Source organism: Hirundo rustica, chromosome 24 (genome assembly GCF_015227805.2).
Source record: "Hirundo rustica isolate bHirRus1 chromosome 24, bHirRus1.pri.v3, whole genome shotgun sequence".
NCBI lineage: Eukaryota > Metazoa > Chordata > Aves > Passeriformes > Hirundinidae > Hirundo > Hirundo rustica.
In genome coordinates, this window is record NC_053473.1 from 607,114 (window position 1) to 677,150 (window position 70,037).

At 50.2% G+C, this 70,037-nt stretch overlaps 1 protein-coding gene across 5 annotated transcripts; it reads left to right on the forward strand.

Annotated features, from left to right (window-relative positions):
• Positions 1 to 19,640: 19,640 nt before the first annotated feature.
• Positions 19,641 to 58,734, forward strand: IGFN1 (immunoglobulin like and fibronectin type III domain containing 1). Of its 5 annotated transcripts, none has more exons than XR_005703977.2 (26): positions 19,641 to 19,797; positions 25,920 to 26,057; positions 30,710 to 30,778; positions 31,211 to 31,333; positions 33,583 to 33,722; positions 34,263 to 34,362; positions 35,182 to 35,229; positions 35,769 to 35,814; positions 36,503 to 36,677; positions 37,231 to 37,344; positions 38,536 to 38,707; positions 39,320 to 39,592; positions 41,291 to 46,177; positions 47,358 to 47,482; positions 47,915 to 48,056; positions 48,520 to 48,816; positions 49,458 to 49,757; positions 50,628 to 50,801; positions 51,171 to 51,299; positions 51,736 to 52,035; positions 53,263 to 53,351; positions 54,436 to 54,631; positions 55,816 to 56,115; positions 56,574 to 56,900; positions 57,640 to 57,704; positions 57,877 to 58,734. XR_005703977.2 is itself a non-coding variant. In XM_040085625.2 (26 exons), the coding sequence occupies exons 3-26, from the start codon at positions 30,760 to 30,762 to the stop codon at positions 57,651 to 57,653; spliced, it is 8,382 nt and encodes a 2,793-aa protein (XP_039941559.1). In that variant the 5' UTR covers positions 19,641 to 19,797; positions 25,920 to 26,057; positions 30,710 to 30,759; the 3' UTR covers positions 57,654 to 58,734. The 5 variants fall into 5 exon arrangements, 4 of the variants coding, with proteins under 4 accessions (XP_039941559.1, XP_039941556.1, XP_039941558.1 ...); XM_040085625.2 differs by having other exon boundaries at positions 41,291 to 45,037; positions 45,146 to 46,177; positions 57,640 to 58,734; XM_040085622.2 differs by having other exon boundaries at positions 57,640 to 58,734.
• Positions 58,735 to 70,037: the final 11,303 nt, after the last annotated feature.

A 70,037-nucleotide genomic window follows, 5' to 3' on the forward strand; every position in this document is an offset into this window, starting at 1 on the left:
ATCAGTCTCCCTTTAACAAATCAAACAAAGGAGACAGTTGTGCCATAGTCAGTCCCAGATACGGATGCAACCAAGTGATGACACCCACCAATTTCTGGGCATCATTCAGTGTCTTCACTGAATGCACAAATTGCACCTCTTTGTGTTGGACCATTCGTTCCAAAATTTTGACCCCCAAATATGTCCAAGGAGGTTGTTGCAGAACCTTTTCTGGAGCCACCTGCAGCCCATGAGAATTCAAAGCATTGAGCAACTGAGGCTGTACCCTCAGCAACTCCTCTTGGGGGGATGCAGCCACCAATGCATCATCCATATAGTGATAAAATGAGCATCAGGAAACTGCTTGTGAACTCCAGACAGGGCTCAGGCCACATACCATTGGCATATGGCCGGTGAGTTGTGACAACCCTGGGGTAAAACCCTCCATTGATATCGCTGCGCAGGCTCAGAATTGTTGATAGCTGGCACTGAGAAGGTAAATTTTGGTCTGTCATTGTAAAGCAAAGGAATTGCAAGATCCCCGATGAGGACCGGTCAATCTGCAGGAAGCGTGGTAGGCGATGGCATGCCCGCCTGCCACGTCGCCATGCTTTCCATCATGGCATTGACGTTCTGGAAGTCTTGTAAAAACCTTCATTTCCCAGATTTCTTCTTGATGCAGAAGACAGGAGTGTTCCAGGGACTGATAGAAGGCTCCAGATGACCCTGGTCCAACTGCTCCTGAACCAAGTCACAAAGGGTGACTAGTTTGTCTTGAGGGAGGGGCCACTGATTCTCCCAGACAGGTTTGTCCACGAGCCACCGTATAGGAGGCGTAGGACACTCTGCGCCCTTCATCGCAGTAGCCCCCATCAAAAACCCGTCCAGATACACACCCCCCATGATGCCAGAACATCCCTTCCCCAGAGTTTGGTACGAATTTCAGCTGTGACATGAGGTCAAACAATGGCCATCTATCCCTCTGGGCTCGCGATCATCACAGGCCGCTGGCTCACATAGCATTGCGCCATTCCTGCCAACTCTGCGACAGACGTCTGCACCGGATCCTAGGGCCACTCCGGGGGCCAAGCAGCAAGGGAGAGAATTGTGATGTCTGCGCCGATGTCAAGGAGCCTGCAGAGGCGGATCTCTGACGGTGTTGCACCAGGGATGGACAGGGTACACACCTTCTCAGGACGGTCTTTGGTCAGGACAGCGGTCCTGTGAACCTGAGGTGGTCCAGTGGATCCGAAGCCGCCGTCCCCGCAACCGGTTCTCTGCTCTGCAAACAGAAGACTTTAAAAGGCACAAGCTGAGCAAGTCTGGTCCCTTCGGGGATAGTGATAAGGGGGATGGGTGTGGAAACCATGGCATAAATTTGTCCCATGAAATCTGCATCGATGAGTCCCAGTTGCACAATGATACCCTGGGCAGTGGCACTAGATCTCCCTATGAGGAAAGCACTCATCCCCTCACCCACAGGACCAAAGGCATCCAGGGGAACTTTGTGCACTCCGCAAGAGTCTAAGATCACCATTGCTGCTGTGCAGACATCAAGACCTGCTGAGCCACAGGTGCTGGCACTAAGCTGGCCAAGCAGACCTCCATCGGCTCCGGGGCTTGGAGAGAAGCTTGTGTCTGAGCATGTCTCCCCTTCGTGCTCCGCTTCCCGAGCTCGACAAAGGCTGACCATTAGCATGAACGGTTGCCTTACAGAGATCTGTGGTATGATTCAACCTTCCACACTGACCTCACAAAAACAAGGGAGATGTCACCCTCTGTACTTTCTTTCCCTGTTTCTTGCTGGCCTGAGCATTCCCCTGCTTTCGCTGCCCTCCCTGCAGCCCTGTCCAGGCTGGCTGCAGAGCAGTAGCCACGGAAGCCACCTTACAACCTGTGGTGCCTACCTCTGCACAGGCCTCTGTCATTTGTGATACAGAAGGATCACCAGGAAGGGCCTCAATGGTCTTCCTACAATCAGCATTACAGTTACTTCTCTCAAGGTGTTTGAGCAAAAGCAGCCTCGCATTCAGGTCCTCCACCTGCCTCTCCACAGAGGCAGTCAGCCTCTCTGCAAATTGCAGAAAGGGTTCAACAGCCCCCTGGACAACAGTCACAAAGGACTCCTTTGGAGCAGCCATTTCTATGGTTTGAACCAACGCTGCCATGCCCGTTTTTTGGCACTGGTCGAGCACAAGAAGGTCAAGGGCAACCTTCCTGTTAAGATCAACAAAATTACCCATACCCAGCAGCTCATCAGTTCCAATCATACACCTGGGATCCTGCTGATTCACCGCAGTATTCTGCGCTACAACTCTGCCTGCCAGCTGAGTCCATTTGCATTCGACAGGCTGAAAAAGAACATGAGCCGGACACTGGATATCATAGGATGGCACTACATCAGCATTAAAAACTTGAAGCACCTGCATGACTTCAATAGACCCCAGTGTTACCCTAGTTTTTCTGAGTTTTTTATAGCCTTTTGAATTTTCACAAAATGGAGTCAAATCTTTTTAGTTACTGTACAATATTAGAGCAGTTTTCTACCTTTTTCCCACATATGTAACATAAACAAATCCTTTGTTTTTCATTCTCTGTCCTTTGTTTGCATATTTCTAACCTGAAAACAATTGTAACTGACAGTTGGTTTAGCCACTTGGCTGAAAGGTGAAAAACCCCAGAAGCCAATCTTCTGCTAGACCCACAAATGTATAAAAAGTAAGAAATAAACAAAGAGGCTCTCTCTCTCGGCCTGGACTCAGCCTTGAGCCGGATTGGAGGAACCTCTGCGCTGGAAAATCTCTCTCCGTGTGACTGCTTTGTGTGTCTCGGTAACACCCCAGCCCATATTTTCCAACCTTATCCTGGAGATCCATCAAGGCTTTCCACGATAAAACTTGATGGATGTTATGAGTTACACCCTGAATAACAGGGAAAGCCTGGTAACCTCCTGAGAAGGTGGTTGCACCTGCTAAGTCCCATCCTGTGGACTCCACAGGAACAGGGGCAGATGCCTGACTGGAAGGCACCTCAACACCACCTGATATCATGGTCTCTGCAGCACCAGCAGGGCTAGAAGATCCATCTCCGCCCTCCGGGGGGTGATGTGCCGAGTCACAATAGCCCATCTCCTCGACTTTGGCTTTCACATCCCCCCAAAATTGTGTGTGATCTCTCAGATGTACAGTCGCAGGACACAGGGGTGAAGTCCACACACCAGCTGAAGAAGACCCACCAACCCGGGACCCTCTGCGCCGGGGAGGCACCGGCCTCATGGTGGCCGTGTCTCTGCCTGCACCAAAGATGAACACTGCAGGGCCTGCGCTTGCCACAGCTCCGGCGTTCATGGGAGGTGACGGCAGCGGGGCCAGACCGGCTGTGGGTCCAGGCAGGGCACACGAACCCGCTGTGGGATGGAGCGGGGCCGGCCCAGGGCTCCCCTCCCCCAGTGCGGGGAGGGAATGGGATGCAGGGAGGGGCGTGGCCTGTGAAGCCGTGGCACCACCCACTGAGGGATGGGCCAAAAATGCTTTCATAATCCTGCCTGGGTTTTTTCGATTCCAGACTGCCTGGGTGCTCTGATCGCTGATGTTTTTGCATGAGTTCTTCCCTCCCTTGTCAGCGCAGCCTTGAAAATCTTAACACAATGAGCTGCAGCAAGAGAGAAAAAAATACTCTGGGCGGATTTAACTTTTTCCTGGAGACATGAAGCTTCCAAGGCCTAACCCTTCCCTGAGAGAGAAAAGAAGAGGGACAGAGTGAACATAGAGAAGAAACAGCATGAAGTCAGTGGAGCGAGAGTGAAAGGACTGTTGGGACAGGGGGTTGAGGAGTTTGTTGTTCCATTCATATTGAGCCATAGAAATCAACTTTATATATAGGTTGTCCCTTTAAATCGTGGGAAAGATATGCATTTGGGGAGATGATTGTTTAGATTTGTGTGTGAATTTAAACAAAGGTGTTTCTGATAGACTAAGTGATATTAATCCTATAAGATGCTTGAACAGAGATAGAGATGAGAACCGCTCTGCACCAGTGAAGAAGTGAGATACCTCTGTTCCTTGAGATGAAGAACCCTTTGCCTTTGGAGTTACTCATCTTTAAATGGTGACACCCCAGCATGCAAGAGTCTAAGACCCATGACCCATAAGCAGCTTGGGAAACTGCTAATGGGAGGGGTCACAAAGCAGGTTTCCCCGAGTGGCTGTTTTTGTGACAGCTAAAAAACCCACAAGAGAACTGTTTTAGCCTATCAGTGGGATCCATGACTCTAAGAGAGACTCTTCTAAAGAATGGATGAAAGATTATTTTCAAATGACAAAACTGATTGAAAATTACAGGTTTTGTCTCTTTATGTTGTTTTGTAGAAAAGTTAACAGTTTGTAGGGGGAGGGAAGAGTGTTTTTTTGAGTTTCATTCTGTTTTGTTTTAGTTTTTTCCCCAACTTTTTTTTTTCATTCTTTTAGTGTGTTAATAAAACTGTTTATTTTTAAGCTTCATCCCGTTTTGCTTTTCTCCTAATCTCTCCCACAAAAAGAGAATAAACACTAGGACCACTACACTAAATTTAGCAACCAGAATTTGGCCAACATAAAACCGTTACATTAATTGGTGTTTCCTCACGGTTATGGAGTTAAAACCATTACACAGACTTTGGGAGGGGCCAGGGTTGCCTAATGCAACACCAAAGGTATAAAAGGTGGAGCAGCCATTTTGGAGATGAGCTTGTGGCTTCCTGGTCACCAACTCCCAGTACACTGTCCGTTTTCCCTATTCAGTCCTTTGTTGTACTTTGTAAAGGTTTTTAATAAACCTTTGAAATTTTTAAAAATTAGGGTCATTTCTCACACTCCCTCAAGAGCCAAAAATGCCTGAGCAGGTAGAGCTTTTGAAGAGTTTGGGCTTGGATTAAAGACTTCAAAAGTTCCTTCCCTTCTGTGTTTCTGTTTTGTGAAACAGTCATGATTTGAGGCATTGCACAGGGATTAGTGACCAGCAGAACCCCCCTTTGCAGATGTCTGGTCCAGGAGGGGTTTATTTGAAACCCAGGGCAGATAATACTAAAGTGTCTCTGCTGATGCACCTCCTGTTTGGCCCAGAGCAATCTGAATCCATGCAGCCATTGTCAGATAGGGACAAGGCAAATGTGCATACCTTGAGCACTCCCCACCTAGATAACCCACAGCCCAAATAGTGCTGCCACTGTCACCATCCATCACAGCTGCTGAAAACACCTCAGATACTTCTGCTGGCTGATGGTTCTCTTGCTCCCTGGGACCCAGGACGCCTCTAACACAGTTCAGAGTGCCAAGACTGGAGCACCAGAGCTTCTGGAAAAGAAAGGGATTTCATTTGATTACTTTTTCTTCTCCTTTGACAAATATTTCAGTGCAGATGCTGAAAACCTTTCAATTCACTAAAATCTGCCCATGTGTGCTATTTCTTCCAAAGTTAGTCCCTTTTCTGGAGGTGTCTCCACAGGGCTGACGAGCCACATTCTGTGTGTGTCCAGGCCTGTTCTGGGGTAGAAGAATCAATTTATTCACCCTTCTCAAAGGGCTGACAAAATCCTGTGGTGCTGGTCATTCCTGTGAGCATGAGGAGGGGCTGGAAGGGGCCGGCTGGCAGTACTTTAATGGCAGCATGTTTGTACTCTGAGCAGGTTGCCCTGCTCTTCTTTCCTTTGGGCAAGTCCTGCAGGGCAGTAGTGCCCACCTGCCCCCCATCAGTGCCATCCCCTTGGAGATCCTGCTCGGGTCACCCAAACAGCCAAGGCACACCTGTGAAGGCTGAGAGTAGTGCCAAGGAGCATTCCAGCAGGGAAGGTGGGTTTATGCTTCCCCTGAGACTGAATCACAGAATCATTTAAGTCAAAAAAGACCTTTGAGATCATTGAGTCCAAGCTATGCCTAACCCCCACCTTGTCACCCAGCCCATAGCACTGAGTGCCACATCCGGTTGTTCCCTGGGTTCCTCTAGGGCTGGGGACTCCAAAGCTCCCTTGGCAGCCCCTTACAATGTTTAATAACAGTTTCTGTGAAGAAATTCCTTCTAATGTCCAACCTTCCCTGGCACACCTTGAGCCTTTTTTCCTGTAGAGCTGCAGAGGGCTCCGAGCCCTGGCTGGACAGGGGTGGCCACAGCAGGACCCGTTCCCATCACAGCTGGTTGAGCTTGTGTGATCTGCAGGACTGAAGGGACAGTACACACCCACTGTCGTGTCCTGAATCCCTCTCTGGCAGGGCAATGTTTGAGTAACCCAAGCAGCTCCTCGGTGTAATCGTTCAGCAGTGCTGCAGCCAGGCTCAGCTTTCCTCCTCCAAACCAGAGGCTGTCACACCGGTGATGGACAGACAGGGAAGGGACATGAGGGAGCAGAGGGGAGGGTGTGTGTGCCCCTTTCCCGCAGCTTCTCCCACTCCAAAGGTGTTTATCCTAGTGACAAGTGCTATGGGCCTTTCATAACTGCTGCATTAGCAGAGGATCAAGTGGCACTTAATGGGAGCAGTCTGCCTCATAAAGTGTGATGGGAAAGGTCGCCAAGGTCAAAGGGGAAACATTTTCAGCAGGCTGACACAAGCCTTGGCTTCTGCCTGACAACAGGTGCCAGTTTGCTGGGCTGCCTCCCCTCCAGCCCTGCTGCTGCCCTGTCCCCTCCTGTGTGCTGGCTCGAGGCTCTGCAGCAGCACCACAGTGTCTGTGAGCTCTGTGTGTGGCACACAGGCAATAAATCTCCTGCAGAATGCAGGGAAAAGGGGATTTGGGGCCATCAGCTGGCTTCTGAACTAGGGAAAAAATGGAGTCAAGGCTGTGACAATGCTTCCTTGTGAAGCTGCTCCAAACCAAGTAGGTAGGTTGAGCATGACTTGGCCCCTCACCTTGAAAGGAATGAGAGGGATGTGTCTTTACAAACAAACTGTGGGCAAAGCTAGATACTGAGAGATGAAAGAAGCAGTGGGAGGAACCATAAATCTCATAGGAAAATAAAAAGGTGGGGGGAAGGGGTATACTTTAGAAGGGGGTCTGTATGAGGCGATTTAGAAAGTCTGTACCTCTCAAGTACCTCAGCCAATGGCAAGAGAGAGAGGGAAGTGTGACAAGGAAATTAGGAGCCTCTGTCCTCTAAAAATTTGTGAGACCCCAGGGGAAATGCCCCATGGTTTCTCCCTTTATTTGAATAAGGTTACAGGACTCCTCTGTCTCCTTTTTGGACATAAACTTCTAGTGTTTGTGGATTAATTTCCCTGACAACTTCAATGCCACAATAAACAGCTTCACTCCTTAAGGCAACATCTCCCTGTGCTGGACTTACATTGGGTTTGCTGAAATGAGGTTGCTGGGTCTCAGCCAATCTACAGTTTGAACACCCCCAGTTTGCCCAAGCCAGATGAAATTTTACTGCTGCCCCTGGCAAGCCTGACCCTGCAGTCAGACATGTATTGATGGCTTTGCATGTCTTTTTCTCTCCCCTCTTGCTGCTTTGGAGTCCCATCTGTCTTACACAGTTTTATTTGGGACAATGCAGGGTGTTCAGTCCAGGCCAAGTTGCTGATGACAAGCTAATTAAAGACCAAGCAAGGGAGGAGCAGCCTAATGAGAGAGAAGTGGGAGGAAGGGCAGTGTGCCAGGACTGTGCTGGGAGACTGGCTCAGTGGAACTAATCGTGTGCTGTAATTGATGGTTGAGGGGAGGCCCTCCTCACATAGACTGCAGGACAGAGGAACAGAGACCTGCTTCCATGGCCCGTTCTGGGAGCCTTCGGATGGGCTCACACCTTCCCAGCTCCAGGGTTTCCTCTACAGGGTCAATCCATAGCTTTAACATGGAGTTAACTGTCCTCCACCGTTGGAGACAGGAGACCTGGAGAGCACAGTATGGCCATGTCAGTGCAAACAAAAAGCCAGGAGCAAGAGTGGCATCTTCTCAGGACCAGCAGTACTCAGGCTGGAGGTCCAGACCATGATCCACAGGATCACAAACCATTTATGCCAAAAAGACCTCCAAGATGATCCAGCCCAATCATTAACCCAGCTCTGCACAAGCCACCACTAGCCCACATCCCTAAGCTCCACATCCACTTGTTTTCTGGATACCTCCAGGGATGGTGACTCTGCCACTGCCCTGGGCATCTGTGCCAGGGCTTGATCAACCTCTCAGTGAAGAAATCTCTCCTAATACTCAGTTTAAGCAGGCCCTGGCCAGCTCCTTTCCTGCAGTCCTGTGAAGGGAATGGGGAGGAAAGGGAGGTGGATTCTGGCACTAGCAGGACTAGAGCCTCTACTGGATCATTTAATTTGGAATGTGTGTGCTGGGAGCTCAGCGGTTACTCCAAGTACTCACAGGGAGTCAGCACAAACAGCCAAATGTTGTGATAGGGCTGTACAAGAGCTGTGTTAGCATGGCCCTGGTCTTAGCATAGCCTGGGTCTTAGCACCTCACCCTGGGTTCACTTCATCCAGAGTAATCAAAGCAAGGCAGTTCCTCATGTCTGGGGAATGATGGAGGGGGAGAAAACATCATTCATGAGTATGAAGAAATTTTTATTTGGCTTACTTTCTGCTGTTTCCATGCTGAATTTAGTTTCTGAATGGTGGCACTGAGACTTCTTTGATTCACAACCAAATTATTCAGTGCATCTCACCAAACATGAGGAAACTACTGAGAACTTCTGCATGCTCTCTGTAGCTCCAAAAGGGACTGTGAACTGTAGAATTGTTGTGTCTTGTGTGTTTTGTTTGTTCTGAAATCTGGAGAAAGATTTTTCTAGCCTTTGGCCCAGTTATGCTCGTTTCTCAAGTGAAACGATGCGAGAGCTCTGCGTTTCGCACCTCCTCAGGAAAGTATGTGGATTTCTGCTGCAGCAGATCGTTCCTAACCATAAGGCATAGCCCAAAGGCTGTTGTAGCAGTTGTGTTTGGCATAGGCTCTGCCAGGGATCTATCTGTTTGCAGGGAGAGCTCTGTCCTTGAAGCCAAGTGCCCAGGGCAGTCAGTGGGTGCAGCTGCCTGCGCTGCCCTCTCTGAGCCTGTGACCTCTCCTCACAGCTTCTAAAATTCCTCTCACCACGGGGGGGCATTTCCTTATTATCAACACCTGCTTGGACAGGCAGAGGCACTGACCCCTTCCAGAGCTGCTGGGACCAAAAGCTTTGGGGCATAATTCTGTGGAGGTGTTAAAGCTGGCTGTGAGTAATTTATGGTCTGCAGCAGGGACACAGCCCCTGGGTGCAGAGCGCTGGGGCAGGAGCTCTGCTGTTGGCTCTGCTGACAGCTGGGTGTACAGAGGGGAGGAGAGGACTCTCCTTGGTCACAGCTTCCCACATTCTCCAGCACAAGTCAGCCAAGTCATGAACTCCAGGAAACTGTGGTGATTCTGAGGCCCCAGAACCCCAGCAGGTCCCATGAAATGCTGTCAGAGGCACCCCCTACACAACTGGCGGAAGAACCATCACAACAGAGAACAGACACGCACAAAAGGTTCTGTTTGGATGAAACACCCATCTGTGATTTCTGTCTAAAGGATGTGGAGGTCTTCCAGTGGGTAAGAATTGGGACCTCCTGTTCCAATGGTTTCTCTGGCAGGGTGTTGGCAGCCTGTAAACCTGCTGTGACACTGCTTTGTTCACCCAAATGAGTGCACTGGAATACCCAGAGCTCTCCCGGTGGCCCTGCTGCTGGGCTGGGACATGGGGGCCATCGTGCCGTGCACACAGTTCACTGTCGGCTGGCAATTGAAAGAGAATGTCCAAGGGTCAGGACAACAAATTGCCAAAATAGCTGTATAGCAAGTCACCCCCAACTGGCATTTACTGCAGCCAAGAGTTTCTGAGCTCAGTGTCTCCTGGCCATTTGTCCTTCCAGATCTCCTGACCTTAGAAAAGGCCTCTGAATTTAAATGGCAGAAAGCTGTGACACTGAGTTCCCATTATAAAATAAATCTATGGTAATTCTGTCAGAGTTACTTTAACCTTGTTATTCCAACCAGGAGGCTGGGCTAACCACACCTGGTGGCTAAAAGTCTCCTGATATTCCTGTTTATGGACAGTTATTTTCTTTGTCCTTCTCTCACCTTGTCTCCCCTTTTGGTATTTACCTTTGTAAGATATTTTAATATTTTTTATCACCTATCTCTCTTTTGTTGGGCTGAACAAAGTAACCTTACTCACTCTATTTTGATGCAACTTGCCCTCCACTACCTGAGCAGCCCATGGTGCCACCTCTACACATGCTCCTGCTTGAGAAACTTGGTTTTCAGCATGGACAAACAGCTGTGTTTCCTGGATTGTGGTGGAAGCCTCAAAAATTGGGATCAAAAGCTGGCAGTGATATTTCCCTAACAGCAATGCTTACCAGCTCATGCTGGAATTGCACACGGAGTTTTCTGTCCATGCTCTCATGGTGTTTTCCATTCCTGTGTCCTCTGTTCTCCAGTCAGCCTTGTCATCACCATTTTTGCTGTCATTATGATTTAAAATGGAGGCTTCACGTATTCTCACTTTCTCAGTGCTCAGAGTCAACCAATTTCATCTTCTTTTCTTGGTCTAGATTTTTTCATTGCTTGTCATAAGGAATTTGTACTGTCCTACCTAGGATGATACTTGTCAATTCTTACTTAATCATTTAACTGAGCTTTGAAAACAGATCAGGTTGGAAAAGGTATAAAAGCTGGCAAAACACCCCTTCTCAGACTCATCAGGACAAGAAACCTGACAGAATCTGTAGGTGTGAAGAAGATGTGAAGGGAGTATCTTGCAAAACCAAGGTCATAATAAAAATAAAAATAACCTATTTTTTTTCCATCTGTGTTTGGTTTGGAGGTCCCTACACTTGGGTCTCTCATTTGTGAGTGTCTCCATTTAAGTCAGTCTCAGACTGAAGCCTCAGGAAGCTATGGAACATAGAAATGAAGGAAACCAGCAGATTTCAACAGAGAGATGAAAATCTGCCCCAGAGAAGGGATGATACAGCTGAACTGTGGTCTTATACACAAGACATAAAATTGACCTTTTTGCTGTGACAAAAAACTTGAGGGTCAGTCAGGCCCCTGAGTGTAGCAATAGACCCAAGTCCCTAGCAGGAATGTCATCTTCAGAACACCTGTACAAGGTCAAAGGAACCTGGTCCCTCATGGTCACCTCCCCACTGAACACAGATGAAACAGCATGGATCTTCTCTGAGCACACCCAAATGTGCTCCTTTCATAAGCCAGGACTCCTCAGTTATTAATATTAGCTGATATCAGACTGCAGCATGTCAGCAATTCCTCACAGGGCCTTAATGACAGACTTTCTGGTAAGCAAAATCGTTAGAAGAGAAATGTTGCCAGGAATCTTAAATCCCTGACTCTGGCATGCTGAGGTTTGGAAGCTCTCACCTCCAAACTGCCTTATGGGAGATAATTTGTCAGGATGGTTTTCTGCTCAGGAGTTCTCCTTTCTGCAGTGCTTGTGCTTCTTCATGTCATGCCTTTGCCGACAGGCACTGTCACTCCACCTTCACCTTGAGCTCTCTTGTATTAATTTTTGTTGCCTCCTTTTAGCTCTTTATGCATTTTCACATATTTAACAAAGCAAGTTTCTGTAGTTTTGCCCTGGTACTTGTACACAGAAACTTCACTATCATCTCATGTTCACTGCTTGATATTGGCACAACCATTCCACTTGGACAGGAGATGTTCTTGGGTGGTTGGCAGCTTGAAGATGAACCAGCTCTGTGTGCCCATCATAAAGCTCTGGACCCTGGGCTTAATCCAGAGACATGTAGCCAGCAGAGCGAGGGTGGTCACAGAGGGGACAGAGGGACAAACTATTCTTTGTGCTTCCAAATTACGACAGGCAATGACCACAAGTTCCATCTCAGGAGGTTCAGGTTGGGCACAGGAAAAGGCCGCTCCAGGAAGCTGGTGCAGGCCTGGGGCAAGTCATGAGAGAGGGGCAATCTCCATCCTTGTGAGAGTTTGGGGTGTTTGCTGAGACTCAGTGGAAAAGCCTTGGCTGCTCCAGTCTGTTGTTCCAGATAGCTCTGCCCTGAGTGGGAGGATGGACTGGGGACCTCCAGAGCCCCTGTTCACTGCCACCTCCATGGTCCTGTGACCATCAGTGACCCAGCTGCATCTCTCTGTCACCTGCCAGGCCAAGCATCTTTCAGGTTCCCCAGGCCTGAACAGGCTTTCCAGGGCAGTTGTGGAGTCACCATCCCTGGAAGTGTTCAGAAAACGTGTGGACACTTGGGGGCAGTTTCCTAGTAGTGAACGTGGTAGTGCTGGGGGAATGTTGAACTCAGTGATCTTTGAGGGCTTTTCAAACCTAAATGACTCCATGATTCTGTGACTCTGCTTGACCCTGAGCCTTGTAGGAGTGCTCTGCCCTTGCATCTCCGGAAACAATGCTTAGGGCAATGTAAAATGGCAAATGCTAAACCCTTTCCAAGAATTATAGCAGATAAATAAATCCTACAGGCCTCAGCTGCTCTGTGGAGATTCCCGGCTTTCCTGCCATCCTCTGACTGTCTCTGGGACCTGTGGATGGTTTGCCTCATACACCACAGAGCTGAGGGTTAAAGAACTGCTCCTGGGTGAAATATTTAAGGAATTGTTAAAACCACTTGTGTTGAAAGGCGTCCTGATGCCTTGAGACTTATAAAATTAAACCGGGAGCAAATCTTCTCCTTTCCCCCTCTGGTTGAGTTCAGCTATCAGCTGACATAGTTAAGCTGATAGTCATTAGATTTATATGTCCTTTGCTTTTGGCATTCTGTCCTGTCTGCTGGGGCAGTTTTGGTCTGGTGACCTTTGCGGCATGTGGCAAGGCCAGTGAGTCTTGGCTTCTGCCGCAGACGGCTGTGGCTTGTTGTTTAAAGAAGTTTATTTCTCAAGGCTGTGGTCAGCAGTGAGCGATGCACTTGTGCTATTTTTGCAGGCATACCTAGAGAGTCAGGAAGGAGGCCAGAACCATTCCAGAGAAAACAAACTGCAGATCTCAATGCCCTTATCAATGAGGTGTATGTTCATAAGCTACAAAGGAGACACAAATTGCCCAGCAGGACAAATAAAGAGGGAGAATAGGGAGAAGAAAAGCACCTGGAGTATCAGATAGCCGCTTAGAAGATGATGAATAGATGAGAAAATACTACACCAGGAAGAGAAACTGGATTTTTAGTGTAGATATATGGAACAGAGAGCTAAAATTGTGCTTTGAAAGACAAACACGCACAAAGCCCAGAAATTTTGTCTTCATATACTTGCAGAAGGTGAGCAGTAGCAGCTAATGGTTTATTGGATTGCTCTCTGCTTCTTAGAGCTCCTTAGAGTTTTCCTCTGGGTTGCTGAGAATCTTGTTCTCTGTGCTGGATTGGCCCTCCTGCATCAGCAGCTCGTGCTCTGCTCTGCTGCCAGTTTGGAGTGGAATGCAAGTCCTTCAATATTGCCATGAAAGGGGTGGGAAGGATGACCAGGAGAGCATCTCACCAGTGCATTCCTGCTTCCAGCATGGATTGGGCAACTGTCAGTGTGACCCAGCTGGCTGAGGAGCCAGAGGGAGTCCAGACTGGTCATGGAACTGAGGAGTACAGGTCAGCTGTTTTGGGTGATAAGCACGTGAGGCTTCTTCCCTTCTCCTCTCCACTGAGGGCTGCCCGGACAGCTCAGCCCCTTTGTGGTCACTGTGGGAAAGAAACTTTGCTCTGGTTAGACCTTCAAACTGGAACTCGCTGGGTGCAAAGTGAGGAGTGAGTGGTGAGTGTAAAATGAGAGATACCTGAAAAATAAGCTGAATGAAGCTGAAGAGCACATGAATGAGAGCATGACCCATTCACTGTCATGATCACACACAGCCCTGAACCACCTGGGACACTCGGTCTGTCAGTCCAAGAGATTGACAAGGACACGCTGGATTTGGAAATGCCCAAACTGTGAGCAATTTGCTTGCCCTTCAGTTTGCCCCAGAGCAGCACCTCGGGTCTGTTTCTATACAGGGTTAATCAGGGCCTTTGCATGGGTCTGGTTTCCTCCTGCTCAGCTTCTGGCACTGGCATTGTCTGCCCCAGACACCCTTCCCAGAACACAGATCTCCCTCATTCATCACAGTTCTGACACAGGATCCCTTTCTGACACCCACCCCTCCATTCCTCCCTTCTCCCAGTCTGACCGTGATGGATCAGCACCCCTGACATTATTCTGCTCCTTTCAATGATCCATCCATCCACCCATCTATTTCTCATCCATCCATCTCCCTGAAAAGTGACCTGGTCACTGTGTCCCTGCCCAGCCCAGGACCCGCCTGACTGGCTGGGAACAGCAGGACGTGCCTGGGAGTGGAAAACACGGAGTGTGTGTGACTATGGGTCACCAAGGCAATCCAGGAAAACCAACTCCTGGAAACTGCCAGAGACAGTTTGTAAACTGGGCTGCAGACACGAGATCGTCAGCCTGCTCTGCTTTTCCCAGGGAGTTTCACACTCGGCTGTGTTGAAGGGAATAACGTTGCAACAAGGTGACAAAGGTCAGTATAAGACATTAAAGGAAGGGAAGATGATTTAGCACAGAATGTTTTCACTCACTCAGGATCAAATATAGGTACCCCTTAGCACCAAGATGTATCCCAGTGGTTTTCCCAGCATGCAGGCATTGAGAGATGTGCATCCAGATGATCCCAGTGATGTCAGGGAAGGCTCCAGGTATTCAGTACCTCTTAGGTCTGGATGCTTCAAACTGAGGTGACTTAAAAAATGAACTTTGGCATCTTCAGGGGCCTTGAAGTGGCTTCATTTTCTCCCACTGTCTGGGCCAGGCCACACGGCCATCTGACAGATCTTCCTGGGCAACTCCAGTTCAGGGCTTGGCTCATCCCTGGGGCAGAAAAATAACTGGGAAAAGGAGACTCCTGTGGTTGGGTTCGCAGCTGGTTCAGCTTCACAGCACAGCCCTAGCAAGTAGTTACTTTGGCAGAGACTTCTGAGATCTTCCTTGCTGCAACTTTGGTCCTAAACAGAAGGATTGCTGCCTGTGACACTTTAGAAAGTCAGCATTAGTGTGAAAGCAGGGCAGTAGCTGCACCTGCAGGGATGAAGCTGGATGAGGACTTTTGTGCTGGAGAGCATTGATCAATTCACTGCATCTGCACAGGAATCAAATTAAATTCCTTGGGAAAAGCCTTGCCTTTGAAAAGCCTTTGAAAGTTAAGACAGTGGGGTCTCATAGATTCTTTCTAGACACTGAGAGAGCATGGAAGGGAGCAATATCTCAGTTTGGATATCTCAGAATAACAGAAACTCCCAATAAAAAAGGGCTTTCCTGTTCAGTTCCAAAGCAGGGAATGGCACATTCATGAGATGGTAGTTTTTCCTGTGACATGCTGGGGAGTGAGAGAAGAGGAAGGTAAATCCCTGTTTGCTTGACTGATTGTCTGGATGCCTTCCCTGCCTGCTCCCTGCCTCTTCCCAGGGCTCTGCTCCTGCTCTTCCCTGCAGCCATGGACAGGGAGGGCCAGTGTTCCTGAGGGCAGAGACTGGCAGAGGGGATAGAGAGACCATCCAGGCCTCGAAAACAACAGGAGAGCAGAACCACCACAGGGGCAGGAGAGTTTGCGGAAGGCTGAGTGGGAGGGGAGGGAGCTGAGTTTGAAGTGTGGCGCTGAGAGCCTCAGATGTGCAAGACTCGGGTGAGCTGATGTGTCACAGAAATGTTCTCCTGGAATCCAGGGATAGGGCTGTGAGGGCACTAATTAGGGCCTAATTGCCCTCAGCAACCTCACTTGGGATCCCTTCTTACACCTCTGCCTGCGGCCAAGGGGCTCTGCGCAAATTCAGGCCTGAGCCTTCACCCCCTTCCTGTGCTTTGCTGCAGTTGCACCAGCTTTCAGGTTTTCCTGAATTGTTGTTTGGCCTTCCCAGGCTGACCTTGGACCTGACTTCTTCCCTGGCCTTGGATGATCACAGGACTGTTGATGGAGTTTGTCACCATCCTCTCTCTGCTCACCCACTTCAGCTGCTGGGTTGAGTTTCCCTGGTCAGTAAAGTTCCTGTCCTGCCTCTGCTGGGGCTGCCCCTTCCACCAGAAAACAGATCCCCAGCACCCAGCTCTTACAGGCTCTTCCCCACTGAGGTTCCTGGCCCGGCCCTGTGCCTGGCAGTGAGGAGTAGGTGCTCACATTGGGTCCCTGTCACACGGCAGAAGGGTTCACGCCCGGCTGCCACGGGCTGTGTGGGGATGAAACACACAGCTGCCTTCATGACGTGGTCAAAGCCCTCACAAGACCATCAGGGAGCCTGCAAGTGCCAGCCAAGCCAGAGTGACAGGGTGGTGCCAGCCCTGGGGCCAGGGCCCAAGGCAGCGCTTGTGGGCTGGGCGCTGCTGGGTGTCAGCTGGGCTGGTTTGTGCTGGGCTGGGAGCTCAGGTTACCCCAGAGCTGTCAGGGCTCACAAGGGCAGGCTCCTCTCTGGCTCTGGGACTGGCTCAGGTGAGCTTAGGACTTCTCCTTTGGCATGGACTAATTCTACCTGAAGGAGCCTGGTAGAGGCAAATCAGAAACCCCGTTTGGTTCTCCCAGTTTGGGTATCCCTGCTGTTTAGGCATTGGTGGTTCATCTTAGAGTGGCTGAATTCTTGCAGCATTCCCATGTGCCTCTGCTGCTGTTCAGAAGGTGTGATTATTGATCTGGTGGGAAAGGAACAATTGTTGATAAAGGAGCTCTGGGGACAATGATCCTGACTGCAGCTGAACCCTGTGGAAGGCTCCCAATACGTTTGGATACTGCAGTAACTTCTCTGCCTCACAGGTGCTCCCAGCCCTTTGGTTCAAGGCTGTAGGACAGCTAGGAGGGGAGTTTGGCTTTCCTCCCTGAGAGAGGGTAATGGAGGGGATGGATCCCCTGCACTTTTCCTGATAGAGTTTCTGTATTGCAGTGTCTTTTCACTTCATGTCCAGGTGTGTGCTGAGCTCCTGGCCACGGACAGGTCACTCAGCTGCTGGGCTGGTTCTCCACAGGATCAGCCACTCCACAGCCAGGGCTTCCAGTGCTCTCTGCATGAGAGTGGCCTTTAAAGGTGACAGGGAATTGTACAAGCTCAGGTGTCCGAAGGGACTGTGATGTGTCACACTGGATGGCTGCTTGAGGGGTGGAAAATGTCATCAAAAATAGATCTTTGTCCCATGCTCTGCCACCAGCTGCATCCTGGGTTGGTGTGGAACTTGTGCTTGGATCTCAAACAATGCTGTGGTGTCTGAGTGCAGGACACTCCTGTCAACACCGTACGCTGGGGGTCAGAAGGCTGTCCGGGATGTGACAGTTTTGACAGTGTACAACTGCCTCTCGTGCCCATGGCCACTTCTTTGGGACTCCACATTAAACACTAAGCTTGAGAAGAGCACAGAGGTGATTTGTATTGTCTGTCACAGCAATCGCTTAGATTGCTTCATGTACTAGTGGGTCATTTCTGTGTTTTGTCCTCATCTGATGGAGAAGTGAGGGGGTTTTGTGCCCTCAGTGCAGCTTCTAAAAGACATTCTTTTAATGGCTGCAGTTGAACATAAAAGGGGAGAGGGCCAGGGCTGTCTGAGTGTTTGAGCATAATACCTCATGGGAGAGTAACAGAATCTGTCTATGTCATCAATAACACTGAATGGCTTATTTTGGCAAAGAATTTTCATTCCTGACAAAGGCCATTTTGAGACAACCAATAACCACCTGCTGATTTGGGATGAAATTAGAGTTGGAATGCTCAGGTCAGCTCAGATGCAGTGTTTGGTCTCTCTCATGTCTGATAGGAAATAATCCTTATGAGGCTGTCAGAGGCAAGGGAATACCCAGGATTACAAATCCTTGCACTGTTTTATTGTGAAGGCTCATGTCAGAGGATTGCTAAGTAAAGCACATTACACAAGGCTGCCCTTTGGGGTGCTAACATCTTGTAACTGGGACTTATTTTCAAGTCTATCAGAATGATTTCAGCATCTCCTGAGCTGTCAGTACTTCTCTGTTTTTTGAAGATGTTTTTTCCTCTACCACATTAAATGGGACCTTCTATGTGTTGCTGACTGTAAAGGTAGGTAAAGGTTTGTAAATGTGATCCTTTGGGATGTGTCACCTGCACTTTCTGTCTTAAATCTGTTACAGTACAAGCTCAGCAATTTGTGCTCCATCTCTCTCCTTCACAGGAAGGATATTTAGCTATGGAGGGGTAAGGTAGGAAACCCTGAGGAAATTTCAGCTGGCTTCTGTGGTATCTAGGGACTGAGAACCTGAACTCAAAAAGCTGGTTAATTGAAAGTAAAAATTACGGAATTATATTCCCATTTGGAAAGTACATTAAAGTACAGGCAAACCTGCTGTCCTGCTGGTTCATCTTCCTGCCTTTGCTGTTCCTTTGTGCAAGGAATGCTTTTGAAGGCATTGTACACGAGATGCAGTTTTATTCAGGGTACAACAGGCCCGCTGCCTGCTGTGGGGGGATTCCTTTCCCTGGATGGAAGCAAAACCTTTGGAAATGACATTTGCTTTAGGTTGTTGCCTCTTGTGTGGGCTGAGGCTGGTGTGGTTCCAGGCAGGTGTCATGCTGGGACAGGGGGTTTGCCCACCTTTGAGGCGTGAAGAGTTCCAGGTAGCCTCTCCCACAGGTACATTGACTTCCTTGAGGACAAGACAGAGAAAGCTGAACTTTATCCTAATCTGCTTTTCAGAAGCACTGATGTGCTCATGTCTACCTGGAAGTATTGGCCTCTGAAATGACTGTGGCTGGCTTTCCTCCAACATGTGACTGCCCCTGAGATGGGCAACGGGGTCGAGGAAACACCTGAGATGTCTGTAACCTGCAGCCCTTTGGGTGACTCTTGGGTGCCCACTGCCCTCTGCAAGCTGAGGATTCTGTTTCTATAACCTCTTAATTCCGTGCCTGGGGTCTTTTACTTTGAGCCTCTGTCTTTTTTTTCTCAAGACTTATCTCCGTCACTCCAGGTGACTCTGGATAAATTCTCACAGCAGAGGAGTCTGTAATACAAGTCTGCTGGGGTGTCCGATCTCCATTTCCACCCTGACCTTTTTGTTCCTAATCCCCTGTTAAAGCTGTTTTTTTTGCAAAGGTGTACAAAGGACTATAGGTAACAGCAGCTGCTCTTGGCTGTGTAACAGGAGTGCAGGCTCAGACTGCTCAGCGTATGCTACAAATTCACATTACTCTATGAGATAAATTTACATTAACACTGTGAACTGCTGCTCTGAAGGGCTCTGTCCGTCCATTACAAATCTGACTTTTCAAGGAGTTATCTTAAAAAAGGAGTGTATGTGAAGAAGTCTCATCTTTAACCATGCTTGACCAGTCACTTTTATCTCAGGTTTAATTTATCTGTTCTTTTTGGGACCCTATTTATTCCCGGAGTGGGATTCAAACTAGTTGAACTCCAGTTTCCTTTAAAACATCAAGAGCCTTTCAGTTCTGTCAAAGTTTGTAGCAAGTTCCTGAGATGAGGAAATACAATCCACAGACAAAGCACCATCCCACTGACTTGTGAAATGCTGAAGAATTATGTTCATCTCACATTTGCTCAGCACCATTACTGGAATGGACTGAAATGATAACGAATAGGAGGCAGGTGCCCGGCTGCCCATAAAATTCCCGATCCTCTGGATGTCTCGCGGGCTAACAGCCCTGTGACAGGCGGCTCCGCCCGCGGGCGGCACCGCGCCGGGACAGCGGCGGGAGGGAGGCGGCACGGAGGGAGAGGCTGAGGAGGATCCAGCCCGGCCCAGTCCGGAGGGACCCGCACTGACCCCAGCCCCGGCTGCCGCAGCACCCGGCCGGAGAGGACAGACCAGGGTGACAGCCGCAGGTGAGTGCTGGGACCTGCTCGGGACCTGGAGCCGTATTTGCTGAGAGCTCTGCTGTGTTTGAGCTCCGTGTGCTCACCTGCATGAGACAGGAGAGGGGGGAGGAGACCCCGCGGGGGGACAGAGCCTGCATAGGGACAGACCCCGCATGGGGACAGACCCCGCACGAGGACAGACCCCGCACGGGAACAGACCCTGCATGGAGACAGACCCTGCATGGGGACAGACCCTGCACGGGGACAGACCCTGCATAGGGACAGACCCTGCACGGGGACAGACCCTGCATGGGGACAGACCCTGCATGGAGACAGACCCCGCATGGAGACAGACCCTGCATGGGGACAGACCCTGCATGGAGACAGACCCCGCATGGGGACAGAGCCTGCATAGGGACAGACCCTGCATATGGGGACAGACCCTGCACGGGGACAGACCCTGCATGGGGACAGACCCTGCACGGGGACAGACCCTGCATGGGGACAGACCCTGCACAGGGACAGACCCTGCATATGGGGACAGACCCTGCACAGGAACAGACCCTGCATGGGGACAGACCCTGCATAGGGACAGACCCTGCATATGGGGACAGACCCTGCACGGGGATAGACCCTGCATATGGGGACAGACCCTGCACGGGGACAGACCCTGCACAGGGACAGACCCTGCATATGGGGACAGACCCGGCACGGGGACAGACCCTGCATGGGGACAGACCCTGCATGGAGACAGACCCTGCATGGGGACAGACCCTCCATGGGGACAGACCCTGCATGGGGACAGACCCTGCATAGGGACAGACCCTGCACGGGGACAGACCCTGCATGGGGACAGACCCTGCATGGAGACAGACCCTGCATGGGGACAGACCCTCCATGGGGACAGACCCTGCATAGGGACAGACCCTGCACGGGGACAGACCCTGCATGGGGACAGACCCTGCATGGAGACAGACCCTGCATGGGGACAGACCCTCCATGGGGACAGACCCTGCATGGGGACAGACCCTCCATGGGGACAGACCCTGCATGGGGACAGACCCTCCATGGGGACAGACCCTGCATGGGGACAGACCTGGCACGGGGACAGACCCTGCGTGGGGACAGAGCCGGAACAGGGACAAACTCTGGGAGTTGCATTCTTGCAGAAAGGGGAGCTCAGTGACCCTTCTGAGAAACCAAGGATTCGTGGAGCAAGTGGGGGTGAAAGGAGACTGATGCCCCCTCTTTCTCCATGTTTTCCTGTATTTCCATTTTTTTTCTATATTTCCGTACTCGGGAGGATGGTCTAAGCAACTTGATGTTCCCCCACTTGGTGGGGAGTGGAACAAACTGAGCTTCAAGGTCCCTTCCAATCCAAACCATTCTATGGTTTTATAATTCTATGATTTTGATTATTTCTCCATTGGATGCTGGCATAATTTTCTGGCTCAAGATGACACTTACTTAATTTTGATATTTTAGGGAGTGTGACAGTGAAGAAACTTCAGAAGGAATGGGGCAGCATTCCCAGAAATGGGAGTGCCCTGGCACCTCTGTAGGTGCCAGACACTTCACTGGTGCTGGCATAGGTCAGGCACTACCAGGACAGTGTTGAGATTAATTCCAGTGTCCTACACAGACAGTGGGAAGGTGGCACATGCTGTGGCTCCTCGAGGTTCCAGAGAGAATTCCTTACCATTTATTTCAGTGCCAAACTTCCCAGCACATCAGGGAATGAAACATTAAAACATCTGGTCAGGCCAGGATGGGGCTTGTTTCATCTGTTGCCACTTGCAGGTTGGGACACAATAAATCCTGTAACAATATAAAGAACTCAGAACTGGGAGGTTTGCTGTGCCCTTGGTTTGAGGCAAACAGGGGCACTGAGATAAAGCCTTCAATCCCTGGTTGCATTTTATTGTTTAATATGCTGCATGCAGTGAGCTTTATTAACCCTCTGCCGGCCTGAGGGGTGCTGTCTGTGAAGTGCTCCCAACACACAGAGTTAATTTTAGCTGGAAAGGGACATTTAGCAAAGCCTGACGGCCATGTATGGTCAAATGAAAGTGGTGCAGACACCCCTTGTTCCCTGCATTCACTAAAGTCCAGAGGGGCTTAAACCCTTGTTCTCTTCAGTGTCTCAAGAGAGGTGGAAAGTCCTGGTGGAGGGATATGTCTGGTAATAAGTCAATGTTTAATCACATTTTTTGTGAGTCTTTATTAAATGTCTGTTGCCCAGTATTTTGTTTTGTGGATGGAAAACAGTAAGTAAATCCCAGCCCTGGGATTTGAACGTGCAAGGAATATAGTCATGGGAGCAGCTGTTGCAGGGAAAAGTGGGAATGTTGGGTTCATAGGCAGCCAGGCTCCAACTAAATCCTAGACTGTGCTAGCAAACCCCTTCAGTCAGTCATGGGTGCCAATGCTCATCCAGTGAGAAGAGAACTGAGCAGAGAACAGAAGAAATTCTCTGTAGTGTGGGAATGAGGGAGCTGATCTGCACTGTGAAAGCAGACCACTGGTGCCTCTTGCAGTCATTCCCTTGGCTCTGGTCTCCTTGTGTTGTGTGAAAGTCCAGTGAGCTGCAGTGGGTCTGACCCTGGCTCTGTGTGCAATGACAGCAGCCCTCAGCTTGCAGGTGACAGAGGGACACAGAGGGAAAGAGGGAGGGAAAATAACAACAGGTTTGAGCCTGAAACAAGTCCCTTCAATTTCTTCTGGACTCTACAGTGTGGATGAACTGGTGTTGAGGGACTGGAATGGGAATGGGCATCTTCCACTGCAAAGAGCATCAAGTACTCAGTAATTGGAACATCACATTTACTTAAATTCGAAAGTTGTGGATATGGAATACTCACATGCATGGGTGTGACTGTTCCTCATCCTAGTGCAGAGCATTCTCCTGGGAAAACCAAAATGCTCTTCTGTCACCTGACTGGCCCCTGGCCTGATCTGAACAATGTCCCTGCCCTCACTCATGACGAGTGTAACCAGCACTCCTGGACACACTTGATTTGGTGTAGGGTATTGGGTGGTTGGAGGGATGCAGGTACCAGTAATCTTCACTGAATTTGGGCCTTTATTCCATGCTTGTTTTCTTGTGTAGTGCTTATGGGATTCTCATTGCTGTTATGTCAAGACGGACTTGGAACACGACCACTGAGCTTTGCACATCTTCACCCATTTCCACATCTGAGTATTTCCACCCTAAAGAAGCCTCCCTGCCACCGCCTCCACCCTTAGGGCAGTCAGGACTGTCCACCAGGCTGCAGGGAAACGGGGTGTCTTGGCCTGGTTTCTGACCATGGTCATTTCTTTATGGACCGAAAATCTAGGCAGGGTTTTGGACCTACTATGTCTTGGTTTCTTGAGTTCTTGCCCTTTCTGAGCCATGGGGGTGCCAAAGTCTGTAGGAAGAGCTGTGCCATTTGTCACTGGTTGGAGCAGGAAGACTTGTCACCGATATTGCAGGAAGAGAATTACAGGGAAAACAAAATGTTGGAAGAGTATTTTTTTCCTGTTAAAACAGAGTTTTAAATTCAATCTGAAGTAACTGTCCTTCAGCTATTACCTTTTGCCATTTCTTCATTGCCCTCCCTTTGGTGAATGGACTTTCATCCAGGGAAAAGCGTGTCCCCTCTGCAGGGAGAGCAGCGCCCGCTGAGCATCCCACATTCCGCAGGCTCCCAGCGGTGCGTGGCGGCTCAACCCTGGCACTCAGGGGTTAACAGGGCCTTGGGTGGGCGGGTAGAAAACAAGCTGTGAAATGGAAGAAGGTCAAGCTCTTGGAGGAGGTTGCTCTGTTGCAGATGGTTTTAAATTATCAGTCCCTCTGGAGGAGAGGCCCCAAGAAAACTGTAAAACGAGGGCTGGAAATGCAGCGAAGCATGGTCAGGTCTGTGGGATCAGTGGAGCAGGAGCTGTTGTGGCTCTCCTGGGACTTGTTAGACTCCACTGTCTGTCTAATTAGGAACTCCTCAGTTATTGAGACCCAACAGCTAAATGTTTGGAGACTAAAAACCATTGGCACCTTTCTGTGGGGAGAAAATGCCTGGGAAGGGAGAGCACGTGGGAAGAGGAACAGCAGAAATCCCTGTGGGTCTGGATAGCTCAGGGCCCTCTGGGGTAACTCTACTCCTGCTGCAGCTGAAGAGAAATGAATTCAGGTTTCAGTAGAGGCAGGTAAATGCTTCCTGTGGGAGAATTCCTAGGGCTTACCCAAAGTGATACTCTCTTTAGAGATTTATCTGGCAATGGGGTCTATTAAAGGTGAAGCATCCATGCAGCAAGGCCACAGACTACTGTCCTGAACCAGCAGGACTGCTCTCTGAGGGAGAATCTTCAGGGTGACCATTATCCAAAGCAGATAAAAATGCTGTGGGAGTCCCACAGTGCTAGAAAACAGTGGCTGCTAGTGAGAGGAATTTCCAGCAGCAGTCCAGATTTCCCAGATCCTTGTGTCTTCTTTTCTTGGCTTGTCAACTTTCAAATGGTTTAAATTTGACCTTGTAATTGCTTCTACTTTCTACTTTTATATCACTGCAAAGGTAACGGGATGTAGAACGGAAGGATCTTTGCCCAGGCATCAGTTTGAGCAATTCTATTTTCCTCTGCTGAGGTGCTTTCCTCATGAACTGGGAAGGTTCAAACACTGTCACCAGCAACAATGGTCAAAAAAAAAAAGAAGGAATGAAGAAAATTACTCCAGAATTTAATTTTCACATTTATCTTTTAAATTGTTGGTTGAAATAGTGATTTCCAGCCCTGCAAGGGAGAAGTCTGATACCTGGGTGAGAATCTTCTTTTTCAGACTAGTGGAAATGGTGCTCTTTGTGGTTCTGCTGTCTTGATGCAATCTAACAGGAGTCTAAGCTGTGGCACCAAGGGTTTTCTGTGTGATCCCTTTGCATTAGCCTCAGATTTAAAAATTAGCATCTTCTCTTAGGAAACCAGAAGAAAGCTTTCTTCTGGTTCTGCCAGCCCAGACAGCCTGTGAACCATGGCCATCACAGTAAAAACACTTCTCTTTCCACCTTCTGGAGCCAGCCCTTCCTCTCCAACTGAGCATGAGATTTAATCTGAATTTATTCACCCAATGCAAAGGAAAGCAATGACTGTGGGCTCTAGGCTGGAGTGAAAGCAGCCTTCAGGCCAGCCAGGTTTTGTTGCCTGCAGGTCGAGCTGCTGGAAAAAGGGAAGCTGCAGTCCCAGACTGGCCATCTCTGTGAGCATCAGGAACTAAGCAAAGGCCCCTCTGCTTTAGGGGAGCTTTCTGAGCAGAGGAAGGAAGATTTACAAGGTCTGCGAGGGCAGACCGCAAGCAAAAGATTTGGGGTCACAGTGCACTGAACTTGTACTTCTGGGCTAAAGCTGTCCATGGAAATCAGGGATTGCAGAGTGCTTTGGGTTGGAAGAGAACTTTAAGACCTCCTAATTCAAGCTCCCTGCCATGGGAGCTGCAGGGAACCTCCCACTGGTGGAATAAGTAGCCTTGCTTGCTGCTGATGGGAAAGGGATCAGCCTGTGTCTGTGTTGGAAGGAAAGGAGCAAACTGAGGTGTGTTTTTTGGCTGTAGCAGTGAAGCTCTTTTAGAACAACTGGATTTCTTTCAGGTCTCTTGGAATAGCACAGACTGAGGTACTCTTCTGCTGAGGGCCAAGCCCAGGCAGGGTTGACACACATACAGATGCAATAATCCACTGGTTTTACTTCTCTGCTAAGGAATTGTGAGATCTCCTAAGGACTTGTGGCCTCTGAGAACCTATCTGCTGGTGTGTCCTGCACACCCTGGTATACAACCTGTCCTTTCCTTGGATCTGCACAAGTGTTTGTCCTTCTTTGGGGCACAAGGTCTTGCATGGGAGATGCAGTGTGGCCTTGACTGATGGTCGCATCTGGCCAGGTTGGCCCCGGCTGTGCCTGGCCTTGCCAAGGGCTCCAGGGCACCTCCCCTGGGCTGGGGGAGTGTGGGGCTATAATGAGCCCCAGGGCTGCCTCAGTTCAGTGTGGGGACTCCCAGCACCTCCTGGGGACAGCCTCACCTTCTGTGAGAGTGGAGAGGTGAGGGGGACAACAGTTTGCGGTTTCTTTTGCCATTTAGTGACATTTACACCAGACTGATTATGGGCATGTCTTCCTTCCCACAGGTCACTGACATCTGGGACCAGGGCACCCGCTGGATGGCTATGAAGAGCTCTGTGCTCTGAGTGAACAAAGGCACTGTGAGCCTGGAGACGCAGAAGTGACTTCCAGAGGATCATCTCAGAAGCTCAGCCTGCAGAGTGGTGAGTTTGACCATGTGGGGCGGGCAGAGGTGGGAGTGGGAAGTGACCCCTTAGTTGTCACACTGAATGTGGCTTTGCATTGCAGTAGGTCTGTAAATGGTTGTAATTGTTCTGGGAGTATTGGGCTCCTGTAGTGTTTGGCTCCTGTAGGGTACACTGCTTTCCCTGGATTTCCCTGGGAAGATGCCAGGCTGTTGAAGATCTGCTGTCATTGTCCTTTGGAGCTGGCAGGGGACTTGTGGCACAAGGGACTCTGGGGTTCCTAAGGGTTTTCAGCCTGGGCAGTGAGTAGGGATATGTTATCTTTCCTTCCTGGCAGTGAGACACGCCTGTGTTTGCTCTGTGATGCTTGCTGTAATTCTATTGCCTGTATCTGAGTCTGTTTTTGTTATGAAAAGTCTATGGGAGTGTTGTGGCCACAGAAAGGCACGAACTGACTGGTTCTCATGCTGCCATCCCATCCCTGCTGCTCCAAAGGACATGGATTCACTGTCCTGCTCACTGGCTTAATGGCTTTTGCTCCCTTAGAAAATCGGGATGGTGTGTGTCTCCTCCTGGCCTTTGGTGTTAGTGCCCCTTTCATACATAAATGGGTACAGGGTATCTAGTTTGTGCGCCTGTGGATCCTGAGCAAGCACTTAGGTCATGTTCAGCAGAGGAGAAGATCAGGTCAGGTATAGATTTACCAAAGGGATAAGTCACACAAAATCTGATCCTTGGGCATTCCACCCCACTCTACACAAGAGAGTCTGTTCATCACTGGAGAGCTTGTGATGTTCCTTCCCCCTCTGAGACCTGCTCGGAAGTTTTCATGAAGTTTCCCTTCTGCAGTTTGTTGGCCTTCAGTTCTGTGGTTCTAACCAAAGCATTTGAAATTTTCCTTTAAAATCCATCTAAAATGGGAATACTCAAGCTCAAAAGATTACTTCAAGTTAACAACAAACCACAGAAAGCCAACCCAAAAGCTAAAAGGGAAAACTTAGGTGAAATATACTTCACTGAGTATCTGGATCTCTGGGGTAAAGCACAGGTAGAATTTGACTGAGCTCACAATTTGGTATTTTGTTTAGAATGTTTTCTGTGTCAGGACTGCCTTGATTTTCATGATTTACAAAGAGGAATTCAAAGAGAATTACAAAGAGAAAAGCTTTACCAGGGGAGGGTCAGGCTGGGTATCAGGGAAAGGTTCTTCCCGCAGAGGGAAGCACTGCCCAGGCTCCCCAGGGAATGGGCACAGCCCCGAGGCTGCCAGAGCTCCAGGAGAGTTTGGACAGGGATGCACAGGTGGGATTGCTGGGGTGTCTGTGCAGGGCCTGGGGTTGGACCGGATGGTCCTTGTGGGTCCCCTCCAGCTCAGCATATTCCATGATTCATGCTCTTATGGAAGAGAATGCTGCCTCTGTTGTTGATTACTTAATTATTACTGGTTTAAATCTGTACTAATGTTTTTGTCCCCACTGTGTCCATGCTTGTGCAATGCCTGTGGCACATCCTGAGCCTCTGCATCCCTCCCCTCCCCATGAACCACTCATTGCGTGTCACTTCCCTACAGGTTTGGCTAATTTTTCTCACCCGTCTGCCAGGAATTATGTCACCTCTTCTCTGTGTATTGCACTGTCTGAAGCCCATAAATAACTCCCTGTGACACCCCCAACACCTACAGATCCTTTGACTCCCAAATGTTTTGCTTATTCACTCAGCTGATTTATGGCCCCAGCACTGGTGTCCGGTCAGTCTCTTGCTCTGTCTCATCCAGACAGATTGATGAACACACAGGATGAAGGGCACCCTCCCACTCTGCCAGGCTTGCTGCCTTATTTTGGGACATTAAAAATGTTGTCAGTAGCCAAGGGCTTGCTCCAGCTCTGCGCTCAAAGCCATGGAAGCTTTTCCTCTGTCTCCAGTGGGGATGTCTCCGGAGCTGCAAAGCAGACAGACTTCTGCCTGGAATGAGGAATGGCCAACTGGATATCTGAACAAGACTAATGCATGACAGGGATGTGTTTTACAGAGGAGAGTGTTGAGCTGCTTTCAGTGTCACCTCGTTGTGCTGGGGGTGTTAATCAGCAGCATTCACCTGGTGGGGCGTGACTCCCTCTTGGAAGTATTTATTCCATTGAATAAATCATCCTCATGGGGACAACAATGTTTCAAGTACCTGTGAGTGAAGATATGAATTACACTATGGCAATTTTTGGAAGGATTTTGCTGTCTCGTTTTAAAAATTCTGTGATTTCTTTTTCTAGATTGAAGCTGGAGTCAGAACAAAACCATGGTCATTCATGCAACAAGGGAGTAAAATTTTTAAAAGTAAGCAGGGGTAGGATTTAATGACTCTGTGCCAACCAGGGTGTTATTTTCTGGTCCTTATTTAATACACAAGACACTGGAAAATGCAACGTGGTTGGATTCGTTACACTGAAGGAATGTTCCCTTCATATCCAGGACTGTTATTTTAACCCTGCAATCAATGTGTGGCATTAGCATGCTTCCTTCTCATTCTCCAGAAGTCAGGAATTCACAGGAGTTTAAGGACTTGCAGGAGCTTATTTTTAATCCAAGTGAATTTCTGTAATCTTTAAGACTCTGTAAACTCAGCAGTTTATACATAGTGCACATAGTGTATTTTGTACACTGAGATGGAACCTGTGACTGCCTGTGCAAATATTGTCAGTATTTGGGGGTTTTACCAAAGTAGATTTGAATTTAGCCCTCTCTCAGAAGTTTCTAGTTATGGTAACACATGTCTACTGTCACACCAGGCTGAGAATGAAACATTCTGACATGAAACATTCTGACATGAAACATTTGGAGATGTGAGGAAAGGCTTTGGAGCTGTGTTTGGACCATGTTGCTGTTTCAGGGTAGCTGCTCCTCACCACTGCCCAGCATGGAGGAAAGGAGTCAGGAATAGGAAAAAATAAATGCAAGTGTAACATAAACAGAGCTTAGAGGAAAGCTGCTGCAAGCTGGTGTCAGGTCATCCTGTTTGTTGAGTGTTGTAAGCATCAGGCATTCCAGCTTCAGGAGTGGTGACATGTTTAGGAAGATACAAGAGGCAATAGGGGATTATGTTTGTTGTTAATACGGTTCAGTACTGTGGAGGACAAATTAAATCCATAAGAGGGTGATCAAGAGCCTCTCAAAATCTCAACCATTCACTGTGCAATGCCCTGCCTGGGGCAGGACAGGGTGCCCTGGAATCAGTTTCTTTTCAGTTCAGTTTTGTGTCTTTTCCCTCCCACAAGCTCCCCATTCCCTTCATTGCCAAGTTTTAAAACATCTCCCAAGGGTTTAAAGAAGTAACCATGTGATGTGCCAGACTAGCAGCACACAGCTGAAATGCAAACCCCTCGTAGTGGGAGCAGCAGAGGTCACCCAGATCAGGCCAGGAGGGGACAGGAGAGGGCTTGGCTGGTGCTCACACAGACCTCCCCCATTTCCCAGTGCTATTGTCCCACTGCATTTCCATGGAGGCCAGGGAGGCTCACAGAGATGTCAGTTATTGCTGAGATTTGTAGAGTGTGCAAAGCCTCAAAACAAGATTTGTGGTAAGGACAAAGTGGAGCCTGTGATTTTTTGTAGAGAGGTGGCTGTGGCCCTTTGTGGCTGCTGAGTAACGGCAAAACACATTTTGGTTCAGAAGCTGACCCAGAGGTACTGTGAGTGACGCTGTCTTTGGCCTGCTATGGGATGTCCAGCACAAATTATTTTTGTTCACCATGTTGTCTGTTACCTTCAGCTGAAACCAATTCTCACCCAGACAATGCAGCTCGGAGTTGAATGTATGACAGGGAGATGTTGGGGCTATCCCCTGTGTTTTCATCAGGTGCCAGAGCTCAGCTGGATGAATGCCTGGTGTAGGTGCTCTCCCAAAGCCCCTGTGCCTTTCAAAACAGATGGAAGTTGCATGTTCCACTGTCCCTCTGTTGACTGAAGGAGTGCAGAGGGTAAACAGAGACGCAGCACTAATGCCACAGGCAATCCAATCTAATTGCTCTTTCAGAGCTGCAGTAACTCTATAGTTCCTGAGCATCTCCCACATGACAGAGAATCTGCTTTCCCAGCTTGCTGCAAGGCAGGGATGTGTTACATTACACATTGTCCAATTTAAAATACAGGGAAAGAGACTCCTCTGGCAGAAGTTCCCCTGAGTGATCCATAACAATAACTGCTTAATGCCAAGCTCACACTTCACCATTCCCTTCTAAAGACTTCTTGTCTGCTCTCAGGTCTGTTGCTAATTTAACCAAGCTAAATGAGATCAGGATGTACCTCTGCTCCATGCCCCAGTTTAGACATCCATCTCTGTGGTTTTCTTCTCAGCAACTGCTCTTGCCATCCATCAGAACCCACCACGTGAGTGCCATGTGGTGAATGTTTGCCTGAAACACGAGAGGAGGTCTTTAGAGGAAAGCCAGGTGACACAGAGGGATGCCACGGGATGTGTACATTTTCCATTCAGCCCTGCTAATCATCCTCATTCCCAGGTTGTGTTGAGCATGACAGGCTGATTGGCAGGTCTGTCTCTACTTGGCTGCAAGGATGTGGCAAGTGAGGAAGGGCAAACTGTGTCACTAAAGGGAGCAGTGTTATGGTCTGTCCTTTCCCTTGCAAACTGTAAATAATGAAATGATTTGTCTTTTTTAAAGGAGAACTTGTAATCTGTTTGTGCTGACCCCAGAAAGCAGAGCAAAGCATCATGAACAGCCATCAGCCAGGTGAGAGAACAAACACAGCTCTGGGGAGCCTCTGGGAATAACCCCAGCTTGCTTCTCTAGCTTGGAGATGGCAGGGACTGACCCACCATGCTCTGACTTGGCAGCGGGGCCTTTCTCATGCCAGATTTTGTGTTTGGAACAAGAACTGATGCAAAGCTCTGTCACTGGAGCTGTGAGCTGAGGTGGTCCTGGACTAGGACTTTGCAAATTTCCCACTTAGACACAACTTTGGCAAAGCCACCACAAAATCCCAGACCTTAATGCCCAAGCCTTGTTGGGACATGTTTAGAGCCTGTGGCACTGGAATGGGTGGGACATTTGTGGTCCAAGGGGAGCTGAGCAGGAGCAGTTAATGCTCTGCAGGAGGCAGTGCAGACAGAGAGATTCTGAAGGATAAATGTTGATCGAATGTATTTTTTCCTGCCTTTCTAGTAAAAATCTTCAAGAAATCTTCTATCCCAGGAGTTGTTATCACTCAGTTTGTGAATGATGTTCCACAAGGATGCAGTACACCCGATTTTGAGAAGAAACCACTCACTCTGACACTTCAGGAAGGTGAGACCCTTGATAAACAGGTAAAGCCACAGATCTGGAGGTTTAACTCCATGTCCCACCTACATGAAAAAATTGTCATGATTAAATCAAGTGAGTTTCTAAAGTGATTCGACATGACCACAAAAAATGTGTTGTGTGGCTGAAGTCTTTGTTACACTGATGGCAATTCCTTCAGTACTCACAAAAGTCTCCTCAGTTGTCACTATGTGTATGCAAGACCAACATCTGCTCTTATGTGTACAGTAAATCCAGAGAATTCTGCAGGTAGCTCTCATAGTAAGGATTTTGCAGCAAAAGATCAGGCACATTGAAACAGTTGTTGCTTTTTTGTTGTTGTTGTTGTTTTCCTGTTGAAAGAACTTGTGTTCAGCATTAAAATCTGCCGCTTTTTAAAGCAGGATATGCTGTCTGCAGGTGCTATTTGGGCTATAGCAGCCTTCCAGTGCCTAAAAGGGCTCCAGGAGAGATGGAGAAGGGCCTGGAGTGCCAGGACAGAGGGAATGGCTTCCCACTGCCAGAGGGCAGGGATAGATGGGATATTGAGAAGGAATTCTTCCCTATGAGGGTGGTGAGGCTCTGGCACAGGGTGCCCAGAGAAGCTGAGGCTGCCTCATGCCTGGAAGTGTCCAAGGCCAGGTTGGATGGGGCTTGGAGCAACCTGGGACAGTGGAAAGTGTCCCTGCCTGTGGCAGGGGGTGGAATGAGATGGACTTTGAGGTCTCTCCTACCCAGGCCATTCCATGGTTCTGTGATGATTCTGTAAAGAACAACATAAGGATCTTGCACAGAGCACAGAGCAGGCAGCTGATGAGCCAAGAACTGGAATCAGTGAAGAGCCTCCCAGAGGTCTCTCTGCACCTGCAGAGACTCTTTTTGTTTTTTCATTTTTGTTGGTGTGGAGTAGCCTGAGAACATCGTGTAGCTCCTCTTCCCTGTCAGGACTGAACCAGCAGCTTGGATTTCGGTGTTCCACACTCACCTGTGGATTTCCAGGAGCCAGTGAGGTTTTATGAAGGAGCACAGTGTCCTCTAGTGGAACCTGTCCTTCCTCCTCCTCCACCTGCACGTTTCAGGCAAGACCCAAGGCCCCTGGATAAGTTTTCACCAGTCTAATTTTTCACCTCTGTAAATTTTCCAGGTTACTTCATTTTCAGCAGGTTTTTTGCAGTTCCCATAATAACTGTTTGCACACTCAGGCTGGCCACTGTAATTCTGCCTCTGTGCAGAGGCACCATGAGGGCCTTTAATTCTGTCATCATCACCCCACTGTGTTCAGTGCATGGCTGAGCTGATTCTCCTGGCTGGGTGGCCTGTGACAGATGGCCAGCATGGGAAAGTGCAGCCAAAGTGGCTAAAATGTAACACAGAATAATCAACTGGAATCAGATTTTAATAAGAGAGAGTACTGTAATCTCAAAGGCTGTAAAAGGCCTCTGAGATAAGATAAGGATCTGTTGGCAGGAACTTGTTCCATCAAATAAGTTTGGTGGTGGTAACTGCAGCAAGGTGTGAGAAATATTGCCAGACTTTCTAAAGAGAATCTTTAACACTGTTGGTCACCTGAAGACCAAGGTCATTAAAAAATAAGAGAGAGTGATCATTTCCACCCTGAGGCGCTTCTGTGGATAACTCACCACCATTTCCATTCCCACTCACCCACACAAGTCACTTCTCTGACTTTCCCAGTGCTCCCTGTGGTTTTGGAGCCTTTTGGAGAAGAGGTTGTACTGGGCAGTGGGAAAGCTGTTGGAGATTTCTGTAGTGGGCTGCAGGGCACTCAGGTTCCTGGGGAGCAGGGATAAAGGAGAGGAACCCTCTTCTCCCTCGTCTCGTCAAACAGCAGAGCCTGGTGGGTTTGGAGTGCAAGGTGGTGCCAGTTAAAGTCTGGAAAAACAGTGGGATTTGATAGAGAATATGTGTGATGAGAAGGGATTTGGACATTTCATGGTAAAAAGCAAGTCTGGGTTGAATTTGCTGTCAGGCTTCTGATTTCAGTGATGGTCAGAGATGTCAGCAGCCATGCCTGGCAGATAATTGCCACATTTTAAGGGCCTTTTATGATTGAATACAGACAAAACCTGAATTATTGATGCACAAAAGAAGATGTTCGTGTTATTTTTGAAGAACGTTTCTACATAAAATAACAAAAATTACTGTGGGGATCACTCTTGATAAGATAAGGGGCTAGGCCTGAGAGTCCTCATATTCAAACCTGTCTTAAATAACTAAATTCTTGTCTCTTGTCAAAGGTAAAAATGCCATTTTCAGAGCTGTGGTCAAAGGTGTCCCAGCCCCTGAGGTGAAATGGTCACGTACACTAAAAGGAATGGACGATCCTGCCAAATATGAAATGTCCTTCAACAGTGCTACAAATGAATTCATTCTGGAGGTAAAGATCAAATATTTCAGAAAAGACTTGTGGAACCGAGAGAAATGAGCAGGAAAACCCTGCAGTGGGATGAGGGGAAGCAGAGCTTCAATCTCCGCTTGCTGTGAGCAGGGACAGGACCCCAGAGAAGGGCTGGAGCTGTGCCAGGGGAGGGTCAGCCTGGATCTCAGGGAAGGGTTCTTCCCCCAGAGGTGCTGGGCACTGCCCAGGCTCCCCAGGGAATGGGCACGGCCCCAGGGCTGCCAGAGCTCTAGGAGTGCTTGGACAATGCTCCCAGGGACAGGCTGGGATTGTTGGGAGTGTCCTATCCAGGAGCTGAGCTGGATGATCCTGTGGATCTCTTCAAACTCAGGATATTCCATGATTCTGCACATCCCCAGCTCTGAGATTACACAAAGATAAGCAAACAAAGCTTTTTAGAGCCCTTCTGGGAACAGAAGAATCCTCTGAGGTGCCATTGAGTAGTTGCTTTATGGGAAGCTGGAGGTGAACTGAATCCCAGCCCTTTCTGTGAGCAGTTTCTGTGCTCTCCCTTTGAAGATCAAGAGCCTGGTTCTGGATGACAGTGATTTGTATCGCTGCTGTGCTGTCAATGCCTATGGAGAGGCCTCGTGCTCCGCTGGCCTCAGGATCATCCAAGGTAGGACTGGCAGCTCCGGCTCCACAGGCCCCGTGGTCCCAGGCAGTGGCTATGCTGTTCCCTGGGTTGGGTGTCCAGGACTTCATCTGGGTATTCTTGGTGTGAAGGTCTGGTGTTCCCCTCGTTTAAGACTGGAGATCTTTTGGTGGCTCCCTGACATTGTGAAGTTTAAAGTAAAGGGGGGAGAAAGTGGAATGGAGCTCACTGCACTGCTCCAGAATCAGACACCCTAGATTTAGTGCTGAACTTCCTCAGTCATTTCTTTATGCTGTTGAGTGAATCAGTCCTTTGGGAGGGATCCATCCCTCTGCAGCTGTCTCTGGGCCTCGTTCCTGCTTCCCTTTATAGTCAGTGCAGAGAAATGGGCACTCTGTGGGTCAGATATAACTGATATTCTTGGAATCCTCTCGAGCAGAAGATGGATTATATTGGAAGTGTCCATCTCACCTCCATGCCTTTCAAGTAAGTTTAGAAGGTGCCTATCTGCAGTTGCCATTTCCACCTTGGCTCCCCATCTCTAAAACAAGATGTTGATATTTCCTCCCATTGCTTATACCATTAAATTGGTAGGGCAAGAACGCTCTCCTCCTCTGTGTGGAGTTTCCATCAAGCACAGAGTCAATGGCAATAGAAATATCACCTTTCTAGGTGGAGATTACTGAGGGCAAATGTCAGATTGACAAGGAAATCCAAACTGGGATTCCCTCTTGCACTGGTATCAGATACAGTGGTTTCATGACTCATTGGTTCACTGCTGTTAATCTCATCTTGTTCATCCTATGGCTTGTTTTCCTTCTGTTTTCTCTTATAAATGATCAGTTGGCTTTAAGAAGAAGGCAAAATATGTTCCTGTTCATGCTGCTGATGGTAAGTTAAAGATCTGGATGTGCATTATCTTACTGGGGGGGGGTGAGGGCAGAGCAGATGATACTCTGCCACACTATTGCTACCCCAAACTTGTAATGGCTGGAGTAAGATAAGGATTAATGAGCCTGTAATGTTCTGTCGTCTCTGTCTGCTTGCTCTCTACTTTTTGCTAAAATAATGATTTTAGACACAGTTTTGAGCTGTTCTAATTAGTGAACATGGAATCATGAGGAAAGAAAAAATGGATTGGGGGATGTTAAACACGTCTGGATCAAACTTGTTAACATGTCTGAAAATAGTGGGTCTCTAGAGGGAAGCCCATTAGGGAGAGATGAACTTCACTGGCACTCAAAGGATGAGCATGGCAGTGAGAACTAAGTTCCATGACAGTTTTTCGGTAAAGTGTGAAAAAAAACACCAGAGGAAAAGACCTCAGCAGAATGACCTATTGTCAGCAACTATTCTGCATTATCTTCTTTGGGAGGATGTATTTCAGAGAGCTGGGTATGTGACTGTTGTTTCACCCCCTCTCGTAACAGAGCTCAAGCAGATACTCCTGGCCTCCAGGAAGATGCTGAGGAAGAGGTAAGGCTCTGGAGTGAGGGCCACGCTCCCTCTTCTGGATGTTTCTTGGTGGTAAGGGACAGCTCCAGGGCAACACTTCTTGTGTCCAAAGTTGTGGTGAGACTCTCTGGAGAGACAAGCCAGAACAGCTTGGCACTGCCCATTGGACTGAGATAAACACAAGATTTCAGCCTCATTTTGAGGGGCATTTCCTCTGCACCACAAGGTTCTGACAGGGAAGCTGTGTTTCTCTGCTTCCCTGTGTTTAGCTCACGAGTAGCTTCCTGTCCAAAGGACAACTCTTCATGGCTCTGGCTGCCCAGGAGCTGAGCTCTGGCTCCCAGCCCAGCTGCACTGCCAGGTGCACAGGGCAGAATCCTCCCCTTCCCAAAGCTCTAAGGATTGTCTGCTGATAATGATCTCTGTGCAGAATCCTCAACTGTTCTAGGCGATTACCTGGCCTGAGCCAAACTGTGCCAGAGCCTCTGGTAGTAATTTAGCAGTGTGGAAGCTCTTCCCTGGCGCCATTTAATTTGTAGTACAGATGCAGAAAACCTACTCTGGAAGAATCCCAGTCCTTCCTGCCTGCACCTACAGGGCCAAGTGAACTACAGGAATAATGGGGAGAGATGAAAGAGAATTAGGGGTAGAAAAGCAAGAATCTTGTTGTCCCTGGAAATGTCTGAATGTTTCCCTACCTGGTTCCCAGGGTTGTAGCACCAAAACCAAAGCCCCTGGACAAAGAAGCTGTGTGGCAGCTGTTGCTGCATGCAGATAAGAGAGATTATGAGAAAATCTGTATGAAATATGGAATTGTTGACTTCCGTGGGATGCTGAGGAAGCTGCAGGAGATAAGGAAGGACACAGAGAGTGAACAAGACAAGGTAAAATAACTGAAACCACTCATTTTTGACAAATTGCAGCTTCTGAAGACAGGCTAAATCTTCCTAAATTGCTTTGGAGATGAAAATTTTGTTGCACAACAGTGATTTATGACAATATTTTAAAGAAGTTCCACTTCTTTATTCATGCAGGTGAAAATGCTGATGAAATTTTTGAAGCTCAGTTCCAGATTTTAGGAGATATTGACCACAGGGGTATTCAGTTGTCTCTGATAAGAATTTGGACCCCAAATTTTAAATTATATGTCCAAGAGTGAAAATTGGCCTTCACATACAGGGCCATGTAGAGACCTGGATGGGCAGCGTGGGAGTGACCAGGACGCAACACATAAAAAGTAATTGATATACTGGAGGAAATGTGGCAGCTTACAGACACTGTAACTCTGTTCTGTACCAGAACGGTGACTTTCAGATACTTCTACTACATAATGTTAGAGGTAGCTCTTCAAAGTAGATTTCACATTAATTCAACAGCTTAAGAACTTCTGTCATGGCAGCTTTATAATTTACTAGGTTCTTTGATATTTCTTTGCAGTTAGTTCACAGTCTCAAAAACTTTGAACACATCAGAGTCAACAAGGAGGGAAATGCTACGTTCAGCCTGGAGATGGAGCTGAAAATCAGCAGCAGCAACGTTTACCTGCTCAAAGTAAGGGGGATGAGTTGGGCAGCAGCAGCTCAGAGCAGCCTCTCAAGTGTTCTACAGAAAAGGCTTCATCTGCTAGGCTGTGGCTGAGAGCAAATAAATGCCCTAAAGTTGTCTGTCTTTTGCAGATCCCTGCTTGGTTGGGGAGCAGTGTGGGTGTGGGGTGATCTTTGGTGGGGACTATCCCTGGGGATTTGTAGATCCAAGTACCTAGCACGCAGTCACTTACTGACATCCCTGTGTCTTCAGGAAATTCAAAGAACAGTTGAGTTGGAAAGGACATTTTAAAGGTCAAGGAATCTTAAAACTCATCCCATTCCACCCCCTGCCATGGGCAGGGACACCTTCCACTATCCCAGGTTGCTCCAAGACCCATCGAGCCTGGCCTTGGACACTTCCAGGGATGAGGCAGCCACAGCTGCTCTGGGCAATCTGTGCCAGGTCCTCACCACCCTCATGGGAAAAAAGCTCCTTTCTTATATCTAACCTGACCCTCCTTCAGTTTAAGACCATCACCCCAACAGCGTCTTTCAGGCTGCTGAAAATGCAGTTACCTGTAAATTTTATTCACTTTCTCAAGTGTGTTATTGCACTGTAACTCCCTCTGTGAAAGAAGATCTCAGAGATGTAAAACATTCCCTCTAGATCTATAGCCCCAAGGATGGGATCTGCAGGTGCTCGGTGCTGGATGTGTTTTTCTGAAAGATACTTTTTAGTCGAATTGTGGTTAGAGGCTTTAATCCAGGGGAAATCAGAATGCCCTGAAGAGGGGGACAGACTAACTATGAATCTTCTGGATCAAATATATGACATGAAGCCTATGAGCCACAATTTGGACAATGCAACCCAACTGTGCTACAGAAAGTGGTGAACTCTCCTGCTCATCCAGCTATGAGGATGCTGAAATCTAAGCCAAGAAAGTGCTTTGTCTTTGTAGCTTCAATAACTGTGTATTAATTAAGCTTCAGACCCTTATGTGGGTAGGCAAGAGCTTCTGTTTTGTTGAGTTCCAGAGCCTGGTGCCCTGCTCTGGGCAGGATTCACTGCCCAGACAGTGCCTGTGTGCTGTAAAGAGCCCTGGGCACTGTGAGGTTACCCATTAAATCAGCAAGGGGGTTGTAGCAACCTGTCCTGGTCTGTTTGAAACGACTGGCACTGGTTGAGCCTTTGTGAGGACACTCCTCCTCTCCCCAGGACGGCGAGCGGCTCCGGTACGGGACAGGGGATGAGTACAGGAAGCACTGCCTGAGGAGAGTTGGGAGAAGGTACTACTTCACTGTCAATGATGTGCAGCCAGAGGACGCAGGGGTGTACCAGGTTAGGGTGGAGGACGTCCCTATCTTCTCAACTGAACTGGATGCTCAAGGTAAGGAATTCAGTTTGATGGATGTGATGTGCAGCTGTGACAAAGGTTTGTGTTTTTTTGCTGGAAAATTGTGTCTAGGAGCAAGTGCAGAGCTCAGTAACTCCTGACCACCACAGAGGACTTGTTTTGTGCTGCCCAGTAAGGGCTCCTTGTCTGGCACAGGTGAAAAGGAGCAGGAGGGTGATTGAGTGCTTCAGGTGCTGCATTTGCAGTCCAAGGGAACAGGAACTCAAGTACCGGTCTGGCCTGTGGGTGACAGTGAGCACACCCCTTAACCTGCCCCATATTACAGTTTGCTTCTGTAAGCTCAGAATAAATGACAACAAACTCAATCCAAGTACCATGCTACAGGAACACATCAATGACTACAAACTGGCAGCACATCTGTGCTGCGAGGTACAGATATCTCAGAAGATAATAAAGACAAAAATCTACTTTTCTGCTTTTCTGCAGAATTCAGCACAAAAGCACATCTGTGTTTTTCATTTTTCTCAGTAACCCGATGCTCAGCGGCACAACAACTTCCTTTTCTTTCCTCCTTCAGCTGTAACAATTTTACTTGGAGCGCAGAAGTATCTGTTTCCTTCCCATAGCTCTTGGTTTCCCCTGCAGCCATCCCGGTGCGGTTCCGGCAGCCGCTCTCCGACGTGCGCTGTGCTGAGGCCGGGGACGCCGAGTTCCAGTGTGTGCTGTGCACGCCCTGCCACGAGCCCCTGTGGCTGCACAAAAGCCACCCCCTCCAGGCCAGTGACAAGCACCAGATCTCCGTGACGCCTGATGGTCTGACCCACAAGCTGATTGTCAGGAACGTGGGACCCTCGGACAGCGGCCTGTACACACTTGATGCGGGACAGGGCTCCTCCAGTGCCTGGCTCCTCGTGGAGTGTGAGTGGTTGGCAGCGGGTTGTTCCCGTGGTGTGTTGGCACAAAACACCCTTCACACTTCCTGATGGCTCAGGGACATGTTCCTCTGCTGGAAATTTAATTGCTGAGCCTCTAATTCCAAAATTATGGCTGAGAAAACTGGGGGTGTTCTGTGTAGAGAAGATGAGTCCAGGGAGACTTGGAACCCTTTCCAGTGCCTAAAGGGGCTCTAGGAGAGCTGCAGAGAGGCTTTGGAAAAGGAATGGAGGGGAAATGGCTTCCCACTACCAGAGGGCAGGGTTACATGGGATATTGAGAAGGAATTTTTGGCTGTGATGGTGGTGAGGCCCTGGCACAGGGTGCCCAGAGAAGCTGTGGCTGCCCCATGCCTGGAATTGCCCAGGGCCAGGTTGGACAGGGCTTGGAGCAACCTGGGATAGTGGAAGGTGTTCCTTCCCATGGCAGGGGGTGGAATGTGATGAGTCTAAGGTCCCTTCCCATCCAAACCATTTTGTGATTCCATGATTCTAAATTCTGTTTGGAAAAATGAAGGGCTGGTTTGACCCTCTTTCCTCTTTAAATGAGACCAACTTTTTCCCTTTTAATTAGTCCTGACAAATCCTGTTTGCTTGTTTGCTCTACAGCTATGATGAAGTAGCACATTCTCCATCAGTTATCGAAAATATGCTCCCTATCTCTGCACGTGTTTTTGAGGAAGCTGTCCCAGTGATCACAGTGCAGCAGGCAGGGGCTTAGGGAGCTTTTGATACTCTCAGCTCTACACTCTCAATGCCATTTTTCTTGCTAGATAATATTTTTCATTCCCAATTGGAATTAAACATGCTAGAAGGAGCTCAAAGGAAGCTGGGAAAACTCAGTGCAGGCACGTTGACAGTCACCTGCTTATATTTGTTTCCTTATGAGAGGTGGTTCCTTTGGTTCCCTTTGACTCTGGTTTCCTTTGGAACCCTCCTGCAGCAGCAGCAGGAGGGGTCTCTCTCACAAAGGCCTCTCCAAAGCAACGTAGGTTTCTGAAACAAAGAAACTGCCTGTGGATTTCAGTGAGCTGTGAGCTCTGATAAATTATATCCAAGCTGGAAACCCAAGCAGTGAGTGACCTGCTCTCAGAACAGCCCGATTTTCAGATTAATCCAAAGCTATTCACAGATCTAAAAGCTTTAGTCCTCAGGTTGGGCATCCTTAAACTAGCCGTTATCCAGATGTGCCAGCTGCCTCCAGAGCAGTGAAATCCCAGTCCCAGGGTGAGAACAGATGGCTCTTTTTTGCATGGAACATTCTGTAACTCCTCTATAGCTGGAGGGTAAAGGCAGGTGGAATTCATGAATCCCACATAGAATCTCAGCCCCTCTAAATCAGACCTGCCATGCTGGAAGTTTCTTTTTCTGTTATTGTTTGTTTGTTTGTTTGTTTGTTATAATGAGTTTGTTTCCATTGAAATCAATGCATTTTAACTAAAAATAATTGTCTTTAATTAACATTTCATTGTCTGAATGTGGCATTGAAAAATTCAGGATTTGAAATTATTTTGAATTTACATAAATGTATTATGTGTGTGTGTCCTAAAAATGAAATTCAGAAAGTGCTAACAATTTTTCTTTGGTTGTTGATACAGCGCGTGTCCTATTGATTTTCTGTTTTTTTGTTCCCTTCTTTTTCTGTAAATTGTAAATCTGCTCCCATGAAATAATGTACCTTCAGATCCCAAAGGAAAGAGGAGACAGGATGAAGGAGAAAAGATTGAAAGGGAGACATCTGAGTGGCTGAAAGAAACAATGGCAGACAACGAAAGGGCAAGGAAGCTTCGTCGCCAAGAAAAAGCTGCTGAGGAAAATCGTCCTTCCTTTTCCACATCTTCTGGTGTGGAGAAAAGTGGCTGGTACAGAACAGATCAAGGCAGGGGCCAAGGCAGGGGCCAAGGACACTCCATTGATTCTGATGATGGAAGCCAAAGGTTTTTGGGAAAAGAAGGGCTACGCAAAACCCACATAAACGGAGAGCTGGGGTCTGGGCAGTTTTCTGGAGCAGGTCTAGATAGTGACTCAGCAGCCGATGATGGCAGCATCTTTGGACTAAAAGGCTTAGGAGGCAGAAGTGGGTTAAAGGCTGTCCATGGCATGGATTCTGTGTCAGGCAGAGCAGGTCCTGGTGGTGCAGTAGGAGGGGCAGGTGAATGGACTTCTGTGGATGGCAGAGGTGAAGGTATGCTAGGTGCTGTTAACGTTGACATGGATGATGGAGAAGGTTTGGGTTCTCAGCATGACGAGGATGGGAATTTAGGTGATGCCAGTTACAGAGCTGGTTTTGGGGGTCCTGGGAGGTTGAGTGGTGGAAGTTCTGTGCCAGATGGGCTTGATCCTAATTTAGCTGGAGTTGCAGCTAGTGTGGGTGGTCTGTTCAGCAGGACTGGTCCAGGAACTGGAGCTGGGGGGAATGCTGTAGGTGCTGGAATGGCAGAAGGATTGAGGTCCCACCATGGCAAGGATGGGCATCCCACCATGGGTGATATGAATGGAGCAGGTATTAACAGAGAGGGACAAACTGGGACTCCCTATGGCAAGGATGGCCTGACACCTCATGCCAGTGGTCAGTTAGGGCAGGCAGGAAGATCTGTCTCACTGTATGGGCCAGGACGCCTTCCAGGTGGAGATGGGGCTATACCTGGTGCAGGCAAAAATTCCACAGGAGAAATGGAGGCTTTGTATGGTCCAAAGGGTCAAACACTGGGAGCAGGTGCTGGTGGAGCTGGTGCAGGGGGATTTGGATCTCCCTATGGAAAGGATGGTCTCCCAGCTGGGGCTGGTTTTGGTGGTGTTGGTGCAGGAGAACTTGGAGCTCTCTATGGGAAGGATGGTCTACCAGCTGGGGCTGGTTTTGGTGGTGTTGGTGCAGGAGAACTTGGAGCTCCCTATGGGAAGGATGGTCTCCCAGCTGGGGCTGGTTTTGGTGGGTCTGGTGATGCAGGGGGACTTGGATCTCCCTATGGAAAGGATGGTCTACCAGCTGGGGCTGGTTTTGGTGGGGCTGGTGGTGCAGGGGGACTTGGAGCTCCCTATGGAAAGGATGGTCTCCCAGCTGGGGCTGGTTTTGGGGGGGCTGGTGCAGGAGAACTTGGATCTCCCTATGGAAAGGATGGTCTTCCCATTGGAGCAGGTGTTGGTGGGTCTGGGGGCGCAGGGGGACTTGGATCTCCCTATGGAAAGGATGGTCTCCCAGTTGGAGCTGGTTTTGGTGGGGCTGGGGGTGCAGGAGGACTTGGAGCTCCCTATGGGAAGGATGGTCTCCCAGCTGGGGCTGGTTTTGGTGGGTCTGGTGATGCAGGGGGACTTGGATCTCCCTATGGAAAGGATGGTCTACCAGCTGGGGCTGGTTTTGGTGGGGCTGGTGGTGCAGGGGGACTTGGAGCTCCCTATGGAAAGGATGGTCTCCCAGCTGGGGCTGGTTTTGGGGGGGCTGGTGCAGGAGAACTTGGAGCTCCCTATGGAAAGGATGGTCTTCCCATTGGAGCAGGTGTTGGTGGATCTGGGGGCGCAGGGGGACTTGGATCTCCCTATGGAAAGGATGGTCTCCCAGTTGGAGCTGGTTTTGGTGGGGCTGGGGGTGCAGGAGGACTTGGAGCTCCCTATGGGAAGGATGGTCTCCCAGCTGGGGCTGGTTTTGGTGGTGTTGGTGCAGGAGGACTTGGATTTCCCTATGGAAAGGACGGTCTTCCCGTTGGAGCAGGTGTTGGTGGGGCTGGTGGGGCAGGGGGACTTGGATTTCCCTATGGAAAGGATGGTCTTCCCATTGGAGCAGGTGTTGGTGGGTCTGGTGGTGCAGGGGGACTTGGATCTCCCTATGGGAAGGATGGTCTCCCAGCTGGGGCTGGTGGTGTTGGTGCAGGAGGACTTGAAGCTCCCTATGGAAAGGATGGCCTCCCAGCTGGAGCTGGTGTTGGTGGGGCTGATGTAGCTGGTGTAGGGGGATTTGGAGCTCCCTATGGGAAGAACAGTCTCCCAGCTGGGGCTGGTGTTGGTGGTATTGGTGCAGGGAGACTTGGTTATCCATATGGAAAGGATGGACTCCCTGATGGATCAGGAGCTGGTGGAGCAGGTGGTGGTTTTGGAGGTGCTGGATCTCCTTATGGAATGGATGGTTTTCCAGCTGGAGCAGGTGCTGAAGGGACTGGTGCAGGGGGACTTGGAGCTCCCTGTAGGAAAGACGGTCTCCCAGCTGGAGCAGGTGCTAGTGGTGCAGCAGGATTTGGGGAGGCCTTGGATGATAGTCGGCCACTTGGAGCAGGTGTTGGAGGTACTGCTGGTGCTGGTGCAGGGGGACTTGGATCTCCCTATGGAAAGGATGGTCTCCCAGCTGGGGCTGGTTTTGGTGGGCCTGGTGCAGGACTTGGAGCTCCCTATGGGAAGGATGGTCTCCCAGCTGGGGCTGGTTTTGGTGGTGTTGGTGCAGGAGAACTTGGAGCTCCCTATGGGAAGGATGGTCTTCCCATTGGAGCAGGTGTTGGTGGGTCTGGTGGTGCAGGGGGACTTGGTTCTCCCTATGGGAAGGACGGTCTCCCAGCTGGGGCTGGTTTTGGTGGGCCTGGTGCAGGACTTGGAGCTCCCTATGGGAAGGATGGTCTCCCAGCTGGGGCTGGTGGAGCTGGTGCAGGTGGACTTGGCAAGGCTTTGTATGGTCCAGATGGTCAGCCACTTGGAGCAGGTGTTGGTGGTGCAGGGGGAGTTCCATCCTATGGAAAGGATGGTCTCCGAGTTGGTGTTGGTGCAGGGGGAGGTGGGGGTCCCTATGGAAAGGATGGTCTCCCAGTTGGAGCTGGTGTTGGTGGTGCAGGCGGAGTTCCATCCTATGGAATGGATGGTCTCCCAGTTGGAGCTGGTGTTGGTGCAGGGGGAGGTGGGGGTCCCTATGGAAAGGATGGTCTCCCAGTTGGAGTAGGTGTCGGTGGTGCAGGCGGAGTTCCATCCTATGGAAAGGATGGTCTCCCAGCTGGAGCTGGTGCTGGTGGTGCAGGGGCAATTGGGGGTCCCTATGGAAAGGATGGTCTCCCAGTTGGAGCTGGTGCTGGTGGTGCAGGGGCAATTGGGGGTCCCTATGGAAAGGATGGTCTCCCAGTTGGAGCTGGTGCTGGTGGTGCAGGGGCAGTTGGGGGTCCCTATGGAAAGGATGGTCTCCCAGTTGGAGCTGGTGCTGGTGGTGCAGGGGCAATTGGGGGTCCCTATGGAAAGGATGGTCTCCCAGTTGGAGCTGGTGCTGGTGTTGGTGGTGCAGGGGCAGTTGGGGGTCCCTATGGAAAGGATGGTCTCCCAGTTGGAGCTGGTGCTGGTGTTGGTGGTGCAGGGGCAGTTGGGGGTCCCTATGGAAAGGATGGTCTCCCAGTTAGTGCTGGTGCTGGTGTTGGTGGTGCAGGGGCAGTTGGGGGTCCCTATGGAAAGGATGGTCTCCCAGCTGGAGGTGGTGCAGGAGGAGTCGGGGGTCCCTATGGAAAGGATGGTCTCCCAGCTGGAGGTGGTGCAGGAGGAGTCGGGGGTCCCTATGGAAAGGATGGTCTCCCAGTTGGAGCTGGTGCTGGTGGTGCAGGAGGAGTTCCATCCTATGGAAAGGATGGTCTCCCAGTTAGTGCTGGTGCTGGTGTTGGTGGTGCAGGGGCAGTTGGGGGTCCCTATGGAAAGGATGGTCTCCCAGTTGGAGGTGGTGTTGGTGGTTCAGGAGGAGTTCCATCCTATGGAAAGGATGGTCTCTCAGTTGGTGCTGGTGTTGGTGGGGCTGCTGGTGAAGGAGGAGCTGGAGCTCCCTATGGAAAGGATGGTCTGCCAGCTGGGACTGGTCATGGTGGTGCAGGGGGAGTTGGGGGTCCCTGTGGAAAGGATGGTCTCCTAGCTGGGGCTGTGGCAGGAGCTGCTCGTTTTCCTCTTGGAGGTGAGGAAGCCATGGCATCTGGCCATGGCGTGGATGCCATGCTGAGCAGAGCTCCAGGATATGCAGGTGGGGCAGGAGGAGAGGGCTTTTCCAGGGAAGGCTCTGCACTGTGGGGTGCAGGGTCTCCCTATGGCAAAGACAGAGGATCGGCTGGAGCCATGGCTGGTGCAGGTGGGGTTGGGAGGTTGGGAGGGGATGAATGGGATTTGGTCCATGGTAAAGGAGGTGTGGGAGGTGCTGGTGGGCCAGGTGGTGAGTATGGGCTGGATGCACATCTTGGCAGACCTTCAAGAGGTGAAACTGGAAAGGGCACTGCCAGTGATGTCAGAGGGCCAGGGAACAAAGGTTCAGCTGGTGACAGAGAGTACCTGTCAGGTCCAGAAGGAGCCAGGAGAGAGGGCAGAGATTTCAGTCAGTTGGGCTCTCTTTATGACACAAATTCTGCCTTTGGAGGGGCAGGGAGTAAATTCCATGACAGATCTGTTGACGGGAGTAGTTCAGGTGGGTTTGGTCAAGGTCCCCTGAGTTATGGCCAGATGCCAGGTCCTCTTGGTGGACCTCCTTCAGCAAACCAGAGAAACCAGGAACCTGACCTGGATCTTAAAGCAAATGATTCCCTGAAGAACACAGAAAGCACAGGACAAAAGAGACAGAGTATCCTGGATAATCTCAAAGGTACGTGGTTAACTGGTGACTCCTGGTCTTTGCATTATGATACTCACATTCCTAATCCAGCGAAGAACAACTGTGTGTAGAAATTTGGTTGTCCCATGATCTGTTCCCAATTCTCCCACTGACTGGCTGTTTGATCTTACAGAGTTTGCTCTGATCAAAATGCCTTAAAAGTCTAAATTATTTCCTTTGTCTAAATGATCTAAACCAGGTCTCATCTCTTCACCTGTGTTTCACATATCATGGAACAGACCACTTCATAAACATACCAGTTCCCATAAAGTTTATCATCATGCTTCTTTGGTACTGTTCCAATTCAAAAATGAAGATTTCACTTTATTTTTAAAACACCTACTGCAAAGAACTGAGTTTTCCAAGTTCTGGGAACGATTCTGTGCCTGCTTATATGGGATTATATAATGTAAAGAGCTCTTTTCTCTTGTAACATCAGGAATAATAAGGCGTTGCATAGAGTAAGAGGGGAATAATGTGTTTGCAGCCATTTGAGTAAGACCTGTGGCTTCACCAGCAAGATGATGATGTGAAAATTGTAGGAATGAGAAATTTCAGGTGTATAATCAGAGGGGAATATTCACCTAATGGCATTGTTCACAAATTAGGAATTATCATTGTCAAACCATAAATCTTAACAAGGAAGTAAAATCATCAAAACTGGCATTCAGGGGGAAGGAGTGGGGTATATATTAGAGAGGAGATGATGATGGTAATGGAGAACTTGGGAAGGGAAAGAGGAATACAGGGGGGAGAACAGTGGACCTGGGGCTGTTTAGGTGGATGTGCTGGGCAGCCCTGTGTGTGGTCAGTGCAGAGGAAGAGGGGGATGAAGCAATATATCCACACCTTGGAGCAGCCTGTTTTTTTCCACTGGCTGTAGAGAGAGCCAGGACAATTAGCATAGACATAAACTAGCAAATCCACAGCTGGATAATGTGCTTTGTGATGAATTCATTGCCCATGCGGTGGATGTTGGGATGGCTGTGCATCCCTCAGGGCACTGAGTGTACCCAGTTGGCCCACAGCGAGGTGGCACAAAAGCCTCTCCTCAGCAGGGGACTTTTTTTTCTTAAAGCTCTTTTCCCCTCACGTGCACGTGCATTTTCAGCTCTAGTTGTCTCTCTGTAACACAGACTTAGCTTCTTTCCCTTCCTTTGTGCCTGTTCAGTCCCGCGCTGTTACCTCAACAAGCAGCTGGCAACCGTGCGAGTGCTGAAGGGGGATCCAGCTGAGCTGTCCTGCACTGTCAGCAAGGACAACGTGACAGGAGTCTGGTTTAAGGATGGCCTGAAGGTGGGTTCATTGAGCTTGCTGCTGGCTTTGCGTAGCAATGCTCTGCTCTCTGGCTTTACCTAAGGGTGGTGTCAAGGTGTCTGTCCCCCTGACAGTCACCTGCAATCTGTGTGGGGTCCTGGAAGGGTTCACAAAATCTCAGAGTGGTTTGGGTTGGAAGGGACCTTAAGGATCATCCAGTCCCACCCCTGCCCTGGGCAGTGATACCTTCCACTAGACCCAAGCCCCATCCAACCTGGCCTTGGACACTTCTAGGAATGGGGCAGCCACAGCTGCTCTGGGCAACAGAATAGCAGAATATTGTTATTAAACATGCATAACATTCATAAGTCTGTTCAACTGCATTTCAAACTGTAGTCTGTCTGGTTTCAGTTTGGATTGCATTTTTTGCTTTTTTTGAAAGAGTATAGGTCTCTGTCCTTTACTTTGTAGTTAACAAGCATGGATGGAGTCATCTTTGAAAAGAAAGGTCTTGTCCACAAATTGATCATTAACAAAGCTGAAGATATTCATGCTGGGAAATACAGGTTTGAAGGTGGAGATGTAAAAACTGAAGCTTCAATTTTTGTTGAAGGTGAGTGTACTAAACCACCAAGGCAGCATGAGATGGGCTTTAAATGTAATATATTTACTCAGAGACATGTCATTGGTTATTGAGAAACTTTATTATAAAGAATTGCAAGATAAATGGGAAATGGGTTTTGTGCAGATTGGTTCATTTTGCATTTGCAAATTTAACTAGGGACCCTTCTGTCAGCAACTCAAAGATTTTGGGGTGCACAAAACACTTTATCCGGGCAAATTCTTCATTCTTGTGTGTAGTGAGTTGCCTAGGAAATATTTTCTCTAGTGAAAGGACAATGTGATATCACAAAATTTTCTGATAATTATCCTGTAGCAAAGTACAACTAAATGTTCAGATCCGGTGTTGTGAGCTTCTAAGAATTGCTGGCAGCACCAAGGGGATCCCTTTCCTCCAAGGTGAGCCTTATCCTCCTTGAAATGTGGTTTTTAATGACCTTATATCACCTGCTTAGATCCTCCCCGGGTGGACAAAGTCCTCCTCAAGAACTTGAGCAGTGTCCCCACTGTGGCCAAGGCTGGGGAGGGGGTGAAGCTGCAGATCCCATTCGAGGGTCGGTGGCCCATCAGGGCAGCGTGGCTGAAGGACAGGATGGAGCTGGGGAATGACACCAGGATCCGTGTGGACAAGACAGACACCTGCACCACACTGTCCATCTCCAGCTGCGACAGGACGGACTGTGGGGATTACAAAGTCAGGCTCAAGAATGACAGTGGTGTCCTGGAGATCAACCTAAAGCTCGTGGTGATAGGTAAGATCCTGTAACATTCACTGTGGCTTTCACTGTAAAGCTTAGACAGGGAATCTATTGGCACTGGTGACAACCTTATTAGGAGTTACTGGGTATTTCAAGAGGAACAGGACTCTCTATATTGCCCCAAAGTCAGGGTACAAGGAAAGATTGCTGAATGTGTTTCTTGCCTTTTAGTACAAGGGAACACAAACCTAGTTTTGTTTGGTTTGAAAACTTAGGTTTTTCATGGCCTAAGCAGTTGAGTTTTGAATGTTCAGACACTGTGAGAGATGTGACTGTACACAACATGCAAATCTGAAATAGGATATCAATGTATCCTATCCTATCCCATAAATGTCTGGGCTCCTTTGGGAGACCAGGAATGAAGTTTTGCTTGTATTAGCAAGCTGAACTGGTGCAATGTTTGTGAGAACAGTTGACCCAGGGAGAGCAAAGGCCTAGCTTCCCATCTTCTCCATCAAAAGTTAGAAGAGTGCAAGTTTGGAAGAGGCAATTCAAGTGCCCAGCCCTCATCCTACAACTGTGCCTGCATTTCATCAGGAACAGTCTCCTAGCTGGTGAACAATGGGCAGTGTCTGCTCCAAACCCAGGAGCAGGTCTGGGTCTGGAGCCGGCTATGTCTCTGTTCATCTTCCCAGACAAGCCACAGCCCCCAGCAGGACCCATCAAAATTGTAGAAAGCTCTGCTGACAACATCACGATCGAATGGAAGCCCCCAAAGGACGATGGGGGCAAACCAGTGCAAAGGTACATCGTGGAGAGGCAGCAGGTGGGCAGGAATGACTGGGAGACTTTGGGAGAAACCCCCAGGAGCTGCACCAGCTTCACCACAAGCAGAGTGGAGGAAGAGATGAGCTACTACTTCAGGGTGAGGGCCATGAATGCCGAGGGAGTGAGCGACGCGCTGGAGTCAGGGGAAGTGAAGGCTGCTGGTAAAGGTGAGAACTTCTCATAATTCATAATTCACAATTCAAATTGGGATTTTTTTTATCGAAGCTGACATCAAAGGAAATTCACTGCATTGTGGATTGTTGGTACAGATCTCAACTTCAGTCTTCACACAAATCTGTGGAGGTTGCCCAGCAAGAGCAGCAGTTTGCTGTAGGCTCTGCTGATGCTGAGTGAGATGTAATTATTCCTTGGTCATGCTCCATTCTGGATTGGAAAGGAGTTTCATCGGGGAAATGCAAAATGCATCAAGATCAAAAGAAAATTTTCCCAGTGGGGCTGCAAAGGGAACATGTGAAGCCTTTCCTTAACTCTACAGGCAAAGGAGTGTCTCTGTATGTGCAGCACTTCTCAGTATGACCACTCCATTCCGCTGATCTCCGAACAACTGAATATTGTCTTTGTCCGTCATGGAGTTTAAATACTAGAACAGGTTTGCCATGAGCAGAAATGCAGTCTTTTTGCAGAGAGCAATGTTCAGTTCTAATTATCTTCTTTCTCCGTTCTCATTCCCATGATTCTGTATCTTGAACACTTTAGCAGAGGGCAAAAAAAATCCATTTTGTTACCAGTTCCTGTTGTTGAAAGCAAGTATGTTGCTTTCATGTAAGAATGACACACTCCACTGGCAGAGGAATTGTCAGTCCTCATGACAGCTGGTCTTTTGTGAAATCCAAACTCAGGAAGAGTCCATGCTGGATCCAGTTTGTGTGTCAAACAGGATTCACAGCTTCAGGTCTCAGCCAGGTTTCCAAAGCACAACCCCAGGAATGCCAGGAGGAATCTGGAAGAAGAAATTATACATTTTATCTTGCAATAAAAACATACCTGCTAATAATGAAGCCCTCATCTCTTTGTAGCTTGCCCTGGTGCCCCAGATCCCCCCGAGATCATTAGTGTCAGCAGGGACGCCATCACCATATCGTGGAAAGCTCCTGGTAAAACCGGTGCTTCCCAAATTATGGGATACGTTGTTCAGAAGCGCAAGAAGGGCACTGTGACCTGGCTGCCAGTCACCAACGGGCCTGTCAAAGGTGGGTATTCTGACTCCTGGAACAACCTGGTGGATTTGAAAAGGCAAAAATGGGTTTAGGAGCTGCTTAGGATCTTATATCTTTCACATCAAGCTGGTGATGGATGACCTTGGAGGTCTTTTCCAACTAAATGATTCTGGGATTCTGTGGTTCAAGGACTGCGTGATTTTGAAAGGAATACAATGAACACATCCCAGAAGATCACATGCACTTGGCTAGGGAATGTCAGGGGAATCAGTTACCGCTTTTATGGCTCCTGGGAATTTTTCAGTCCATAATTCTGCCTGGAGTAAGGCACAACTTTGTTGTGTCCCCTTTCCTGATGGGGAACAGCTCCCCTGAGGCAACACTCTACTCTCCTCTCTGCAGACAAGAAGCTGAAGGTGACCAACCTCAAGAAGGGTGTGCAGTATGAGTTCCGTGTGGCAGCTGTCAATACTGCTGGCACAGGACAGCCCAGTGACCCCTCAGAGCCTGCCTTTGCCCGGGACCCCACCAGTAAGTCCCTGCCCTGTGCTCTACTTTGGGAGTATTCATGGGGAGATGTTCTTAAATCCTCTGTAAAAGTGTGTGAAGACAAGGATCAGTAATCATCAGGGGAATGTTTCATGGCTGAGAGTCAGCTGGAAAAAGGAATGGAAGGATTTCCTGTAGGATGTCCAAGTCAAGATTTGGCAGATCCCAGTGTGGGGTAACGTGCAGTGTGGAGGAACACTCAGGATGGGCTGCTGAGTGTTTTGGAATGTTGTGGGTTTACTGTAGGGCTGGTAGGAGCAAGGACCCAGATCCAGCTCTGAAGAACTGGGACAAGGTAGAGAAGACAGCAGCATGGAAATCCAGTACACTGCAAGAATGTTGGGGAATCTCAGGCAGTGACTGAAAAGAGGGAAGAGAAATCCTAGAAAAACAGTTCAAATAAAATTTCTCCTTCCAGAATCTCCAGGCCAAGTGCAGGACCTTAAAGTGAGCAGCAGTGACAGCACCAGTGTCACCTTGACATGGAACAAACCTGAAGTACAAGATGGGATTGAGGTGAAAGGCTACGAGGTGGAGATGAAGCCCTGTAACAGCCTCAGCTGGACCAAGTGCTTCACCCTCCCAGCACAGAGCACCTCGTGCAGGGTCCAGGGCCTGCAGGCTGGGGGGAAGCTGCTCCTGCGCGTCAGGGCCCTCAGCGACAGCGGCCCCGGGGAGGCCTCGGAGCTCGAGGCTCGTGCTGGAGCTGCTCCCGTGGGTGAGTCGGGGCTCTGTCCCTGGGCATGGGGCACTCGGGGGGCAGGAGCAGCCAGGGCTGAGGGCAGGAGCAGCCAGGGCTGTGGCAATCTGCCATGAGCTGCTCCTAGGCCCGGCCTGACACTGGGGCAGCGCTGCTCCTCCTCACCTCGGGGTTATCTGCTCACCTCAGCAGGACAGTCTCAGTATTAAATGATACTGGACAGGCAGTGCACAGTGCTCAGCTCATTTTTTGATAAAATAACCCTCAGAGCTCCATTTTCTCCTTGGATTTACATTTTCGCCCCCGGGAAGGGCTACACTACAGTCATTAGACAGAACCCATATGTGCCTTACCCCTGCTTGCGCTCTTCCAAGGGAAAAATTGAGTTTTTACTCAAATTTTAAATGATCTTCTGAAATGAAACATTTTATTTCATTCTCTTAAATCACTTTTTTTAATGCTGTTTTTTGATACTTTATTTTCCTTTTTAATTGTTTAGTTTGAAAGTTTTCGCCACTTTCACTTTTCCATCTTTATTTACAATCTACAGCTCTGTTTTTTTCCTGCTCTTTGGAAACATTGCAGAATTACAGTCATAAGAGATAATTCTGTGAGGGGTTCATCTTCCTTAACTTGGATCCTAAGTGAAAATGTCTACTGTGGCATATGCCTGGAGACCTCATTTATCAATTAAAAAAAAAAAAATCAATCTAAAGCAGGTGTTCAGTTCTATACTTGAAAACACTAGATACAATTTAGCACTACTGTATTTGGTATTCTTAGAGAAATACTAAATGCTGTAGTATATTGATGAAAAAAAAAAAATTAAATGCTAAAAAATACTATTTTAGATAAACTCTGGCAGCTTTCCTGTGGATGTTCTGTGCTCTGTATTGCATGTATAATTTATAAACGTCCACTGGAATTTCCTTTTTCCAGACACTGTTTAAACACAAAAGATGATCCCTGTGATGAGATAAAGTGTGGCAAAGAGCCATCTTCTCTGTGACTGAGAGATTGTTGTGAATGTATTTTTACATCATTTTCTCTTGTTTAGTCATAGTGATGGATAAATAAATAGTAATGAAATTTGAAAGGTATAAAATCTGGGACTGAATCAGGGAGATTTTTCCCACTATGAATGCCTCACCCAGCTGGGAGAGGCACCAGGAGGTGGAACACCATGATTTTCACCAGTGACTGCACCAACATCCACCTTTAGCAAGTAATTTCTGTATTTTCCAGTCTCTCCCAGGTTACTGATAGATGACACAGTGAAAAGCTTCCTGATTATAAAAGCAGGGAATCCCATCCGAGTGAAGATTCCCTTTGAGGTGGGTATTCAGGGCTTTGGAGGAATTCCCTGCCTGGTTTTATGATCACTCAATAGCAGACAGGAAAACTGAGCCACTGTTTTAATATCATGGGATTTTGTCTACAAATCACTGGGCAAATAATTTGGCCTCCCTGTGCTGTGTAGACTTTCAGGGTGAGGAAAATATGAGCCAGAATTGAGCTGTCAGTCTTTGCATTGGTGTTCTGCGACATTGTGGTCATTCCTTACCCTCTGCAAACAAGGCTCAGTGCTGTCCACCTAGCTTTATCAATGTTATCATCATCTGGTACTGCTCTCTCAGACTTCCCAAATCAGTGATTTCCCTGTGACTTCCTCAGAAGGCCTTGAGGCAGAATTCCCAGCAACACCTTCACTGTGCATCTCTCACCAAGCAGCAGCACTTGAGCTCTGTGACTTGAGAACCTGGAGGCACTGACAGAAATCTCAGTGCTTTGGTGTAAGCGTGGAACAACACAGGCTTTTCCTCATGGGAAGTGTGATCAGGCTTTGGAAGGGGCTGCCCAGGGAGGTTTGGAGGTGTCCAAGGAACACCTCTGTGTGGTACTCAGTGCTTTTAAGGTGGGAAAGGGGCACGGGTTGGACTTGATTGTCTTAGAGGTCTTTTCCAGCCTTAATGATTCCATAATCCTGTATATCTGGGATACCAGAGGAGGGTGATATAGTGTGTGTATTTGCTGGCCTTTCTCCTAATCTCTGGGAGAAGAGACCAGAGATGGCACAATGTAAATAAAGACTTAGAGGATGTTTTTGCTTTACAAAACAAACAAATCTTTTTTTAAAAGCAGAAAATATTAACTCTTGAAGTTGTCTGTCCTTGATCTGGCATAGCTTGTTTGATATACTTCTGAACACTTTACTGCAATAACATCCTTAAAGGACAAAAAGGAAAATATTGTAAAGAAACTGTAGAGCAGATCAGGGCTCTCAGATCCATCATGGATCCATATTTCTAAACATTACTGTGTCATGGAGGTGCATATTTGGGGTAAGATAATGAAACTAAGGACACAAGACACAGTCTGGAAGTGAAACAAGTGGCTATGACTCGTTGTTGTTTCCAGGGATCTCCTGAGCCAGTGGTGACCTGGTTAAAGGATGGGCTCCCCCTCCCCAGCCGGGCTGACGTGAGCACCGAGGATGGAATCACCCAGCTGCTGCTCAGGGCAGCAGAGTTCTGTGACAGCGGCACCTACACTGTGGAGCTTGGGGATGGGCTGGGGGAAAGGGAAACCTTCAGCTTCCAGGTTCAAGTTAGAGGTAACTCACTGCCATCCATACAAATCTACCAGCAGCTCCCAGTCAATCCAGGCTGGGGCATGAAGGGACTGAGAGCAGCCCTGGGAGAGGGACTTGGGGGTGCTGGTGGGTGAAAGCTGGACATGTCCTGGGCTGGTCCCCCAGCGTGGGCAGCAGGGGAGGGGAGGATTCTGCCCATCTGCCCCCTCAGGTGAGACCCCACCTGCACAGCTGCCCCCAGCCCTGGGGGCCCCTAGCAACAGAAGGATGTTGAGCTGCTGGAGCAATTCCAGGGGAGGCCATGGAGATGCTCCAAGGGCTACAGCCCCTCTGCTCTGGACCAAGGCTGGGAGAGCTGGGGGTGTTCACCTGGAGAAGAGAAGGCTCTGGGGAGAACCTTAGAGCCCCTTCCAGTGCGTAGAGGGGCTGCAAGGGAGATGGAGAGGGACTTGGAACAAGAGCCTGGAGAGACAGGACAAGAGGCAATGGCTTCCCACTGCCAGAGGGCAGGGTTAGATGGGATATTGGGAAGGAATTCCTCCCTGTGAGGGTAGCACAGGGTGCCTAGAGCAGCTGTGGTGGCCCCATCCCTGGAAGTGTCCAAGGCCAGGTTGGCCAGGGCTTGGAGCAACCTGGGATAGTAGAAGGTGTCCCTGCCCATGGTGGGAGGTGGGTCTGGGTGAGTTCTAAGGTCCCTTCCCACCCAAACCAGTCTGGGATTCCATGATTTACTGTGAATAGGCAGAAGGCCACAAACTTGAGTTTGGCAGGGTGAGCTCTGACGCAGTTTGGCTGTGCAGGCACAGGGAGAACCAGGGTACAGCTTTCTATGAAATTGTCTAGGCACTTTGTTATCTCACTTTTCTGCAGAATAGAGCAATCCACTAAAACTATCCTTCCAGAGTGAATAAGGGAGGTCAACACAGGCTGTGGGACACTGAGCACAGCTATCCCAGCTGTGACCCCAGGAGGGGAAGCAGCTCAGCTCTACCACCCCTCCTCTCCCCACTCAGCTAGTGCAGATGTTGTGCAGCAGCAGCTCAGTTTCCAGCAAATGCATTTGTGTGGCTGGAGAAGGAATGGAATTTTGTCCCTTCCAGTGAGCAGGATGGTCACTGAGCCCCAGACATGCAACAAACTCCAGACTTTTAGGTTTCTGTGCCACTGTCCCTACAGCTGTGACATTGTGTGCCCTCCCCTGGCAGATATCCCTCAGCCCCCTGGAGCCATCCGGCTGGAGGAGAATGTGCCCAACACAGTGACAGTGACCTGGGACCCCTCAGCATCCGAGCGGTGGGAGAAGAACCTGTATTACACCATCCTGAAGCGGGAATCCCAGAAGGGGCTGTGGCATGTGCTGGGGGACCTGATCTACAACAACAAGTTCACCTTCACCAGGGTGGTCCCAGGCAGGGATTATTACTTCAGGGTCGTGGCAAAAAATGACCTGGGAGCCAGCGATCCATCAGAAACTGTGCAGCCCTGGAGGATCTCGAAAAAAAAGGGTAAAACATTTCCAAGTATTTCTCTCTGTTGTGTTTTGTTTCTTTCATTGCTTCTAACACCTCACCGTCAAATGGGTCCCTCTTCCTGGGAATATTCAGTTGCCCAGAACAGGAATGAACAGAAATGCCCTGAGGAATTCCAGTTGGGCAGGGAAGGTTTGTCCTGTCTGCAGGGACACTGTGCAGACAGACCCTTCATTCCCAGCCATTATGACATGCAATTTGTCCCAAAATTAATTCCCAGCAAAATCTAAGGTTTTAGTATTGTAGAAACCAAAGTTTCTGACTTGAGTTAAATGTTGGGTGATTCTGAGGAACAACAGAGGTTACAATCCATAGGTGCATGGGATCTCTGGTAATTTGCAGAATTTGAGACACTGCACAAACAAACCCCTGCAAACCCTGCAGTGATGGGAGTAGTATCTGAGTGTGTCTTTGGTGCTGTCTATTTTTCACAGCCGAATTTCAAGTGAAAGAACAGAAATACAGGGGAGTTAACCAGAACCAGCCCCCGAGGTTCCTGGTGCCTCTTAAGTCCCATGTGGTGGTGACGGGCAGCGAGTGTCACATGAGCTGTGCTGTTGGAGGCCACCCTCCCCCAAAAATCACATGGTACAAGGACAGCAGAGACCTCTCCGGAGATCCCAACTACTTCTGCACGAACGACTTTGGAGTCTGCTCGCTGGTGGTGCTGGGGGTCACCAAGCAGGATGAGGGGGAGTACATGGTGGAAGCCAGCAATGGAGTGGGTCGTGCCTTCAGCAGAGCCTTCCTTGCCATCAAAGGTAATCCTGCAGTACTGCTTCCCTGGGGGATGCAGGGGTGTCACTGCTGCCCAGGGCCTCAGAAACAGTCCCCAGCCAGCTCCACCTGCTGACAAAGCAATCGTACACTTGGGCTGTTTTACTGAATTCCTAAAAATGGTACTCATGATCAGGTACCAAACAGAACCAGAAATAAAAAGTCAGATGGGAAAAACAACTTAATTACTACACTAGCCAGAGGTTTTGGCTGAGCTTGAGCAGGTTTTTTTAGAAAGAACAATCCCATATTCTCTAGGTAAGATAATAAGGTTAGAATTCTCTCCAGTGCAGGAACTGCAGAATAAAGACCCTGGCAAATGTGCCAGGTGAGGGGAGCACTGAGAGAACAGCTGATGTTTGGCCAAAGCCAACACAAAGGGAGGAAAGAGAGGGACATGGTCAGAGGCATTGGGATCCTGATGTGGATGGAAGTGCAGTGAGATTGGCTGGGGATAGACTCTTGGATATACTTACAGATAAATATTGTTGGTGACTATACCCAGTGAAATATCCTTTGCTTGGAGTGAAATATATTTTTTTAAATGCAAAATACCTCACGGGGATTACAAGAGTGGCAAAATGGGTCAGTTAAACCCCTGGCACCCTCTTGCAGACTTCTAGGCCTTGTAACATTTCAGCTCCCCCTGTCAGAGAGCCTTTCCGACTGTTTCTGATCTTCCTGACTAAAACCCTGAGCTGCTTCTCTTACTCTCACTTTCAGACTCCTCCCTGTAGCGTGGCGCTGCTGAGACATCCCTGCATGGCTCTGAGGATGAGAAGCTTTTGGTGAGGACTCCTCCATATGAAGGCTGTGAATTTATTGTCAGATGTTCTTCACAGTCTGAGGGTGTTATTTTTCAGATCTAGTAACTGCACTTTGAACATGATGCTGCATTACCATCCATACTGGGGGGAAAAAAGCTTTAAGAGCACTGTATTTTTTTTTTTTAATGATCAGGCTTTCTATGAGACCTTTAAAACAGCTTCAGGAAAACAGATGATGAGAGGAAAAATAATTGGCCAAAATGAGACTTTCCGTGGAGAGCACAGGTGGGAGAGAACATCCTGCCACACCACTCACGCACAAGGACATTTCTGAACATCCGGGATCTCTGGTCTTTTCACATACGCATTTTCAAGCCAAAGCAATCACTTTGGATTCCATGTGATTCTCTGCAGGTTTGACAAATCTGGCAGAAGCAATTCTGCATGTGTTCTACTACCACTAGCAGCTAAGTAGATTATCTTCCCTAACCCCTAAGTTCAAAAGAGCATCTGCCTGCCCGCTTTGTCTGGGCAGGAGATGAAATCTCAGACCAGCCTGGCGTGGGGTAGGTGAAACTCCCAGTGCAAATGCACTGGTGGGAAGGACTGGAAGTCTATAACCAGTGTGTGAGCTGAGCAACTCCCAAAACCCACAGCATGTGCTGTACAAAGGCTGTGCCAGTCCTGAAACACCCCCCCCCAGCATCACCTGTGCATCCCAGCTGCCCCTGGTCATGGCAGTGCTGGGAGCCTTTTGCCTTGTGCAGAAAGAGGTGAAAAATCCTTCCTGCCTGACCAGAAATATGAGAGACCCCCAGGGACCTGCTGCCATGGCCAGGTTTCCCATCATTGGGCCTGGACAGCAAAATGTTCTGGTGGCTGTAGGAGGGTGTCACAGCCAGAGCACCAAGGGTATTTTGTGATAGGAGAGCGCAGAGCCAAACACTGTGGGGCTGGAATGTTCCTTGGGATTACATTTTGTACAGTGTTGTACAATGTTGTACAGATGTAGCAGCAGTAGATAATGAAATTAAACCGCAATAAAGTGAAATCTACCCGGAGTCCGTGTTTATTCTGGAGAAGGAATCCCAGTCCGTTCCTGGATCCCCGTCTGCTGCAGTTTCACATCTGATTGTTGCACACGGTCATCCCTCATGGGATTGCTCCAGCAGCTCCTCCTCCTCCTGCGGGGCTGGAGGCAGGGGGATCTCACCTGCAGGGCAGATTTGCTTCTTGACTGATAAACACAAAAGGCAAGTCCTGCTGAGATGTCTGCACCAATTCCAGCAAAATCCTCTGCTGCTGCTTTACTGAGAGCTTCGATCCCAGCCATGTGCTAGGTCTGTGCCTCCCGGAGGGTCTCTCGGCTCTGGGTTTGTGCCTCCAGACCTTCTCTCCTCTCTGGGTTTGTGCCCCCGGACCGGCTCTCGGCTCTGGCTCTGTGCCCCCGTCCGGCTCTCGGCTCTGGGTTTGTGCCCCCGGAGCGTCTCTCGGCTCTGGGTTTGTGCCTCCGGAGCGTCTCTCGGCTCTGGGTTTGTGCCTCCAGACCGTCTCTCGGCTCTGGCTCTCTGCCCCCGGAGCGTCTCTCGGCTCTGGGTTTGTGCCTCCGGAGCGTCTCTCGGCTCTGGGTTTGTGCCTCCGGAGCGTCTCTCGGCTCTGGGTTTGTGCCTCCAGACCGTCTCTCGGCTCTGGCTCTCTGCCCCCGGAGCGTCTCTCGGCTCTGGGTTTGTGCCTCCGGAGCGTCTCTCGGCTCTGGGTTTGTGCCTCCGGAGCGTCTCTCGGCTCTGGGTTTGTGCCTCCGGAGCGTCCCGCGGCTCTGGCTGAGGCTGCTCGGGCAGCGAGCGCTGCTCCGGCCCCGGGAAAGGGGCTGGCACCGGCCGGTCTCTGAGGGAGAGAAGGAACGAGACGGGCCCGGAGAGCCGAACACCGCCGGGGAGGGGTGACAGGGCAGGACAATAACAGTAAAGAGAAGGACAAATGGACTAAGTGGCGGTTCGGGCGTGGGGCGGCAGCGACAGGAGCTCCGTGACCGCGGGGGGAGCGGAGCGTCCCGGGCCGGGAATGCTCAGCACCGCCGGCAGTGCCCAAGCGCGGATGGGGCCGGGCACGGGGCACCGGGATCCCCTGGGCGGGGACACCGCCCTCGCCATTCCCCCACCGGCCCCGAGCGGCCCGGGGCTCTGCTGCCGCTCCTCGGGCCTGCTGCGCCCTCTCCCAGCTCCCGGAGCGGTCCGAGCTCCCCCAGAGCTCCGCGCTGCCGCTGGAGCGGCCGGAACGCCCTCGGGATCTACTGGAATTCATTGTGGAGCGAGGATTCCTGCCGGGGGAGAACAGCGGGGTTGTCCCGCTGCGCTACGCTGCGACAGACGGGTGGCAGCATCCCCCGGGCCGGGGCACAGGCGCAGCTCCTTCGGTTCCAGCGCTGCTGTCCAGGACCTGCAGCACACCCAGCTTGTGGATAAATCTTGAGGATGCTCCCGGTCCTGGGCACTGGGTCCAGCCTGGGGGGCAGCAGAGATTCTCCCTTTGCTGAGGGAAAAGGATGAAGTTTTTGATCAGTGCAGAGGGGAACAGGGGCAGGATTTTCCCCACCCGCGAGTGGATCCATTCCTCACCCAGAGAGGTCAGGCCTTTCCCAGGGTCCCACTGTCCTCCAACAGCAGCAGCTTCATTTTATGGGGAGAAGGCAGGGGGGGTCACAGCAGGGCAGCTCCCATATCTCAGGGTGATGGGGTGAGGGCCTGGGAGCATCCACATGTATCCCACAGGGACAGGGGTGTGCATCCCATTAGAGAGGATCCACTCCCAGCGCTGCCTCGGGCAGGCAGGGACAGTCTGTGCGTCCCCTGCACACCAGCGGCTGTGAGGAACCTCTCTTGGAGCAGGACTAGATCATGGCTGGGACCAGCTCCACTTCAGCAGCACATCCCAGGCAGTGATGCCTGGCTTCATGGCAGGGGTGGGATAATGGGTTTGGGGTGGGCACAGGAACATCCTGCCCTGGCACCTGCTGAGGGGCTTAATCTGCCACGCTTGGCTGCAGAAAGTGGCACCTGTCCTGCCATCCTGCTCTCCCAGAGAAGGGATTGGGAGGCATGGGCACAGCACAGAGCACACCCAGCACGGCTTGGGCACTGCCAAGGGTGGGACAGGGTGGTTGGCTCGCACTGGCTGCAAGGTTTCTCTCCCCAAGTGCCAGCGTCTCCTCAGCTGCTCTCTGTCCACGTGTTTTATTTGCTGTCAAAGCAACTGGAAAACCTGTCCAGTGTGTTGGGTCCAATCCAGCAGCTCCAAATCTTAGTTAAATTTAGCAGTTATTAAAAAGCACATTTTTTTTTTTTTTTTTTTTTTTTGGTCGTTTGAATGTTTCTTTCATTCTTTTCCACCTGGTCTAGTGGGAGGTATTTCTTCATGGCAGGGGTTAGAACTGTTTGGTCTTCAAGATCATTTCCAGTCCCATTCTTTTTAAGATTCTGTGACTCTGGGGGGCTGCTCCTCCTTCTGGGAACTATTTGTAATGGCCAATGGATGCCCTCGAGGGACCCTAACCTGTGGCTCCCTGTCAGCAAGGTCCCAGTGGTGCTGCTGGGGCGTGGCACTGCTGCAGCCTCTGCTGGCACTCTGGAGTCCTTGGGAGCCACTTTCCAAAATTCCCATCCCATGAGAGAGCAGCAGTGCCCCGTTAGTGGAGTTTGTGAGCACCGAGGAGAGAAATGCTCCCAAGCTGAGAGGGAGGGATGAGCTGTCCCTGAGCTGGGAGGGATGGGAGGGATGAGCTGAGCTTGGGGCTCCTGCCCCGTGCAGGACAGGATGTGCTGTGATGTGCTGAGCTGTGCTTCTGCCAGCGCTGGGATTTTTCCCCGTGTTCCTGGGCTGGGTTTGGTGTCACTGCTGAGGTCAGTGGTTGTGCCAGCCTGGCACAGACAAGCTGGGGAACAGGTTCTAGCAGCATTACAGCAAAATCCCCTCTCAGCCCCTGAGTAGTGAGGGTGGATCCTGCTGGGACAGGAAGTGGCTCCTCTCCTGGGCAGGAGGTTGCTTGGGGTAATTGGCTGATTGGCACAAATCCTCCCCCCTCCCTCTCCCCCCACCCCGGATTTTTTTGTTTGGATTCCATCTGGTCTTTAGTGATGTGAAGAGAAAGATCAAGTCTGCCCATGAATCAGCAGGGTTTTCCAGGCTGTTTTCTGAGTGCTGAAATCTCACTCAGGAATGCACTGGACCTTCTTTCCTTCTTGATTTTCCCTTCTTAGGCCCTGCTTAGGAAAGGCTTTTCTCCATCCAGCACAGTGGCCAAGGCTGTGCCTCCTCACCCTCTGCCGGTTCCTGGTCTCTGTGTACTGGGAATGTCCATGTCCAAGTGTTGGCTCTGTTCAGTTGTGTGTCCCAGTCCCTTCCCTCCAGGACACAGCTGCTCACGGCTGTGGGACTCAGCTCTTGGTGGAGCCCCCTGGAAGGAGCCGCTGCTGCATCCAGGAGGAGTTTGGATGCTGGTCTGGTTCTGCTGGGAGCAGGAGTGGAGGTGAGAGCTGTGCTAGTGTCTTCAGCACTTTTATCCCAGAGAGCTTTGGTGCATCCTGCAGTGTGGAGTCCTTCCCTGGCAGGGCCTGGCTGTGTTGGTGTCAATCCCCAAGCAGCCCCTGAGGGGGAATTTGGGTCCTTTTCCCTTTGGGATGGGTAACTCCTCTGTGGCTGCAGAAGTCCACCGCCCAAGCTCCTGGCAAAGCGAGATGGGTCTGGATTGACCCTGGGCGGCGTTTAGAGCAATGGCAGCCGAGTTTTGCACCCATCTCCTGGATCCAGGCGCTGCAGGAGGGGATCCGGGTGCCTCTGGATCTCGCAGCGCTCAGCAGGGAGTGCGGCCTTTGGAAGAGCTCCTCCCTGGCTGCACAGCCCGTCTCATCCCTTCCTCTCCAGGGAGTGGTGCTGGAGGGCTGCGGAGCTCTTTGGGTCTCCCGGAGAGGGTTTGTCTGAGCGGGAGGCTCCGCAATTCATCTCCTCCGGAGCCTGGAGGCACTCGAGCCCCCGTGAGCCTCGTTTGAGAGCATCACTCACCTGGAGCTCTTCTTCCCTGGCTTAGGAGATTCGGGAACAAGCAGCTGTAAACTTCAGGGTGCCCTGACAGCTGCAAACCTGCTGAGGGATCCCTTCCTGTGGCATTGGGGAAGACATTAAATACCACTGATCCCAACAGGGCCCCTGAGCTGTCCTGGGGCAGCTGCTTAAGCCCCATGAGAGGGGCTACTTTGGCACTGATTGTACAGCACTGTCTATTCCTTAGGGAGGTGATCCCAACCTGTGTCCTGTAACATCCCCACGGGAAATGTCTGGCCAGGGAGGGATGCTTTGTGCTGGAGGAGGCTGCTTTTGGATGTGGCCCTCCTGGGGAGGAAGAATGAGGGCCCAGTGGGGTCCGGAGTTGCTCCATGGCTTGCCGGGGCAGGGTTTGGAACACCTCCTCTGCAGGGTCAGGCCTGCTTGTCTCATCCATGGGAAGTGACAGGGGATGGGTCTCCTTCTCCAGCACACCTGGACAGGATGGGGAGGGGACAAGATTGGGACACGATGGAGCCTCTTTCTGACCCTTGGCCCTGGGTCTGCACTGGCTGCCATTCCCTCCCTGGAGCCCTCCGTGTGCAGGGATGGTGCTCCCAAGGGGGGAAGCTCTACTGTTACCAGATCTCAAGTGCTTGTTCTCTGTTCCTGTGGGTTTGGATGCCATGGGGGTGCCGATGCCTTCCCTGAGCCCCCCTGGCTGGGGCTCCCGGTGTGAACTGTCAGAGCTGGGCTCTCTTTCCTGCACAGGACAGCGGTTCTGTGGGGGCTGGAGGGGGACACTGACAGCTCACATTCCCTGGCTGAGTCACCCCAAAGGCTCCAGCTGAAAGTGCTGCCGTTGGCACTGCAGGGAAGGAGGCCTGGACAAGTGTGGGCTGTTCCCAAACCCTCTGCAGCATCCCAGCAGTGGCTCAGCTGTGGTGGGAGCCCAGCAGGGCCCAGCTCAGCTGAACCTGTCAAGATTTGGGCAGTGGATGCAGAGCTGCAGCCCCCAGGGCACTTCCCACCCAAGGCACTTTTCCTGCAGGGAGTGTGTCTGGATGCCGGAGCTTGTCCAGCCCTGAAGTGGGCCTGTCAGCCACGAGTGGAGCTGCATGGAGGTGTCCACCAGACCATGATTTCCTGCCTAATCTTAATTCTGGGGCTGGTGACATGAAAGGCAAACCAATGCCATGCAGCAGGATGGTGCCAGCCCTGCCCTGCCCTGCCCTGCCCTGCCCTGCCCTGCCCTGCTGAGGGCACGTTTGGGGAATGCAGATCCCCCATGTGTGGATCCTCATGGAACACGGCCTGGGGGCCACAGTATGGGATCAAACCAAACCCTGCTGTGCCTGGTGGAGCTCCTGGTGTCCAAGGAGTGCTCTTTGAAGCCAGGATGCAGCAGGGCAGCACCAGTTCAGTGAAAGGTGGTGCTGTGTGTGCTGCTCTGACAGCAGCCTTGGGAGGCACCCTGATCCATGGAAGAAATCCTGTTACACCACAAGGAGCTGTTTGAAAAAGAAACCATCTCCACATCTGGGCAACTCAGCTGCTGCTTTTGCTGTTTTTGTATAAAGGGACTTCTGAAGTTTCTCCTTGGTCTGTGCCCAACACTGACATGAACCAGGGTCTGCCCAGGAGGGCCAGAGGTTTCCAAAAACTCAGAGAAAGGAATGTGCTGACATTGGAGCTATCAACCCTGGAGAAGGGAAGGCACTGGGGAAGAACCTTAGAACCTCTTCCAACAACTAGAGGGGCTCCAGGAGAGCTGGAGAGAGCCTTGGGACAAAGGCCTGGAGGGACAGGACAAGAGGGAAGGGCTTCCCACTGCCAGAGGGCAGAGTTAGATGGGATATTGGGGAGAAATTCTTCCCTCTGAGGGTGCTGAGGCCCTGGCACAGGATGCCCAGGGCAGCTGTGGCTGCCCCATCCCTGGAAGTGCCCAAGGCCAGGTTGGATGGGGCTTGGAGCACCCTGGAAGAGTGGAAGGTGTCCCTGCCCATGGCAAAGTGTGGAATGAGATGATCTTTAAGGTCCCTTCCAACTCAAACCATTCTGGGGTTCTATGAAATGAAACATGAACAAAAACACTGTGAGCAGCAAAGTGCCATTGCTTGCAGAGGCTCACACTGGTTTCCCTCAGCCTTCCAGTCATTTGGGCTCCTCCTTGCCCTGGGCAGGCTCAGCCTCTGCAGCAGATGCAGATTTGCATGACAGACCCAGAGGCTCTGACCTGGGAAGTTCTGTTACCCTGCACATGACATTTCCTCTCATTTCCTCGCTCCTAAGCAGGGAAGCCTTACTCTGACCTGGCCCAAAGCTCCAGTCTGGGCAATTCCATTCCCTCCAGGGTGGCCTTGGAGTAGTTGGAGGTTCCAGACATGGTGGCATGTGCAGCATTTTTTTTTTCCCTGTCCCCACAGCTCTGCCTTTCTCTCCTTGTCTGTGTACAGCCACCTGCCTTCTGTGTGGTCCTTTTGATGGGATGGTGCTTCCTCAAAGAATCACAGAATCTCCTGAGTTGAAGTTATCTACAGGGATCATCCAGTCCTACCCCAGGCCCTGCACGAACACCCCAACAATCCCAGCCTGTGCATCCCTGAGAGCATTGTCCAAACACTCCTGGAGCTCTGGCAGCCTCGGGGCCGTGCCCATTCCCTGGGGAGCCTGGGCAGTGCCCAGCACCTCAGGGGGAAGAATCCTTCCCTGAGATCCCTTCCCTGACACAGGTCCAGCCCTTCCCTGGATCGTGTCCCTGCTCACAGAGAGCAGAGATCAGAGCTGCAGTCCCAGCTGAGGTTTGACCTCAGCTCTTTCCAGCTGCACAAAGCAAGAGCTCTCAGTCACTCCTCACTTCTCAGACCCTTCCCCTTCTCCTCTTCCCTCTTTGCCTGGTACTGGTGCTGCTCCTGCCGCTGTCACTGCTCAGGGAACTCCAGGTTTCTCTGCTGTCATTGTCCCCCAGACCTCAGCCCCTTCGCTGGCCGCAGCAGCCACTTCCCCCCATCTACTGCAGGCTGGCAGGGGCTGAGGGGGTTCTGCACCCCAGCCTGGTCCTGCCTCTCCCCTGCCCACGCCCTGCTCCTCTGCCCTGGCGTGGCCTCTGCCCCCGCCCGCTGCTCCGGAGCAGATGAAAGCCGAGCGTGGTGCCTAATTTATAACCAGCTTGGAACTCAGCTTTGGCAGGGCCGAGCACGCCAGGGGATGTGGCAATGCCCAGGGAGCTGCGCTCACACTGCTTATCAAAGGATGCTTGAAAGGCTCAGCGATGCAAGGGGAGGGTTGGGTTGCTTCATTCCAGCAGAGGATAAACTCCTCTATTACAGGGACACGTGTTTGGGAGAAGGAGCTGAGAGCTGGATTTTAGAACTCGTCCAGCCAGGAATTCACTGCTCCTGCCTTGTCCAAAGGGAGCCAGGCTGAGGAGAGGGCACCTGGCTCAGCAGGGCTGCACCACCTCCCTGTGCCACCTTCTGGAAAAGTGCCCGGAGAGCAGCTCGTTGCCTTCAGCACAATCCTGGATGTGGCTCAGTCCCATGCTGATGGCCCCAGGACCTGTGGGCAGCAGGAATTGTGGCCAGCACTGACCTGCTCCTGCCCAGGCTGCCTGGCAGTGCCAGACCTGACCATTCCTCCCTGCCCTGAGAGCTGAGCCCTGGGCACACGTGAGGAGCCAGCAGGGACTACGGGCATGGCTGGTCACATCCCAGCTGGTTACAGGGCAGTGTCCAGAGCTTCCCTGTCACCCCTGCCTCTGCTGTGAGTTGCCACTGTCCTGGCTGCTGGCTCTCTGTGCTAGAAGGAATCTCATGGTGCTTGAGGAAGGGCAAGATCTGAATGGTCCAGGGTAGGAGGGAAGCACAAAAAGCCTCCAGGTTCTTTCCCTGCTCCAGTGCAGGATACTGTGACCCCTCAAAAGCGGGGTGGGGTGGTGGGGTGTTTGTCTTCTCCTTAAAGGTTTCAGTGCAGCAGTTCCATGGGGTAAAAGCAGCTCCATGGGATGATTTTGATGCCTCAAATCATCATCAGCTCCTTTCCCCCCTCCCAGACCTCCCGTTTCAGAGACAGGAAGAGTCCAGGAACTGTTCTCCCCATGGACCCTCCCCAGCAGCCAGGACAGGGGAGAGTTCAGGTGCAGCCTCCTGCCCACAGGGCAGCACGGGCTGTGAAACCCTGGGAGCACGTGGAGCCTTTGGGACCCTCCTGTTCCCTGTGGCAATGGCCAGGCACTGATGAAAGTTGCTGTGGTGCTGCCCAGGCCGTTTCAGCAGCTGTCTTGGGCCTTTTGGGTTTCTGTGGGCCTTGGAAAAAACTGTCTCACACTGGATCCTCTGCAGGTGCCTGGAGTGTGTGACACCCCTGTCCTGGTGTCCCTGTGCTGCAGCGCAGGTTCAGGGAGCAGCTCCAGCCCAGCCCAGGCTCCTCCACCACCAGCTCCCTCTCCAGCTTTTTCTGAGCTCTTCCACCCAGCTCTCCCCAGAACAAAGCTCGTGCTGTAAAAAACCCACCTCACCTTCCCTCCAGGTATTTCTGACACAGGAAAAAACCCCTCTGAGAACAATAATTACATCACAGGCCGCCACGAGGGTCTGAGAGCAGGATCTGTGGACACAACCTGCTCTGAGGAGGGATGTCCCAAAGCAGGATGGCTGGGAGCCCACCCATGGATGGATGATGGATGATCCAAGGACCCCAGATCAGTCTCTGTGCCTCTTGCTGTGATGACTCTTCCAATGCTGCTGTACAGGGCAGACCCTCAGGACACCCATGGGTGGGTGGGGGTCCCCTTGGCCAGTGTTTCCTTGTCCCAGCCACTGGGTCAGGACTTCTCATCCTGGCCAATGTTGAAAAAGTGTCCTAGTTGTAAATTTGTCCCCTTTGCCTTCCCACAGCCAGGGCAAATGCTTTGGATGCCGTGTGCTGTGCCAAGAACAAGAAGTCTCTCTTCCCGAGGAGGTTCCCTCCTCCCAAAGCTGCTGCTGGGCTGCAGCAAGGGGCTCTTTCCTCTCTTGTTCAGTTACCCTGAAGGGCAGGAAATTCCCAGGACATGAGGCCTCAAGTGGAATATGGAGTAGAAGTGTCTGGAAAACTTGTGTTAAACCTCATTTCTGCCCAGAAAGCCCTAAATTTTATGGTATTTTGTCAAATCAAGTTAAATCAGGGATTAGAACCCATTCAGGACAGCTGCTACTCAATCACTCCTGAAATCACCTCCTTGGTTCTCCAGAGTAATCATTGGACAAATGTCAGCCTGGTGTGATTACAGGAGGAGCAAAAGGCACTTTGATCTACACAAGCAATGTAAGATTTCCTTTTCAGCTACCCCTAAGCAGCAGAGAAGTTTGTAATGAGGTAATTTTAATGGAATTACCTGTGTATTCCAACCTCAGCAGCTACAGTATCTGTAAAGCACAGAGAAATTGCTCCTTGGTGCCACAGAAGGGGTGAAACTCCTCTGCAGCCTTGGCAGCTTCCACTGCCCAGCAGAAACCTTGAGTTTGCAGAAATGGCAAAAATCCACAAAAGCCCCCCACAAATCAGCCGTGTTTTGTTGTCAGACCCCTCCATCCCCCCCTCTCACAGGGGGCTGGCAGTCCCCTGGATGTTGTGAGTTTGGAATTTAAAATGGCTCTTTAAACTCTTAACTTGGCCAGTTTTGGTTGCATAATGTTCACTCCTGGTCTGTGCATGAAAATTCTAAGTCCATGGAGTTGTTGGTTAATTTGTTTAAACCCCTATTTTTCCCTTCTCAAGGAAAACCTTTGGTGACAGAGGAAACCAAACCCAGGGCTGAGTGAGGAGATGACTCCAGCCTGGAGACGCAGAGGTTCCCCAAAAGTTCCCAAAAGAGATTCCCCAGAGGTTTCCTTGTCCCTCTGGGGAAGGCCCAGAGCCCTTCAGGGTGCTCTGGAAAAGGACAAGTGACACTGTACAGCAGCTGCAGCAGGGACAATTCCAACTGTCCATAAGGAAAAAGCTTTCCCCATGAGAGCTTGTGCAGCCTTGGGATGGGATCTTCTCTGAGAACTCAGCGGGGCAAGAGCTGGAGTCACTTGAGCTGGCCTTGTACTGAGCCCTGCTTTGAACATGACCTGGGGCTCAGGACCTCCCCGAGTCCTTCCAACCTTTCCTGATTTCCCTGACCTGAAGGGCACTGACAGTTCTCACACGTGGAGCTCGTTGCACCCTGCAGGAGACACAAGAGAGAGATGTCCCCTGACAGTGACAATTCTTCCTCGGCTTTGGCAGCCTGGAAGCTGAGTGTGGCCCAAGCACCACCTGCTTTCCCTGCCCCAGGACAAAGCTGTGTGGGACATTCCTGCACCGATGACTTGATCAGTCTTCTCCATTCCAAACAGAGATGTGTGGCAGGAGGGCAGGGATGCACTCTGGAGCATAAACCTCCTCGTCTTCTCCTTGCCTTTGTGGCATGGTCAAACATCAGACCTTGCCTGAGGATCAAATGCCTTTTCTGCTTCTGACTCCCCTTCGGATTCGCCAGCGAGTGTCACCAGCTCCCTCTGCAGTGCCTGGGGCTGCTGGGATGTGGAGCAGGAGCTCAGCCAAGTGCCTGGGAGGTGGAATAAATCCCTAAAGCAAGGCTGAGGGGAGGTCACACCTGCTCTGCCCCGAGCTCCTCCCGGTCAGGCTGTCCCAGCCTGGGCTATTCCTGCTCACTGCCTGGAACGTGGAGCCACAGGGAGAGGGGCTGCACTGGCAGTGCTCAGCTTCCCAGAGCAGCCCAACCTCCCCTCACACACAGAAACAGGGCTGCAGAAGTTCAGCCTGGTGCTTCAGCACATTTCCAATCCAGAGGGGATTTTGCAAGGACAGACCTGGCAAAAGGGACTTGGAAAATCAGCACCAACTGTGCGGGAATGATTGGATGCTTGGACACCCCCTTGGATGTCAGGGAAGCTCCTTGCTCATCTCTAACACTGTTCCCTTATGATGGTTCAGGTAACAGGTCATAAATTCTCTTGGAAAATCTGTGTTTTCCTGTTTAGTCTGGAGGTGAACACGTGGATACTTGTCCACCTTGCAAAGCCAGTCCAGGATGGACTGTTTCTGGAAAGCAGGAATGAAACAGAGAACCTCTGCAGGCCATGCTGATTGGCCTCAAATGTGATCTCTAATCTCTGGTGCTGGGTTTCAGAGTTAAAATAAAAAATACCCTTCAGTAATCAAGTCAGTAACATGATTTGCATAAACCTATGGAGTGGTTCAGAGTAGTTTTCATTTAACAGGGTTTCAATGATTATTTAGAAAACAGAATGAGCTTCCAAGTTATCCTGTCCATCCTTTCCTGCTGGAATA

Bases quoted from the DNA above. Each gene is read 5' to 3' on its own strand.
- IGFN1 (XM_040085622.2), top strand. The intron at 35,230-35,768 runs GTAAGTTAAAGA...CTCTCGTAACAG, and splicing joins TCCTGTTCATGCTGCTGATG to AGCTCAAGCAGATACTCCTG. The intron at 50,802-51,170 runs GTGGGTATTCTG...TCCTCTCTGCAG, and splicing joins CACCAACGGGCCTGTCAAAG to ACAAGAAGCTGAAGGTGACC.